Source organism: Haliotis rubra, unplaced genomic scaffold, assembly GCF_003918875.1.
Source record: "Haliotis rubra isolate DU_JTF1 unplaced genomic scaffold, ASM391887v1 Scf107, whole genome shotgun sequence".
Classification (NCBI taxonomy): domain Eukaryota; kingdom Metazoa; phylum Mollusca; class Gastropoda; order Lepetellida; family Haliotidae; genus Haliotis; species Haliotis rubra.
The window spans coordinates 1,250,658-1,322,746 of record NW_025764970.1 but is presented as its reverse complement, the minus strand read 5'-3'; the positions used below and the strand labels follow the sequence as shown (position 1 = coordinate 1,322,746).

The window sequence follows — 72,089 nt, the reverse complement described above, 5'->3', positions numbered from 1 at the left end:
TTCAGATACAGTGCCTGATGCTAGATACCACTGGTTAGCATGTATATTCAGATACAGTGCCTGATGCTAGATACCACTGGTTAGCATGTATATTCAGATACAGTGCCTGATGCTAGATACCACTGGTGATGCTAGATAACATGTATATTCAGATACAGCGCCTGATGCTAGATACCACTGGTTATACAGTGCCTGATGTATATTCAGATACAGTGCCTGATGCTAGATACCACTGGTTAACATGTATATTCAGATACAGTGCCTGATGCTAGATACCACTGGTTAGCATGTATATTCAGATACAGTGCCTGATGCTAGATACCACTGGTTAGCATGTATATTCAGATACAGTGCCTGATGCTAGATACCACTAGTTAGCATGTATATGTATACCTGTTCCTACAAGTTCATGACACAGAGAAAATGCCCCGATGAAGGTGAAGGCTGTTCTAACCAGTACTGCGGCCAGCGAGAAAGATCAATAACTATAATTGACAGTTTCGACATTTGCAATGAACAGCAGATGTTGTGATTCCGATCAGTTTGATCTAATGGCTTCAACCTCTGCGTGTGCTCGCGCGTGCGTGCGTACATGCGTAAGCATGTTTGCTCCGGTACATCAAGGGTTGGAAGAAGAACACTAGTGCATGATGACGTCAGTCTCAGGAAGATGGTCTTGAATGACTCTGGATCCATCTGGTCATTGAACCTACAGCGAAATGCGAAGTGTGGTGATAACACGATTGGTCCATCTGTTCTTTACTAGACTCTGAATACGTCAGCTGCTGATGGTAGCAAACTTCATCTTTGACATGTTTTGTACGAGTATGTGTGAGATGATATTTACATAGGATAGATGTCAGCTTCCATAACTGACGATTAATTAAGAGGAATATTTATACACCACTCGCATCGCGCATTATGTGTGCACAATAGTCTACTGAAATAATCAGGAGTTCCTGGGCGTGATAAGGCAATTAGCGGTTTATTGATAGGGGAAAGTGTGCTCCATCAGGTTAATGGCAGTCTGTTTACGTACTCGTCAATTCCTACGACAACATTCCTGTGACCGATTCCGGGAAAAATCGAACGACTGGCCGGTTCGTAAATGATGAAACGTAACCAATGAAAAAACGCCATTCGCGACCACATATGTCATTCTTTGTGTTGAGTGGTCACAGGTAATAGGTTTGAAACTAAACCCGAAAATGTACCTTCTGTATGTAAACATACGTCTCAACGGGATCGCTGTGTCAGTACAGTAAAATGCTAAACACGTTTATGGAAAACGAAAAAAGGTATATTTTGTTAGCCTGAGACACAGTGACAAGATACACTACGTCAAATCACGGTACAAACCTTCAACAAACACGCACACACGCACACACGCACACACGCATACACGCATGCGCAAACACGAATGCCAGATATCGGTGTTAAAGTCGAGACATACGGTACTTAAACAATACCAAAAGCCTGATATTGTGTTATGCCTAACTGAGCAATATACCAGTTACATGGTTCCGGCCTGACCAGACAATCCAGTGACTGACATTGGCAGCAACAATCGCCACCAGCAGGATACGAAGACCGGCAATCAACCACGTGACCGAGTCTGAACTCCCAATACATTCACTTGAACCTTACAACAGGCATAGGTTGTGAAGACCCGTGAAGATTCGGGTTAGAAATGGTCTTCTGCAACAGATGCTTGTCCTAAGAGGCGACTAACGGCATCGGGTGGTCAGGCTCTCTGACTTGGTTGACACATGTCACCGTATCGCAATTGCGTGGACCGATGCTCACGGTGTTGATCACTGTTGATTGTCTGGTACTCAATTGTTTACAGACCGCCGTTATGTAGCTGGAAAATTACTGAGTGTACACATAGGTTGTCGTAGACCAGTTGCAACCCGGAAACAACTCGGTGTAGTGACAAAGGCGCATTACAATAGCCATTGTAAGATGTACCAAACTCTAACAACAGTTTCTGTTTTAAACTAAAGAATCATCAACAGCCACCTTCCACCCGTTACATGTCTCAAACCTATTTGCAGAAACTCATTTTCACAGATGTTTGTTTCAATTCAATACCTTTCAGATGCTGTGCACTTATGTACAGTATACAACACTAATGCTGACCTTGTTATAAGTTCGTGATCACCCATTTCTTTCATGATGGTCACTGAAAAAATCCCAAAGAACTTCATATATTATATTATAGAAAGTTATATATAACCCTAACCAAATATGTATATGATTTATATTCTCTGTCTTAAGAAAACCCTTTGATTCTGCAGGTATAACAGTTTTAATCAAAACGGGTGTATGTGAACCTGTCATACCATATAAGGCGTGTCTGGCGGTGGAACAGTTGGACACGCCCACAGCAGACAAGCGGGTCATGGAAAAAGAGGAACTACTCCGCCTTGAGAGGTACGTGAGACTGGAAAACGACGAATATAAATCTTTATCCATTATACATTGACCGTGAACATCTTTATTTCCTTCTCTTCGACCTACATCTTGTTGGATCCAGTTGATCATAGCACGCACTACAGCACCATCGCTGGCTTCACCTCATCCCACCATCTGTGAGTGAGTGGGTGAGTGAGTTTAGTTTTACGCCGCACTCAGCAATATTCCAGCTATATGGCGGCCCCACCATCTGTAGCCGGACACGCTTTCGGCGGTGGGTAGCCTAGTGGTTAAAGCGTTCGCTGGTCAGGCAGAAGACCCGGGTTCGATTCCCCACATGGATACAATGTGTGAAGCCCATGTCTGGTGTCCCCCGCTGCTGGAATATAGCTAAAATCGGCGTCGGACTAAACTCACTCACTGAGGCGTTTTGTACTATAGAGGGTGAGTATGGTTTTACTCCAATTTTAGAAATATTCCAGCAATATCACGCGGGAGACACCAAAAATGGGCTTCACACATTGTGCCCATCTGGTGAATCGAACCCGGGTCTTCAGCGTGACGAGCGAACGCCTTAACCACTAGGCTACCACACCACCCGCTTTGCACTATATCACCTGATGCACTTTGTTCGGTGATCTGCTGAAACTTAGCGTTACAGCCTGCTGCACTTTGTTCAGTAACATGCTGCCCATTTCAAGATATTCTGCAGCACTCATCTCTGACCTGCTTCACGCTGGCCTTCTCCACTTTAACCTATATTGGCCTTTCTCCATAATAACAGAATGCCTTTAAATATCGTAAATAATGTTTAAATGGGCGTTTGGTTTAAATGTTTTATCATTTATGTCATGCTTGTTTCTAAAGTTTTGTTGATGTGATCGAGAATCCAAATCATGTTTCGCAACATGTTGTATCATTTTTTCCTATGTTCCCATTTGGTGTCTAGATGTGTTTTCTTGCAGGGCGGCACGTGATATCCGCGAGATATTATATACTGCCAGCCAGACTATGGACGTTCAGCCCTGGGACATCGAGCCGGAAACTACCACGGACAACTTGGGTGAGAACCAGATCTGGTCTTCGATCGTCGGTGAATTTCAGTGATCCATTCATCGCTAATTTACATAATGGAACTTGTTTCCGCAGATAATCAAAACTTAGCATTCTACGGTGTTTATGTTTTATTAAAGGGAGTATAGTTCTATTTAAACCATAATTATTAATGTTGTATTTACAATTTCCTTACCTAAATGTTCCTGATATCAAAGAAATGAACTAAAGAAAGAGACATTTTGTATTTGATGGGAAATATGAGATCAGTTGAACCGACATCTTTATATTTACCTTTGTGGATTGTTTGACGTCACAATGGACAGCACCAGCACCGGTAGTCTAATAATAGCATAAGACTGGTGCCAGACACCCTGGAAGAATGCTGGTCACACTGCATGCAATGCATCTGTTTGTTTGTTGCTTAACGCAGCATGCCAGCTAAATGACGGCGATCTATTAATAATCGGTAATCATAATTTTTAAAATTATATATGTTCAATATAATTGTCTGGACCTGACAATCCATTGATTGGCATCATGATGTTCGATTTAAGTAACTGGGATACAATGGTAAGCATCAACTAAGTCCGCGACCAGTTTAGTCGCCTCTTACGACAAGCGTGGGTTGACGAAGACCAGTTCTAACCTGGACCATCACGGATACCCCCCGCGGTGCGATACTCATTATATCACTCACTTGTTTCCTTGGTAGCACGGCAAAGGAATTTCCTTTAAATTTTCCATTAACAGATAAGAGGTCGTCGAAAATAACAAGTCACGTGACATCAGCACCGTGCGCGTGCTAAGATATACATGTCCAAGTAGTTTGTGCGTTTCTTTTAGAATTGAGCATATATATTTCAACCCATTGTAACTGTTTCGTCATGCTGTTGATCACTGGATTGTCTGGTCCAGACACGATTATTTACAGACCGCTGCGATATAGGAGGAACATTGCTGAGTGCGGCGTTAAACAACAACCCAGCCATGCAACGTAGTGTCCGCTGCCGTAGAAGCAATCCTATGATTTCTCAACTCCATGTTCTCATTAATGAGAGAATTAATTAAATGTATCATTTAGATTATCAAGTAAATGTATAGTTGTTGTAGCAATGTGACCCCAGGATGTATATGAATAGTCCGCCTCCTGAGTTTGGGGCCTGAATTAACATTATCATATGACAGCCACGAACAGAACATTGTGTCCATAATAAAGATTGATCATCACTGTGCTCTTCGACTAAAATTCTACTCAATGCGAATATATTGTGGCTTTAAATATAATAATTATTCGTCTAGACTATGAAATGCACGTAGAGCCATAACGGTCTCGGGTGTATTTAACTGTGTCCTCCTCTGTCTACGGTATTATATCAACTCTGTAATAATACATATCATGTACCCATCAGGACTTTATTTGGGAGGTCGCCACCTTCATCTTGTCTTACAATTCCCTTGTCACGTGATTGGATGGCTTCTTCCCAAGTCGTTACATTTGAATGAAGCTGTGGAGTGAGTGAGTGAGTGGAGTGAGTGTAAGGTTTTACATCCCTTTTCTCAGTATCCCAGACACACATCATGGCGTGGGACACAGGAAATGAGACTCTTAGCATTGCACCTTTAGGAATTGAACTCGCGCCCTTGGCATGACGGCCGAACATGTTTACCTCTAGTTATTGGATGCAGCACATCAGCTAAATCACGGCGATCGGTTAATAATCGATAGTAATAATTTAAAAATTAATCTGTTATAGATAATTGTCTGGAAGTGACAATCCATTGATTGGCATCATGGTCATCGACACAGAGTTGAATGGGTCCAGGATATTAGTAGTGAGTGAGTGAGTTTAGGTTTACGCCTCACTCAGCAATATTCCAGCTATATGGCGGCGGTCTCTAAATAATCGAGTCTGTACCAGACAATCCAGTGATCAACAGCATGAGCATCAGTCTACGCAATTGGGATACGATGTCATGTGTCAACCAAGTCAGAGAGCCTGACCACCCGATACCGTTAGTCGCCTCTTACGACAAGCACGGGTGGCTGAAGACCGATTATTACCCGGATGTTCACGAGTCCCAGGGTATTAGTAAAACTAGAACTGAGATATACAATACACTGAACCTAAATACGTTAAATAACAGTAATATAGAATGAGAGTGATCTGCATAGTTATAACATAGTGCCACGTTCTAGTACTGAACATACAGTGTTGTCTATTGTTTTACAGACACATTGAATACTCAACTAGTGAATGGGCGGATATATACCATAGTGCAGCCATTGACTCGAATACCACTTCACCCTAATAGATTCGAATACCACTTCACCCTAATAGATTCGAATACCACTTCACCCTAATAGATTCGAATACCACTTCACCCTAACAGACTCGAAATCATCATTTGGATGAAAGGAAGCTTCTAAATCAAATACCTCGCTGAAGCACCCTCATTACAAACACGATGCTTTTCATTTTCATTGTACATGTATTTCATATTTTAGTATTTTTGGAGTGGGTGTATTCGTTGACAAAGTCAGACTTAAATTGGCCTTTGTGAAACGGCGCATTATTTTGTTGTCAGCGTTTCAACCTGTGAAGGTTTCATCCTGCATATCGTCGTTATGATATCACGGCTGCATCAGGACATATGCACTTACTTCGTACATAAATTTTAGGGAGGTCATTCACAGCGTACATGCTTCTCCATAAAAACTATCATCACGCCATAATATATATGAACGGTCCCTAAACATACTAGCCGGTAAAATACTTTCACCTTCTATTTGACAGATTGTGGCAAATCTATCAGTACCAACAGCGATGCCGAGTCTGTGGTGGAGATATCACCAGTAGGTATACAATGTCGTATATGTGGGCATGATTGTAGTATATCATTCACAACATAAAAGGCGATAAATATTGCACAAGTTTATGACCTGGAACATTTGGTTCATGTACATGGTATGTGGAATATAACATGTTGCATGTATAGTATAGGGCTCAGGGCTTATGACATAGGACTGGCGGTTTTTGAAATAGGACATTTGGTATGTGCAATAGCATATTTTGTTTCAAAAGTATAAGACCAGTGACCAGACAGCCAGCCATAGGGCATTTTATTATATGGTACAGAACACGTAGTACTTGGTATGAAACATCCTGTATACGCTATAAGACACATGGTTCATGGCGTAGACAGGGGCTGTACTTTACAACACATGGTAGTATGGCAGAACAACGAATACCATGTTGGGAATGCCGCATCGGGTTTATGTTTCGTTGACCTGTCTAGCCTTCGATGGCAGATCACAATGATTCAAACCCAATGTATCAGGTATTAAGTCATCGATAAACTAATCAAAATGCAATCCTGAAAAGACAAGCACATGGGCTTGTAACGCATAAAATAGCAACAAGGGATATATTGTAACCGATGGGACCCACGAGCCCCTTTTCTTCGTTGCTAAGGCAGTGACATTTTATACCTCTATGCCATGATTTAGTGTTACAAGCCTCTGTGAAGTTTATATTTTTGCCTACCTCTTTTGAAATCGAAAGCCCCAAACGAAGTAAGTCTAGATTTCCTCAGCTTCAGGAATCTGAATCGCACTGATCACTTTTCAACTTTTAAGGAGTTTTTGGTTTCTATCAACATTACATATATTCATATACTTAGCATTAGGCTAGCAAGACTACTTCGGACGATCCTGTATGAATGATCGGCGGAACCGACATTTACATATTTATGTATTGTATTTGCAGATTTCTTCCAGCGAAAGTTCCTTCAGAAGAAAATGCCTATGTGTCGCCTTGGTTACCATGTCAGCCGCTATCCTCTGTTCCAGTGTGGTCGGACTGCTAGTGGGCTTTCTCCATGGCGGCCAGTGATTATGGCAAATCTCAGTTATCTGTCACCCTGTTGTGTCATTACTGTGTTGGTCTTTGCTGTTATGAACCGAACCATTGACGGAGTAGCCGCAAACTGACAACTTCCGGAAAATCCGGGGCTTTGGCGCAAAGGGGAATGTCTGACTAGGGTGGGTGCCTGTCTAGATAAACGTGCTGAAAATCAACGGTAGGACCTGTAAATATTGTTGATCTTGAGGCATGCGCAATATTCGTCGGATTCGGAAGGCTCAGTGGAAATCAAATGTATGGATCCCGGTACTGTAATCGAGATTCCAGTCAGCTATATATATTTTTTCATTTCAATGCTTTTCAAGAAGCTATAGGCCGAATAGGCGGAGCGGCCGCGTATTACAACTGAAGTGCCAGTCAGGGTTGCCATGTTCCCCGAGTGATCACGTGATTTCCTCATTCCGCAACACTGACAAACAGGACATAGAACATCTGATTGTGTTTCACTCATTCATGTTCGGTGATATTGTTTTACGGCGTATTACAGTGAGTAAATGAATATTGTTCTAAGTTGCACACATGCAGACTAAACATGTATACGTGGATGCCGAGACCTAATCGCACGCCAAATGTAGGAGTCTAACGAAGGTAAACGTTTGTGAGTGAGTTTGTGATCACAGGTTTGCAAAGAGTGATATACCTACGTATAGTTCTGGCAGTACGCGACCCGGAACTATTTGTTCTCTGTATTTGCCATTTTTCGGAAGGAAATGGACGCACTGAGCACCTCCGACTTACCAAACTGCAATACATAAACTAACAATGGCCTGCGATCGCCTTGAGGCGGTATGTTCTCCTGACAACGGGATGGTATCTCAGTAGTTTAGCACTGTGAAACAGTCGGACTACTACAAACAGCCAAACACGACTGTTATTTCACGTCGGTGTATTTATGTGGAGTAATTTCGGATGCAACGTAAGCTCCATTTCTCACCTCATCTGTAACAGTATGTCCTGGTCTCGTTGTCTCGTACTTTTCCTCGTTCAACTGAATGTACTACAGTCACTGAACATATACAACCAGTTTGTTACAAACAAGAATACTTTAAAACAGCCCAGTCAACTCCAGTGTCACATCGGACACAAACATGTGTGATATATTTTTATAACCCTTCTTTATTTTGCCCGTATATCATTTTGGACAACTCCTTTCTCCAAAGCAGTAACATATGGGTCGTTGTCCATCCTTGTATTTTCTTTGATCCCACATGGCCTATGACAGTATTGACAGTGATCACATATGTTTCGCTGAAGAGTTTGATTCCATACAGTTTTCACATTTAACCTGTCGACCCTTTTGATTATTTTTGAAGTTTTTTCGTTATTTGTTGGTTATTTAGCGCCGCACACAGCAATGTTCGTATGACAACGCGTGCGTCATTGTACAGGGAGATATCTGTGATGTGGCCTTTTCTGTTGCACATGTTATGTCGGTTGCATTTCGTTGTAATTTAACATTTATGGTTTTATACATAGAGTTGCAAATGTACTAATTCAACCCTCTGGACAATATTGTATATTGCCAGCAGCCAGTTGAGCTGCTTTACCTCGTGGTCAACATTTGAACAACAGCACCTCGTGGCAATATTGTAGCCAGTTGAGCTACAGTACCTCGTGGCAATATTGTAGCCAGTTGAGCTACAGTACCTCGTGGCTGTGTTGTAGCCAGTTGAGCTACAGTACCTGCGGCAATATTGTTGCCAGTTGAGCTACAGTACCTCGTGGCAATATTGTTCCAGTTGAGCTGAACAACAGCACCTCGTGGCAATGTTCTTCTAGCCAGTTGAGCTACAGTACCTCTTGGCTGCATTGTAGCCAGTTGAGCTACAGTACCTTTTGGGCAATATTCTAGCCAGTTGAGCTACAGTACCTTTGGCTGCATTCTAGCCAGTTGAGCTACAGTACCTCGTGGCAATATTGTAGCCAGTTGAGCTACAGTACCTCGTGGCAATATTGTAGCCAGTTGAGCTACAGTACCTCGTAGCAATATTCAGCCAGTTGAGCTACAGTACCTCGTGGCAATATTGTAGCCAGTTGAGCTACAGTACCTCGTGGCAATATTGGTGCCAGTTGAGCTACAGTACCTCGTGGCAATATTCTAGCCAGTTGAGCTACAGTACCTCGCGGCAATATTCTAGCCAGTTGAGCTACAGTACCTCGTGGCAATATTCTAGCCAGTTGAGCTACAGTACCTTGCGGCTGTTTTCTAGCCAGTTGATTTGAAGTACCTCGTGGCTGTGTTCTAGCCAGTTGAGCTACAGTACCTCGTGGCTGTGTTCTAGCCAGTTGAGCTACAGTACCTCGTGGCGGTTTTCTAGCCAGTTGAGCTGAAGTACCTCGTGGCTGTATTCTAGCCAGTTGAGCTACAGTACCCCGTGGCTGTATTCTTGGAAATTGAGCTATTAGAGAAATAAGTGCCGGCTACAACTACACAAAGATCTGCCGACATCCGATTGCAGACCACGTCAGAATGTCCCAGATCGGGAAACAATGTAACGAAAACGGTTACAGTCACAATGCAAGATTACATTCAGTAAATGGTAATTTCATATCTTTCTTAAAAAGTGACTACCTTGCCCTTTGATGGTATTGTTTTAAGGTATTCGGCGAAACAAGAAGCTAATATGTCTTGGCCTTATTCTTTCACAGGTAAGTTTAGTCTATCATATGTACACGTAACACAAGATGCAAGCAACACACAAACAGTATTCCTTCAAAGTCAAAGACTCGTTTCCTATCAATTTCGTTTTATCGTCCACTACTTCCAGTCAATATATGTTTATGAACTCTAGCTCTCATGTCAATATTTTGTTATTGTTTTTGTCAGAAAGGTGTAAGACGTTTAAAGTACTTCTACAAACATATACTGGACAAACCATAATAGGCATCATGGAATATTATTTATATACCATAAACATTTAAAGAAACTCCAAAATATTCATGATCCTTATATACTTGTACAGTATATATCTGGACATGGTTGGCTTGTATAGCAATCCTATAAGTACTGATGTTATCTTTTACACCAATTTCTGATGATACCCTGAGTACTGTGGAAGCATGAATACTTTCTCAATCATTGTTACGTTGTTAAGTCGGAGTGAATTTTCCCTTAGGGCGTAACAGATATTTGAAGTACATCACAAACCTACAGTCCGTTAAGATACGACGTGAGCTGATAAAGCATATTTTTAAATATTTGTAACCAGGCCATGAAGCGTTTAAGATGCTTTTCTTAATCCTCTTCCGACAGATGCACACATTTTTTTAATTGTGCCCTCCTTACGAAAGTGGTTTGACCTTAGGTAAGGATTCCCAAAAAGTGTTTTATGCCCGGAATAAGATATGTTTTCAACGCACATACATACATATATATGTTTATCACCACTTCGTGCATGGAATAAACCTGTTCATATCACCAGCTGTCTGTCATCATCAATAGCGAGTGTTTGCGTTTGGTCAACGGCCGCCGCGAGCAATATTGGAGGCTAATCCCGAATATGGGTTAGTATTCACAGCAAATGCAATGGAAAGAGTTCCTTACGTACCCTCCACCTAATTTTTTCAAAAAATACAAAGATATACAAGTAATGAAAAGAACCTTATAGAATATGCGGGGGTACGTAAGGAGCTCTTTCTAATGCAATCAGTGATTACCGATGTTAACCATTACTTTGGATTATAGCTAAAACGGCACCACGCCAAAAAGGTCCTAACCAAAACGGAATCAAATTGGGCCACGTGAGTGTGAATCCGTAAGTCGAGTTATACGATGTTTCGTAGTTATACCACGGCTTGTCAGATTAACATCGAAATGTATGTCAACGCCAGATTACAGCCAGTCTCGATTATCAAATTCCAATGGACACAAAAGGTAAAATTGCACTGATATATGAAGCGATGAACAACACTAGCAATGAAAGCAGGTGATAGCGTGTCCTGCCATACCAGTATCAGTCGCAAAATAAACACGGTCTGCACCTGTACTCCTACCATGAACACACACAGACACACACACACACAGCATGAATCATGTCGGAGTCTGTCCTTGTCAGGGTGTTTCGTATTCGAACCCACGACGAAAGGCTCCGGACACGCTCCAATCCCAGCCTACTTTCAACACATTCAACATTCGACACTTTTCCAGTCTCGCCCCTTCTAACTACAACTACCCGGTTCTCTGTAATATTCTCCGGATACAGAATTGTCTCGGCCTATTTGTAACTCTTGAAAGCAGACGTGATGTGTGTGTTCATGAAGCTGTGCTTTTTCAAACGCAGAACCATACCCTTCAGAGGGGCAGGATAATATACGATCGCGTTTTGCTTACCGACCCAAACAATATTTTTACATCACCCCACCCCAACACCCATTCTTTATCAGCTCCAGCAGTTCATACACATTCTCTGAGAGTAATGACTTGAGGGTACCTCAATACCCAATAGTTCCCAGATGGACATATATATGTATAGCCATCCTTTTACTTCAGAGATTCTATAGTGGTCTTCTGGTAGGTCGGTATCAGTCTGTACACGAGTCAGGGACAGACAACTGATGGCTGATAGTATGATCAACGGACCGGAACATTAGGTTCAAACTCCCCATGTTAGCCAGTTCTTAGTACAGGCTGGCCAGCTATCCTGCTCCAGGTGACTCACTGGGACATGAATGTATCCAGTTCTTAGTACAGGCTGGCCAGCTATCCTGCTCCAGGTGACTCACTGGGACATGAATGTATCCAGGTACATGAATGCAGTTCTGTTTGACTCACTGGGACATGAATGTATCTAGTTCTGTTTTCCCGGTATCTCTTAAAGTTTCCGTAGAAAGGAATGATTCACCTCAAAACAACAAGTTAAACGGTAGTGTTTATTGCTTGTAAATACTTGTAAATCAATGTAAGTAAATCACAACACTGGATGGAATGAACTAGTATCACACATTTGCATAGGGTATCACTGGTATGACTATTTGATGATGGATCAACGAACACCACACAACAGAAACACATTACATAATGGATGGGTGCCATTGATTAATTATCAACTAACATATGAAACACTAGTCCCAATACAGAACACTGTAACACCAACAAGAATTCCCCTTCAGATGAAACATTACTCCATGCATCATGAATCCAGATCAGTGTGTATTCTCCGCTCCCTCCTGTTCTATTAATGAAGGGCTACAGAATGCTAACTGTAACTTAACAATCAAATCTTCACATGTAGGAAAATTAGTATGGATTTTTATGACACAGTTTTGTCGTGGTCTTGAAAGGCTTGCTGGTAATTAGCCACTTGGTCTACCACATCCGACCCCCAAAACTCAGTGTTGGTATCTGAGACATTATCCTTCGTATCTGAGACAAAATACAGAACCTGTGACCTTGATGGTAAAACTGTTACAATGTGGCCATATCATTTATTGCAGCCGGTTGGTTATTTTCACAATGAAGACAGTTTTCCTGAAATTTCTCTAGCCAAAAACCTTTTTCTACATTTTCATTTGCATTTCACAACACACTGCAAGGGTAGACTGCACTTTACGGGTCCCCGGAAGTTTAGCTACAGACATGCGCAGAAGCGATATTTACATCGAAGCGAGCACTAACGCTGACGCCATTTTTTGTCATAACAACATCGCTGTTTTGGTCCATTCAATTACCCTTGGATACTAATCGATACAATAAACAAAACAGGTAAGTTAACATGATGTAGCAGAGCGTGATAACAAATATCGAAACGCTTCACTTACCTTATATTACAAGAACAAATCTGCGCCTCAATTGAATTCACTTACCTCACAAGAACAAATCCGCACTTGAATTAAATACATCGGGTACATCATGTGAGCTTTCATTTTGGGGTATGTCATTTTCTTTATTTCCAGTTTCAACTTTTCTAAAATATTGATGGGTTTTTTTGGGGTCAAATACACGGCGGATAAAAGTAAGAAATGTAACGAAAGGATCATCAGAACAACGTAAATATTTCTTCCTCACAATGTACTCAACAAAATAACTATCATACAATCCTTTCGTAGTTCCATACCTGGGCAGGACGCTTTCACCGCTCTCCACGTACTCTCAATTTTATTAGTGCACGCACCATTATCTGCATTCACAAATTCCTTTACTATGATTCACAGTCACATGCTCGTATCCCATCTCATTCAGCCTAGCATACGCCTTCCAACAATCAGAATGAATAATCGATCCCGGTCGCACCCACTTTCTCAGCACACTCAAAAGGGTATCTGCATCACGCTTCTCCACAACTTCCAAAACATCCGGTTACTTTCTTTCTCGATACCCCCAAACACCCACACACCATCCACTCGCCTTCCTCGGTGAAACTTACGCTTCCCAAACTTACTCTCATCAATCTCAAACTTCAATCCCTGGCCCACCTATCATCTCATTCTCCTCTTCCATCACAAACAAACACACATCTCTACAATAATTAAACCAATCAACCAAAGTGTGGTCAGACCCCAGACGCAACTGCACTCTCACAAAATTCTCTCTCACTTGATAAACCCAATAAAATGTCAATTTCATAATTTCACTAACGGATCACAGATTGTCACAGTAAACAGCTTTAGAAAAATACCCATGAAAATCAAGTTGAAATTTGTCTTCAGCAACCCAGGCTTGTCATATAGGGAGTGGGTGGTCAGACTCGCTGCCAAGTGTGAAGATTGATGCTCATTACATCAACCACTAGACCATCTGGTCCAGACACAATCATTTACAGACTGTAATATAACCAAATGCAAAACAAAAGCTTGGGGAAAACAATTATCTTTCAGATTACAGACCAAAATAGAAAGTGTCTAAGACAAAAATAACATTGTCAGAAGTCTCTAAAAAGACCATATATACATATATATATATGCGCAGGTTTGAATGGTCGGTCCCTTAAGAGCATCGTGGAATGGCTGATATGACAAACTCTGTGTAACACATCCAATTAGGCCTCACCACATTCCTCATGACTTCAGTGTGAAGCCAGGTGTTTTATGACTATGAGATCATACAATATACCAACAAACTGGTCACAACAGTCCCTTGGTGTCCAACCTCCACCAGTTCACGAACACTGAGATAATCAATGACATGTTTCTGAAAACCATCAGCATTAAGATAATCATGAGAAACATACCTAGTTTCTGTGGCCAGTTACTATAGCAACAACCACAACAATACAATTTCTGTGTGATGGTCATTTATGGAGGAATGGATCTGCTCGCTGGACAACATCAATAAAATAAATGATACTCTGGGGAAAACTCCATGGTCAATGAAAATATTGAAAAGGTCCTTTGGAAAATCCCTGTTCTTCTAATAAAGATGCCACATGGCTAAAGTAGTGTTGTACAATTAAGTGTTTGCCATTTCAAAAGCAATTGGTTAAAACAAATTCTAAATCATATAACCAGTTCCGAATGTATGAATTCCACCAACAAAACCTCATAATTGATACATTTTATCTAATTAATGAATCTGTGTGATTTCTGAGACCTTTCCTTACTTTAATAAATGAGCATTTCTTAAAAAGAAAACAAAAACACGGATTTTCAATATTGACAGATTCGCTGTTATTGCTTTTAGGCACACTCTTATTCAGGTGACACCTGAGGAAGTCAACAAATGAGTAAAACAAATCCACATTATTTTCCTTAAACATTTGAAACACTGAACTACATATATATAAGTCAGGATTTGATAAAAACTACCAAGGTGAGATCAATGGAGTATTTCTCAAGATACTTATCATGGTGGTAAAATTATCAATAACTTCCCATTGAGAAATACACTTCACAAACACTCAAATACTGCTCACTTCACTTGCAAGAAGTTAGGCAGAACTTATCATATCCTAATGTTATTTAATATGTTTCTTCACGATGAAGCAGTGAATATTGCTTTAGGCTGCATCATCTATTTGGCTGCAGTTGGTGGCAAGGACAGTCAACAGACCTAGTTATACAAACAAAGCTACAGAGAAACTCCTTGCCAGTAAGGACCAGTCAGTACCTGCTGTTGCTGTTGCCATGGTAATGACAATGCTACAACATCTAGTCACCTTCATGTTCATAAATTAAACACACTGGTCTAGTGACTATACTGGTTTGGTGAAGCAATGATGTATGAAGCTGGTAAAGTGATGATGAATGGAGCTGTTACATCAGTAGGTGAGTTTCCTTTTCAGCCACGTGGAAGGAAAGTGAGTGATGAGTTTAGTTTTATGCGGCTTTTAGCAATATTCCAGCAATAACATGGCCGGGGGACACCAGAAATGTGCTTCACACATTGCACCAATGTGGGAATCGAACACAGGTGTTCGGTGTGACGGGTGAACGCTTTAACAACTAGGCTACCCCACCACCCCAAGGAAGGAAAGAAAATCACTGGTAAAAAAACCTTTAACTATTTTGTTGAAGCGATGATGAATAGAGCTGATAAATCAGGTGTTTTGTTTCCTGCCACGTGGTAATAACATTTTACTATTTTGTTGAAGCAATGATGAACTGATAAATTGGTAGGTGAGTTTTGTTTGCAGGCACATGGAAAAGGCACTGGTAATAGAACTTGATGTTGTGATGAAGCAATGATGTCTGGAGCTGATATATCAGCAAGTTTGGTTCTCTGCCACATTATCATTATTTCACTTACAACCTGGCGTACAGCGTGAGAAAAGTGTTGCAGGTCGGAGACAATTACCAGTGTGGTGACGCCACCTTGAAACATAAACCATGGGGAATCTGGGCTTCAAACCAACCACCACAGGTTACTTGCAGGATTAAACGACACAACTCAGTACATTGGTTGTGATGCTGTAGACATGTGGGCCCCCATTTCTCACCAACAGATCAGTCTGGTCCTTCTAGTTCTTGTTTGATTTCTCTGTGCACCAAACATGTTAAACAGTGACACATGCACTAAATGAAGCAACAGAATTTTGATTCACACATTTTGATAGAATGAACAGCAAGTGGTTTGGACCAAAAATAGTAGTTGTATTTGCCAGTTTGACATTTTTGCCAGTATGTTATAAACATGTTACCTGTAGTTATAAATGCAGTTTACTGTAACTTGGTGAAGTCTTTCAAAATAGAAATAAATATAACATTGTGAGCTCAGTATTTTGTTTTGTCGTTGGTATGAAGTTATCACGGTTAGTTGGAACAATGAAGAAAAACAAAAAGTATGCTGCATAAAGTGTAGAATTGATGAGTATTTTTTTAATAATCACAATATAGTCTCGAACATACTTTCGAGATAGCTTTGTTCTGTTCATAAAACACTTGCAGAGTCCACATACTGATCAAGTATCATTCAAAAATAATAGTGACTCTAGTTTTGTATAATTTTTTAAGTTGTATGATTATGTTTTTCTAATTGTTCACCACTTAAATTTGGGGTGAGTCAATAGTCTCTTACGACTAATGATAAACTAATGAACAACATATCATCCCTGAAAATTTTATACTTATCCTGACTCATGCTATATGCTTATCTCCCTTTTCCTTTGAACGGTACGTGGAAACTTGAATCCCTTTGCTCCTTGAAGCAAATGTAAAATCACTCACCCAGTTCGGTTACCTCCCTTCCACTTTCCCACCACTGCGTCCCACGTGACCAACAAAGAGGCATGCTCTTGTTGCCTCTCCTGAATTCCAGCCCGCACTCGAACCTACACAGAGATCTGAAGTGCTGAGAGGGGACGGTTGAGAGGGCCCTTTAAATCATGAGTCAGGATAAGTATAAAATACCAATTTTATCATAAAAATTACATATTTTCCTTATCCTGACTCATGCTATATGCTTAAGGAATCCGACGGAAACAGGTGGTGGGTCAGCCACATTCCTGGAATCCCTGTGACTGAATAGTAAATATAGCGTTTGCAGCTATACCCCCTGGGAGCTCTTCTTCCGGCTTTGAAGATATCAGGGGACCACATATTTCTGAATAAATATACTGCAGTAATTTATTAGAATTCGTGGATTTAATAACTAGTCATATCTTTAATGTCTAGTTATCTGCAACAACTTGCATGTTAAGGTAACGGAACTGGTAGCGGAAACGCATATGCGTTTAGTCCTTCCCATGTGATTGATAGTGCGTTGACAGCCGAGGCTTGAGGATCCGGTACTGGTGAGACATACGTTGAGGACGACCTTGGTCTGCTATCAGTAGTTAGAATGCCTCCGGGTGTAACATCCACTCTGTGGGTGATGGATGGCATGGTCTGGATAGGGTGTCGGCTAACATGTTCTTTGCTCCCGGTATGTGGCCCACCTTTAGCCAAAGGCTGAGGTTGTCTGCTAGGCTGAATAGCTGGAACGTCAGTTCTAGTAGAGGTGCTGACCTTGTTGAGCCTTGTAGATTTATGTAGTAGGCTACCGTCGAGTTGTCTGTGTGAATCATGAGAAACTGATTCTTTAGTAGCTGAGCCCAATGTTCAACTGCGATTATGACTGCCTTGAATTCCAACTGATTTATGTGTGATCGTCTCTCCTGTTGTGACCAACTCCCTGCTGCCGTCTCCTCATTGCAATGAGCTAACCATCCTTGTAGTGATGCGTCCACGAAGAGATGAAGGTTGCATGCCGGTCTTGTGCTGACGTCAGGAGGCCTAGTAGACACTGCCACTTCCTTATTGGTAGAGGGTAGTTGAGTTCGTCTGGAAGACAGGCTTGTATGTTTGCCCATCAATCCTCCGGAACGGTGATGCAATTCAGTGTAGTCTGGAATCTGATTCCTAGAAACTGTATGTCCTGCGATGGCTCTAGTTCCGTCTTTAATAAATTCACCAGCCAGGCTAACTTTGTTAGTAGATCGATCGGGAACTGTCTGAGTTGATCTGCTGATTGATGTGCTTGGATTCCGTCGTCTAGATAAAAGGCGCTGCAAAGTCCCTGCTCATGCAGATAGGCGACAGTCAGCTTGGTGACACATGTAAATAGGCACGGGCCGACGAAATTCCAAAGGGGAGGACATTCCATTGGTAAAGCTGTCGTTGAAACAGGAATCACAAGTACTTCCTGGATGCTGGATGTATCGGTATGTGCAGATAAGCGTCTTGTAGATCTATGCTGCCTAGATAATCGTTGGGTCTGATAAGCTGACGTAGTTGAGGCAAGTGCAACATCTTTTGTCTGGTTTCAGTAGATAATCTAGGTGGAACTGCTTCATATTGTATATTAGTCGGAATTTCTCCTTGAAGTTCTTTTTCTATACTAGGAAGATTGGAGAATAGTAGCCCGGAGTGAGATTGTGTTGATGTGAGATTTTCACAGCATTCTTTACTAATAAAAAATCAATGGCCTCCTTCAGCTTGCTGCGTTGTGGCTCTGGATAACGATGCACATGAGGGTTGATAGCAAGCAGAGACGTTTCCTTGTGCTGAATGTTGCATCCCTCTCATAAAATCTCTGTCACATCATCTCCCACCATTATCCAATTTTCCCAGTTGCTGCTGAGAGGTCCACCCACTGTCGACAGTTCTATGGGAACGATTTGGGGTGGAACGCACCAATCGCTCCGAATCTGATTTCATCGTCGTGATGCTCTGGAGTATGCATAGGAACGCCCTCTGCTGGAACTTCCCCTGGATGACCGATGAAAAGACGACGACTTGCCACCTCTAGTTGCAGGATATTTCTTTTCCTTGGCCTTCTGGATACCCGAAAATCTCAATCAGAACTGGTTACGATGTGATGATTGATGAGTAGAACTGGTCATGGTCTGCATGGACTTGATTATCATCTGGTCCTTCGAGTCTTGAAATATCTCTCTAGATATCTGTCCACCATCAAGACATCTGTCCACCATCTAGACATCGCCAAACCAAAGAAGGCCCTTCTGGTTGTAGTGTCAAGTTGTGCTAACTTGCGATCCTCTACTCGATAACTGCGTGACTTGGAGTCGCTGAGCAGGAAGAAGTCATCGTCAATCTCCGGTGCCTTGAGGAACGGTTCCATATTGTGTAGAGGGAATTTCCTTGCGATGAAGGATGGCGTTGTTGCCCTTGGTTCTTGGTAGCTTTCGTAAATGCTGCCTTGAGATTCTCTGGTACCTGAGATATTGGCTTCATCGGTGGGATGGTGATAGAATCAGAGTCATCATCTTGAATACAATAAGTATTTGCAGGGTTGGAGTCTCGGGTAGGTGAGGATATAGGCAAACCATCAACAGTCTATGCTACAACCTTCGCATCGTTGTAGATATAGGAGCCCGATTTATCCTGAGGTTTAACATCATCCTGAGGTTTATCAGCATCCTGAGGTTTATCATCATCCATAATTGGAACAACTTCTGCCTTAGGGTTCGCGAACCCTGTAGATGGGTGTGGTTCCAGTAGTTGACGATCAGAGTTGAGTCGACGTTCCATAGCTTCCATAGCTTTACTGGTAATGTTGTCCACAAAATCATTCGGATTAAATGCCTGAGGTATAATCTCAAGAGGTGACATCGGTGACATCAGTAATGAGGTAGCCTTTGTGAATGCTAGCGGGTTGTCTACAATGTGCTGATGATATCTATCAGTTGATGGCCAAGGAGGGTTCACGAACACTGTAGCAGCCTGCATTGTGATAAGCTGCCTGTTGATTTGAGGGTTCGTGAACCCTGTGGTGGTCTGCGTAGATGTAGGCTGCCTGTTGGTCTGAGGGTTCGCGAACCCTGACAACATCGTAGATGAACTGCGAAGAGTAGACTGCCTTGACAGTAGATATCTGGTAGTAGATGTGTGACTGGACTGCATCGTGGGGTTAGCAATCCCCATCGTCGTAACTGGAGACAATAGTTGAGGTCGTAGGAAGATCTCTGGCTCAAAGGTTGGAGGCTGTGACATAGACAAGTTGAGAACTTCGTCAGCAGGCAAATGTCCTAACTTCAGCAGTCGGTATGGTGGGTCTGGTAGATCTCGAAGATGATCTAGACTTCGATGGCCTCAATTTCTTCATCTGCGACGATGTAGACTTCTTCTGCTTAGAAGACTGTGATTCGGACTCCTCTCTCGGAGGTGACTTCCTTTTATAACATATGTTATATTTGGGATTACACTTTCTCATTAAAGAACAGATTCTAGTACTTTTTGGGTTGAGTGACTAGAATCTGTACTTTACTGAGAAATTGTAATCCCAAATATAACATATGTTACATTTGACCACTTTCTAAAATGGCATTATGCATTTCATAGACTTCCTTTTAGACAGAGACTGAGACGCTATTTGATTAGAAATAGGTGAGTCCACATCTAGTGACTCTGATACATTAGTGGATGTAATGGCAGATGACATATTATGGCTTGTATTATTAGATAATAAAGGCAGCAACTCACGATTTGATGACTGAGAACCAACCCTCATAGCGTAGGTCTTGTTATCACGCCGTACGCTGTCTAATTTTTTGTGTAAACAACACAATAAATATTTACTAAACTCAAATGAAGACAAGTGTGCAATATATACAACGTGAAACCAGTGAACATGAAGAAACCCGGCAAGAATTGCAGACAGGGTGAGGGTCAGCCACCAATGTACGCACTCTACATTGCTGACATGCAGGCATACAAATTCAGTCACCTGAAAATTGGAATAAAACGTAAGTTTTAGACAATAATTTACATGAATAATTCAACAATTAGTTAATACAATGCCTAAATATACATTCACGGCATGATTAAGATCAAAAGCCTAAACATAACAAAGGATATAAGCCAGGAAGGGACCAAAGGTATCTGCCCAACAGTCTCCGATGAAGGAGTGAGTGACAAGAGCATACCTCTGTGTTAGTCACGTGGGACACAGTGGCGGGAAAGTGGAAGGGAGGTGACTCAACTGGGTGAGTGATTTTACGTTTGCTTCAGAAGGCAAAGGGATTCAAGTTTCCACGTATCAGTCGAAGGAAAAGGGAGATAAACATATAGCATGAGTCGGGATAAGGAAAACATAATAAACATGGACATGTATCCTGAGTGTTTCTGTTTCTAGTTAGGAGTGACTAGAATAGTATCACATACTATGACGTGGAAATATTGCTCCAATAACAAAATACATCAAATAAAACAACAGCTCTGGTGTGAGACAATATTGCACAGAATTAGTAAAAACTAATACAATCATGGATGAACAATGACCAGGAAGAAGAAAAACATTAAGACTAGCTAGCAGATGATCATCAATCAACTGGCCCATCACTCCCTTGTCACCTGGTGTATCCTTGTAGTAGTGTATGACTTGTTATACAGCACTCACCTTAAGTAACAACCTTCATCCGACACAAATCTGCCATTTAAGTTTCTGTGTATACATGTAAGTGAACATCTTTGAAACATCTATGAAATGATATCCAGATTTATCCCCTGCCCCTCCCAAACGTGAAACGTGCCAGTTGTCCTTGCGCTTCTTCTCCCCAAGTAGGAGGAAGACACGATGAGTTCTTCTCTCTCAATAGTTTTACAATATACAACTGTCAACTCTTGGGAAGTTGTGACCTAACCTTTGTTGTGTCTGAGCCACTTATTAATGATATGCATTTCATATTTCTGTAATCATATCCATTGGCTAAAATGCTGAAATCACACACAATAAATAAAAACATAATATCACAAGTGGAGCTTGATTTGACATCAACTTGCTTCGAACTGATATTTGAGCAGTAGAAGAGGGTTTGTCCGACCATCGTGACCACAGCTACAGCCTGATGTGAAATGTGCTGAAACAAAGCATACCATAAGGTTACAGCAGCTGAGTATATGGATCTTAAGTTGTTACCTGCTGTTAACGGTGTAGGAGCTATACAACATGTCAGATTACGGTAGGATAAAACAAGCAATCTGGTGAAACAAGAAGTGTAGGTAGGATGACAACAGACCAAGAGTAATAATCAAGTTAGTTAAGAACCCTGCCTCCCTTTATTGAAAAATGTCACACTGAGCAACATTTAAGCTATATTACTTGGGCCTGTAAACAATCAAATGTGACACAGGCCACAAATAGGATCGAGTGGTCAGGCTCACTGACTTGGTTGTAATCGTATCCCAATTGCGTAGATCGATGCTCATGTTCACTGGATTGTCTGGTACAGAGTCGATTATTTACAGACCGCCGCCATATAGCTGGAATATTGCTGAGTGCATCGTAAAACTAAACTCAAATCTGACACCAACAATCCAATGATTGTTATTGTGGACAGTGATTGTTATTGTGAACAGTGACTGTTATTGTGAACAGGGACTGTTATTGTGAACAGTGTTTGTTATTGTGAACAGTGATTGTTATTGTGAAGAGTCATCTACATTATAGGTGTCACCCTTAATTCAGTTGGCCTTAATGCACACCGCCACCCAACCCCCAGGATGAAGGTAACACCTGCTCATCATTTCAACTCACTTGAGAAAGTCCGGTGCTCTGGAGATGACATGCTCAAACTCAATGTAAGACAATGATCCATCATCATCTAAATCAGTCTCCTCCAACACCTGCACAAAAGAACCATATCATCACTATCACTGTGAGACATAACAGTTAACTTGCAACTCCTCCATATCATCACTATCACTGTGAGACATAACAGTTAACTTGCAACTCCTTCATATTAACAATATAAGGGTGAGATCATTCTGATTTGACAATGAACCTACACACCTAACAACCAGGAGACCACAGGACATAACAATAAACTTGCAGTTCACTAATATCATCCATAGCATCACTATCAGGGTGAGATAATGTCCATATAACAGTAAACCTGCAGGTCACTAATATCATCCATAGCATCACTATCAGGGAGAGATAATGTCCATATAACAATAAACTTTCAACTCACTAATATCATCCATAGCATTACTATCAGGGTGAGATAATGTCCATATAACAGTAAACTTGCAGGTCACTAATATCATCCATATCATCACTGTCAGGGTGAGATAATGTCCATATAACAGTAAACTTGCAGGTCACTAATATCATCCATAGCATCACTATCAGGGTGAGATAATGTCCATATAACAGTAAACCTGCAGGTCACTAATATCATCCATAGCATCACTATCAGGGTGAGATAATGTCCATATAACAGTAAACCTGCAACTCACTAATATCATCAATATCATCACTATCAGACAGTGACTTGTTATTGTGAACAGTGACTGTTATTGTGAACAGTGATTGTTATTGTGGACAGTGACTGTTATTGTGAACAGTGACTGTTTGTGAACAGTGTGAACAGTGATTGTTATTGTGAACAGTGACTGTTATTGTGAACAGTGACTGTTATTGTGAACAGTGATTGTTATTGTGAACAGTGATTGTTATTGTGAACAGTGACTGTTATTGTGAACAGTGATTGTTATTGTGAACAGTGACTGTCATTGTGAACAGTGACTGTTATTGTGAACAGTGATTGTTATTGTGAACAGTGACTGTTATTGTGAACAGTGACTGTTATTGTGAACAGTGATTGTTATTGTGAACAGTGACTGTCATTGTCGACAGTGACTGTTATTGTGGACAGTGACTGTTATTGTGAACAATGATTGTTATTATGGACAGTGACTGTTATTGTTATTGTGAACAGTGATTGTTATTGTGAACAGTGACTGTCATTGTGAACAGTGACTGTTATTGTGAACAGTGATTGTTATTGTCGACAGCACACCGCCACCCAACCCCCAGGATGAAGGTAACACCTGCTCATCATTTCAACTCACTTGAGAAAGTCCGGTGCACTAGAGATGACATGTTCAAACTCAATGTAAGACAATGATCCATCATCGTCTAAATCAGTCTCCTCCAACACCTGCACAAAGAACCATATCATCACTATCACTGTCAGACATAACAGTTAACTTGCAACTCCTCCATATCATCAATATAAGGGTGAGATCATTCTGATTTAACAATGAACCTACACACCTAACAACAAGGACTTAACAGGACATAACATTAAACTTGCAGGTCACTAATATCATCCATATCATCACTGTCAGGGTGAGATAATGTCCATATAACAGTAAACTTGCAGGTCACTAATATCATCCATAGCATCACTGTCAGGGTGAGATAATGTCCATACAACAGTAAACTTTCAACTTACTAATATCATCCATAGCATCACTATCAGGGTGAGATAATGTCCATATGACAATAAACTTTCAACTTACTAATATCATCCAAAGGATCACTATCAGGGTGAGGTAATGTCCATATAACAGTAAACTTGCAAGTCACTAATATCATCCATATAATCACTATCAGGGTGAGATAATGTCCATGTAACAGTAAACTTGCAGGTCACATATATCATCCATAGCATCACTGTTAGGGTGATATAATGTCCATATAACAGTAAACTTTCAACTCACTAATATCATCCATAGCATCACTATCAGGATGATATAATGTCCATATAACAGTAAACTTTCAACTCACTAATTTCATCCATAGCATCACTATCAGGATGATATAATGTCCATATAGCAGTAAACTTGCAGGTCGCTAATATCATCCATAGCATCACTATCAGGATGATATAATGTCCATATAACAGCAAACTTGCAGGTCACTAATATCATCCATATAATCACTATCAGGGTGAGATAATGTCCATGTAACAGTAAACTTGCAGGTCACATATATCATCCATAGCATCACTATCAGGGTGATATAATGTCCATATAACAGCAAACTTGCAGGTCACTAATATCATCCATAGCATCACTATCAGGATGATATAATGTCCATATAACAGTAAACTTTCAACTCACTAATATCATCCATAGCATCACTATCAGGATGATATAATGTCCATATAACAGTAAACTTGCAGGTCGCTAATATCATCCATAGCATCACTATCAGGGTGAGATAATGTCCATATAACAGTAAACTTTCAACTCACTAATATCATCCATAGCATCACTGTTAGGGTGAGATAATGTCAATATAACAGTAAACCTGCAGGTCACTAATATCATTCATATAATCACTATCAGGGCGAGATAATGTCCATATAACAGTAAACTAGCAGGTCACTAATATCATCAATGTCATCACTGTCAGGGTGAGATAATGTCCATATAACAGCAAACTTGCAGGTCACTAATATCATCCACTGACTGACTGAGTTTAGTTTTACGCCGCTTTTAGCAATATTCCAGCAATATCACGGCGGGGGACACCAGAAATGGGCTTAACACATTGTGCCCATGTGAGGAATCGAACCCGGGTCTTCGGCGTGACGAGGCAATGCTTTAACCACTAGGCTACCCCACCGCCCCTAATATCATCCATAGCATCACTGTCAGGGTGAGATAATGTCCACATAACAGTAAACTTGCAGGTCACTAATATCATCCATAGCATCACTGTCAGGGTGAGGTAATATCCATATAACAGTAAACTTGCAGGTCAATAATATCATCCATAGCATCACTGTCAGGGTGAGATAATGTCCACATAACAGTAAACTTGCAGGTCACTAATATCATCCATAGCATCACTGTCAGGGTGAGGTAATATCCATATAACAGTAAACTTTCAACTCACTAATATTATCCATAGCATCACTATCAGGGTGAGATAATGTCCATATAACAGTAAACTTGCAGGTCAATAATATCATCCATAAAATCACTGTCAGGGTGAGCTAATAACTACATGCTGAGATAGAAGGAAACACAACTCCAATCCCAAGACATCTTGCATGTACACACTGCTGTCACCATGTGATTACATACAGTAAACCATACACTATGAAAAACAGTAGTGAAGCAGTCATAAAGTCTGCAATATTGCTGACACATCCCACATAGCACCATCAGCAGCAGTCAGATGAGTGAATTGGCTTTAATGAATCTGTGCTGCAGCTATAGCATGGAATGTCAGCCTGATATGGGGGAAAGTCTGAGTGATGCATGTGTTAGGCGTTAACCTTTCAGGGAATACCCACAATCGGAGTTGACCTCAGTGTGCGATATAGCCACTGGCCCGCAAGCCCGAGGCTAGTAAAAATCAAGTCGGGCCAGTAAATCTCCGCAGTCACTGGCCTGACTGGCTAGTGAATTTTCTTTTTGTAGATATGTCACATTCTCTGACTTGTTCAGATATAACACACTTTTAAATGACGTTAGATTATGGCCTGATGAAAATGTCCATTAATATTAGCAACAAAATTATGAAACCCGTGTCTACATTCACATTTCAGACTAGTGAATTATCTTATGGGCTAGTAACTTTCATGCATAACTAGCCCAACTGACTAGCCAAATTTGAAATTTTAACTATAAATTGTATATTTATATACTTATCTTATCTCACGGCTTGCACCTCTCTTTCTTCCTTCGACACTGAGTGGAACGACTGTAAACTTTTTCCCTTTGCCTCTCTTGTTCACTCGCCCATGTATCTCGTGCTGCTCTCGTTCAGAGCTCCAGATAAGATTTAGCTCATGTGGGTACTGTACCCACTGTACATTTTTGGAGTGGGTATTATGAATGTTGAATGGGTATTTCATTTTCCATTACCCACTGCTTCCAAATAAGTGCGTATTTCAGTCATTTTACTCACCTAAGTATCATGTCATTAAGCAAGTTTACTAAGCAGGTATGTTCTGCTTCATGTCATACCTAATCAAAACCAACTTAAATATAATCGAAATGATTCCATAAAAAATCACTCATCCTATACTGACAGTACAACACTTGTCCTATACTGACAGTACAACACTTGTCCTATACTGACAGTACAACACTTGTCCTATACTAACAGTACAACTTGATAGCAATCGATGTCTTTTTAATTATGCAAGTGATTTTTATAAATATATTCCGTACGCATTTGTTTTAAACATTTGCGAATCTAACATATTTAATGCGCAATTGGAACGCAACAATTATTTTTCAATGCGTAATTCGAAATTTTCTATGCGTATTTTACCCGGCTACACAGCTTATCTGGGCCTCTACTCGTTAATGGACAACTTACCACAATTCATGCGAGGCATGTGACACGATCCTCAGCTACCCACGTGACTACTGCTCACTCATCATTCTCATTCTCGGAGCCGTCACTGTAATCTGAGTAGAGGGGAGGTGGGCGGGAGATGGGCGGGAATCCATCTCGTGAGATAAGATAAGTATTTTTAAACTTATTTTATCTCACGGCTTGCACTTATCCCACGGTTGGACGGCGGGTTGCAGATTACCCTAAGTCTGTACAGAAAAGAACAACAAGAGTTGTATACTCCTGAAGACAACCGTAGATAGCGATGCACAAGGGAGGCCTGTTACCCATGCACGCAGCATGCTTTTGATGGGTCTCCTGACACCCTGGCTTACTAAGCACAAAGACTCCCAGGGAGATGGGTGCTCCCGATCGATTTGGTGTTCGGCCGCAATCTTCTTAAATGAAGGGACATAGCTCAGCAAGTAGACCTCGCGTCACCACGATTTTCAAGGTACCTCCGTGAATTACAGTTTTGCAACCAGTAATCGGAACAGCCCCTGCTTCGAGACAACCCATCAGCCACCATCGATTAGAGGGTGACAAACAAATTGAATCGGAAAACTCAAAGTTTTAACGTTCAGTTCCAAACAACATCAAATTGACCCTCGCTCCTTTAATAATAATAATAATAATAATAATAATAATAATTGCATTTATATAGCGCATCATTCACTAATAAATGCTCTGTGCGCTTAAGATGGAAATTGACACTTGAAAAGAAATGTTTTGAGGCCAGTCTTAAAAGATGTTAGTGACTCGCTGGTTTTGAGTTCAAGCGGTAGTGCGTTCCACTTCATTGCTGCATTGAAAGTGAACGACCTTTTGCCAAAGTTGGTTTTGATGTTTGGCACTGTCACTAGCATTTGGTTTTGTGATCTCAGTGAGCGTGAGGGCTGATACAGGGGCAGTAACTCTGCGAGATAGTCAGGGGCCATTCCGTTGAGACACTTGTACGTCATTACAATAGTTTTGTAGTCAATTCTTGCGGTGATAGGTAGACAGTGTAAATCGTTTAGAATTGGAGTAATGTGATCGAAGACTTTAGACTTTGTAATGATTCTTGCAGCAGTGTTTTGGAGGGCTTGAAGGCGACGTAGCTGATCTTTGTTGACGTTGTTGAGGAGGCTGTTGCAGTAATCTACTCGGGACATGACCAGAGATAGGACAAGTTTTGAAGTAGCATCAGCACTCAGCACTCAGGCCGTGCTAATGATGTTGGAGATCTGCTTGTCCATTTTCAGATTTTCATTGAGAATAACCCCTAGATTCTTGACCTTCAGCCATTTGAAGAATGCACGTCCGAGGGGAAAGCGTCAGAGATGCGAGATCCCTACCCTTAAGAGTGTATGTCTTACGAAGATCGTCGGGAATACTACTAAGTGGTAGTTGAAGTAATCCAAGCCAGCACATGTGAAGCATCCACCAAATCAACACTGCCATCCTGTGTGGACGTCTCGGAATGAGCTGGGAAGGATCTTCAGGAACGCGCACTGCATGATCAGTCGAACGAGACCGGACAGGAGTAGAGATGCAGGTGGTGAGTGAAGACGAACTGAGGGCCGAGACCCAATCAACCTGCTATAGTCAGTATGCACCCTGGTACCCACTGTATGAGGCGAACGAGAGTGTGAATGATAAACATCATGGTGAGACAACCGGGTCCCATAACACTCTGAGCGGTTCGGCGAAGTATTGGGTGGATAAGAAGCAGTTCAACCAGACAACCCAGTTTGATGTACAATTCCCGTAGGGATCCGAGTCCTAGGGGCATCAAAAGGACTAGTTCGGTAATGAGAATCAGTGTGAACTGAAGAGGTATTCCAAGATGGTGAAGTGCCTCTGCCAGATGAACAGGAATGATGACGATAACCAGGAGAATCAGAACGAGGTACTGCCGTACGATGGGAAGAACTGGCATGATGGCGTATGGGTGTATCCCTCCTGGTTGATCTGACGAACCTGTTCGGCTGACAGCGCGACGTGTTGAACCAGTACGAAAAAGTGAACCAGATAGGCTAGCTGAACCAGTTCGGCGACTTGGTTCCATAGACCTAGGTGCAACAGATCGGTTCGTGGAACTGGATCGGCGTTTGCGAGTTGAATCAGTTCGGCAAGATGAACTGGTTCATTGTTGATGCGGTGATCTAGATCGGCTAGACGAACTAGTTCAGCGAGGATTCGGTGAATCCATTCGTCCTATCGAACTGGCAAGGGAAGGCTGAGGAGAACCAGATTGCTGCTGTGAATTATTTCTTGGACAGGTCTCAGACGTGGGAGAAACAGCAACCTGAGGTGAGTCCACACGGTAATCATACTGCGGTGAACCAGTTCGTTGTGCCGAACCACTTCGGCAATGAGACACTGAACCATTCGGCGAAGCATGACTCGGGTCAATTCGATCAGACAAGCCGGCATGGTGACGTTTCTTCTTCCCATTCTTCTGAGGCGAATGAGATCGCTTGTGGTGAGGCTGTTCCGCATGGTCAGATGAACTTGAACGTGATAAACTGTGCGACGAACGCTTTGGAGTCCTAGAACGATGAGAAGTTCTCTGCGTGGCAGGGATAACAACCGACTTCAATCAACTCGCAAGGGGGGGAGCGCTGCTCTACCACGGCTGTTCCTTCCTCCCCTGTCGGTAACGATTCAGTAGGCGAGAGAGACAGATTTGGTCGTTCAATTACCACCACTCTAGAGGACACAGACTTAAGAGGAGACGAATGTGAGCCAAGCAACTTCTTCAAGTCTTCAGATAAGTACGAGTCAGACGAAATGGCCAAGAAATCTTCCACTCCCGAGGGAGGCAATAGTAACCGCTTCCGGGGTTAAAGTTGGTCGCTGAATGCGAATTTTCTTTGCACTTGATGGGCTACATTCAGAGGAAGCATTCTTTGCCCGGTCAGTAAACGACGTGAACATACCAGTTTGTATGCTTCAAAATCTTCACTTGACAGCCGGGAACATATACTGCATCAATTATCAGCCTCGCATAACCCTACACAGACCACGCACAAACTGTGCGGATCCAATCTCAAAGTCTTCTTACATTGAGCACAAAAGTTGCGCTTACAATCATCTTGCGATTTCCCCATAGTGGAAAAAACAATCAGGAAGGGAACTTGAAGTATTCAACGTTTACAAGTACGTCCAACCAGGGACGTGACGAGAAAGAGAATGATGAGTGAGCAGTAGTCCTGTGGGTAGCTGAGGAGTGTGTCGAATGCCTCGCATGGATTGTGGTAAGTTGTCCATTAACGAGAGCAGCACGAGATACATGGGCGAGTGAACAAGAGGCCAAGGGAAAAAGTTTACAGTTGTTCCACTCAGTGTCGAAGGAAGAAAGAGAGGTGCAAGCTGTGATATAAGATAAGTTTAAAAATTGTGGAAACTATTCCACACACTGGTTGACATACCTAGAATCATAATCAGGTCAAATCATGATATAAACCCATGCTATCTATGGTTGCTGATGTACCCAAGGGATGCAACGCTGCACAGCAAACTGCTGCACCTTAGATTCTGGGACACCCAAGCCCCTGCACTCATCTCAGGCATCACCTTAGATTCTGGGACACCCAAGACCCTGCACTCATCTCAGGCATCAATGATGAAAGTCCTTCAAAACAAGCGGGTACCTCCCTGGAGTCAGACTGTATCACATAAAACTCACATCAGGTATCATTCCATTTGTCACCAAAGTTCTGTATATAGTAGTTCCTGTTTCACTTGACTGACAAGAGAAATGATCTAACCTTGTCCACAACAAATGTCACCTCCTCTGTAGACAGCTCCTTCCCTGACAGACAAAACAGTGTCTTCTCTAGATCCTCTCGATTCAAGTAGTTGTCGCCATCAAAATCTGAGTTGAGAAGAACAGTAAAGTTTAGCCAAACAGATGTTTCTTCACATATGGATGAAAGGATTATGTAGTAGTTATCAACTAGAATGAATAATGATCTCGTCTCTCACATCTAATTGACATACCCCTGTGACGATCTTGGTTAGAGAAGTGGTCTTCAGCTACCAATGCTTGTCAGAAGAGCCAAAGAACATGATTGGGTGGTCGGCTTATCAAACTTAGCATACATTTACTACAACCATCTAAGACCTGCATCAAAGAAGCGTCATCTCCATCTTACAACAACTGGTGTTACTGTACCATAGATCCTGAATGCGTAGACGGTCTTGATGTCTCGAGGTGCAGCCTCGCTGAAGATGGAGAACATGTCCAGAAAGTCATCGAACGACATGCTCCCACTGCCATCCTCCGAGAACACTTCACAGATGCGGCGCTTGAAAGGATTCTCCTGCAAGAGTATCATGAGCATTGGCAAGTCACTCTAGAAGTCAACACCAATCTGACTAGAGGATGTCAACACCAATCTGACTAGAGGATGTCAACACCAATCTGACTAGAGGATGTCAACACCAATCTGACTAGAGGATGTCAACAGCAATCTGACTAGAGGATGTCAACACCAATCTGACTAGAGGATGTCAACACCAATCTGACTAGAGGATGTCAACACCAATCTGACTAGAGGATGTCAACACCAATCTGACTAGAGGATGTCAACAGCAATACTCCAAGTCCTGAAACAAAAACCTGAAATGATGCCATGGATGTGTTTACCCTTGAGCACCTCTCAGAGAGTGTATCAGGTTGGTTTAACAGTGAGTGAGTGAGTTTAGTCTTACACCACTTTTAGCAATATTCCAGCAATATCACAGCCTGGGACAACAGATATGGGCTTCACACATTGTACCCATGTGGGGAATCAAACCCAGATCTTCGGTGTAACCAGCAACGTTTTAACCACTAGGCTACCCCACTGCCCCTTGTAAAATCCTGAAATGATGTCATGGATGTGCTACATGACGTGACAAGGAAACTCCCTCACATACCTACCAGTTTATCTTGACTAAACTTATCTCACAAAACATATTCAAATAAACATTCCTTGCTGGGTTAGGAGGCCATGTCATGATAACGGGCTTCTAATAACAAAATACAAGTCACGGTTGACTTATTTGCTATGCACTTGGTAGTTAACATGGTGAGGCACTAACTTTTATTCTACTGCACACTTCTCCGACAATATTTGAAAGATGTAAGAATTGGACTCAGAACATAAACTAGCAGAGCTGGAATTCAGCTTTTTGTTTAGAAAATACATGATGCAACAAGGACTTTTGCTGTCTGTGACTTTAGCCCCCAATTCAAAGATGGCTTGAGTACTTAGTTTGTGACCTTAGCTAATAATCAATGATAAAAGTCCACACTAGAGGCAGATCCAGATCCTCCTTTTTTACACCACTTTTTATTTATGGCTGAAGAGATTTCCTTTTCTTCAACCAACAGCGTACCTTCAGTTCCGACATGCTTTCTATGGTTTCCACTGGGATCTTAAGTGTCCTCGTCTCACTACCAGTCATGTCAAAAGGAATCTGATCAGGATCCAACATCTGGAAGCGTTTGAACACCCTGCACAGAAACATACGCAATGATAATTCATTGAGGAAACGTACACATATGACATTTCAATGTTTCTTTCCATGGTATCATTACAACACGCTGATCATAATATGGTATCATTACAACACGCTCATCACAATAATGACATTATAGTACATAACTTACCTCAAGATCTCTTTTTGCGTAAAAAATGTGCAGTCCTAAAAAACAAAGAAGAGTGTTATTATCGCATGAGCCTAAGCTCCTCTCAGTGTTCTGTCATCTCTATGCTCATTGTCATTGAGTAAGCCCAGCACTGTAGGGAGTTTGAGTGCTAAACATTAACGGTGGAGGTGCGCTTATAGCAAGTGCCAGTTTATGAAAGCACTTTTGCATTCAATATATTATATATTTCGCTTTCAACATAGTTTTTAGGACAAAATGAATTATAAATGGGAACTAACATACATATATATTTTTTTCATTCAGTAATTTGCATCATTCTCACAGGAATGGAATATATTTATTATAATTTTTTCGAAGCGTTAAGAATGCATTATATCTACATACATTCACACTTTCACAACACAATTTTATATACTAGGCACAAAAAAATAAAGGAACCCCTTGACTTTGTGAAGCATGTATAATTTAATCAACCGTACGGTAAGTATGTCAGATGTACTTAATAACGAGCGTGTCCACCATGAACAGCAATACATGCACGACACCATGCAGGCATGCTGGACACCAACCGCTGAATTGTCGCCCGTGGAATCACGTGCCACTCTTGCTGCAGTGCTCTACCTAACACATCAAGATTTGCTGGTGCAGGCTCCCTGAGATGCACTCGACGCACTAACACATCCCACAGATGTTTGATAGGGGATAGATCTGGTGTTTTAGCCGGCCAGGGTAAAGTTGTAACACCTTGTTGTTGCAAGAAGTTCACGGCAACACGAGCACTGTGAAGACGTGCATTATCGTTCTGAAACATCAAACTTCGACCTGCCCTGTGAGCCATTGGAACAACGTGTGGCCATAAGATCTCGTCCGTTTACCGCTGGCCTGTCAAATTACCCCCGTACAAGAATCAAATCAGTCCTCCTATTGAAAGAAAGTCCTCCCCAGACCATGATAGAGCAGCCCCTATAAGAATCGTGTTCCTGTACTGTGGGTCTCACATAACGCTCTCCTCGGCGTCGCCACACACAATCGTCCATCCGTGAATCGCAAACGAAAGCGGGATTCATCACTAAACATCGACTGTCGCCATTGACAGTTTCCCCACCTCTGATGTTGCTGAGCCCACTGATAACGAAGACGTCTGCGGTTAGCTGTCATGGTCACGCCTTTGAATGGACGTCTTGATATAAGACCTCTGCTACGGAGCCTGTTTCGTACAGTAGAGTTCGAAATCCGTGTTCCTGTGGCTCTGAAGAATTCCATCTTCAAATCCAGGGCTGTGACAAATCGATTCCTCAGAGCTATAGTTCTCAGGAAGTTGTCTTGTCTGGGGGTGATTTTAGGGCGTCATCCTCGACCGGTCCTCATTTTAACGCCCCGTTTGACGGTAAAGGTTGATGAGACGGGAAATAACGCTTTTGGACTTCCTGAAGAACCGGGCAACACTACTCTAAGATTGCCCACCTTCTATCATGCCATTTCTGTGCGTTTTTCAGGTACCGTCGAGGTGGCATTTTCACAAGAGATAGTGGGACACGCTTACCGTCAGTTTTATAGGCTAGAATGCACGTGTGGTGCATGATGCACATGTATCATGTAAAGGTAATATGGAGCTGACTGTCCTGTCAGCCGTTATTGATTTCCAATCTGGGTTCGAATGCAATCAGCTTGCAACTTTTATGTAGCATTGTTTCAACTATAAATTCCACTTGGGGGTTCCCTTATTTTTTGTGCCTAGTATACATAAAAACATTAAAAAGAATCATGCTTAAAATTCTGGGAAAGGGGGTCATTGATTTTGTACATGACATGCAGGGGGGAGGGGGGTCACTTACTTTCTACATAATTATTAGGGTGTGTGTGTGTCATTCACATTGTACACGTACACATTGTAGCCATTAATTATGAACGGTCTCTTACTCCATATTGATACAAATATAATAAAACATATAAAATATATATTAGTTTGTATGTTATTTGAATTTGATCTTTGGCCCTTTTGACTTAAATCTATGGCCTTTTTGACATTCCTTAGGCCCTTTCGACTTTTCTTTGGTCCTTTAGACTTTTCAATTTTGGCACTTTTGTCCTTTGGCCCTTTTGACCACAACCCCAAGCAGTAACATGTATACTCTACTTATCAGCAACCAATCAACAAATCAGTTATGCAATAAGGATTATCAATTAACAAATTCATCAATGCTTATAACAAACACTGAGAGATAAAAGATGCATGTCAAATCTATTAAAAACATCCCTAATATTGCATATTGATCTGCCTTTCTCAATAGCCGAGAGCCGCGATGAGGTCCTATAGAGTCAAGACATGACCCTGCATCGCACCCATATTGCACCTGCGTCCCATCTGCATCGCAGGGTCATGTCTTGACTGTATAGGATCGCATCGCTGCTCTCGCTACCTTTCTCAATAGCCGAGAGCCAGTGATGCGGTCCTATAGAGTCAAGACATGACCCTGCATCGCACCCATATTGCACCTGCGTCCCATCTGCATCACAGGGTCATGTCTTGACTGTATAGGACCGTATCGCTTCTTTCAGATACCTTTCTCAATAGCGAGAGCTGCGATGCGGTCCTATAGAGTCAAGACATGACCCTGCATCGCACCCATATTGCACCTGCGTCCCATCTGCATCGCAGGGTCATGTCTTGACTGTATAGGGACCGCATCGCTGCTTTCGCTACCTTTCTCAATAGCCGAGAGCAGCGATGCGGTCCTATCGAGTCAAGACATGACCCTGCATCGCACCCATATCGCATCTGCATTGCAGGGTCATGTCTTGACGGTATAGGACTGCATCGCTGCTCGCTACTTCTCAATAGCCGAGAGCCACGATGCGGTCCTATAGAGTCAAGACATGACCCTGCATCACACCCATATGGCACCTGCGTCCCATCTGCATTGCAGGGTCATGTCTTGACTGTATAGGACCGCATCGGGCTCTCGGCTACTTTCTTCAATAGCCGAGAGCCACGATGCGGTCCTATCGAGTCAGATATGACCCTGCATCGCACCCATATCGCACCTCAAGTCCCCATCTGCATTGCAGGGTCATGTCTTGACTGTATAGGACCGCATCGCGACTCGGCTACCTTTCTCAATAGCCGACAGCCGCTGGCGAGGTCCTATAGAGTCAAGACATGACCCTGCATCGCACCCATATCGCACCTGCGTCCAATCTGCATCGCAGGGTCATGTCTTGACTGTATAGGACCGCATCGCTGCTCTCGGCTACCTTTCTCAATAGCGGCACATTCAGACTGGTAGAGGCGTCATGTACTATGCCATCATATGATTCCGTGGTACTTACTTTTCCATGGTATTTTCAAATGACATAATTTCTCACGAGCCACTCACCAAATCATGCCACCTATCAATTGTTTACGTTCATCAGTCGATCGGCAAGGGTTCTGAGCAAAACATGTTCAGACTTTCATCAATTTGCGTGCGTACAGTCATCTACTATTAAAAACTAATGCAACTTTATGTCTTGCACATAATGCACTTTTTGTGCGATATTTACAAACATTTTCTATAAACTTATTCAGCTTCAGTTTTCCAAACATCGCTCGTCTGCTTGCTGATGTCATCAATAAAAACAATCACGTGACCTAAGGGGGGAATCCCAGCTCTATTGTTTAAACTATGGAAGCCCGACAGGGTCATCTCTTAAGTTGTTTTTTCACTTTTCATTTCACGTATCCCGTTGATCAACTCTACATATTTTCTGAACTGGAAATTTATGCTGAAGAAATGTGACTATTGTATTAATTCTACAAAATCGTTGACTGTATTACAATTTATCAACTTTGTTATTACTGTAAACCTACACTGACACCCCCGGATTGGCTGTTGACAATGTGTGAGATTGTGACATGTGCTGTGCGCCCGTAATTTGATCTGTAGGAAATACCACGGAAACATATGACGTCACCAGAGTTTGTGCACAATGGTCGCCTGTCGTCAGATACAGACAACAATGAACCTCAGAATGGGAAAAGTGTTTTATTGACATTAAATGATACAATTTTATTACAAAGGTATGTCGTCTAACACTATGTTATGTTTATATGACTTGGCAATATGAGCAATCATATTTATAGTCGTAAATTTCTTAATACCATGGAAACCTATGACGCGAGGGTATGTCAAGATCTTCATGTGTTGACTGATAGTGGTTTATTTTCACAATCGGAAGGAATTATGACCAAATCTGCTTGTCAGTACCTAACACAATGAAGTACAGTAGAACACGGATATAACAACTCCAAGGGACCAAGAAATTTAGTTTGCTATATCCGTTGTTCGTTATTCACATTTGACCGCCATCTTGGATTGTAGAGATGTAGACATTCACAGACATTACCTATATCATGTTGATAAATATGAAGTTTATTTTTATAATAAAATTGAAATAATACAACTACAACTTAAATAAATTTATTTTTTAATGAAAATGCAAGCTTACATTTATAATGTCCAGATAAACCACGAAAGAAGCAAAAACTGTAGCGATTTTCTTTCCATTTGTGACATGTCATAACATGCCCGTGCTTTTTTCTTTTATATTTTCATTTTTATGTAATCAGGCTTTCCGTTCGTTAACATGACACAACAACGGGAAATACCTCCGTTTTCGAAGCTTCGTATGAATAACATGCGAGGCGAATCGTGTGGTGTCTGGTATCGTTCGACAGCTCTGGAACATCAACAATATCACTGTACCCTTGCCGAGAGTATTTTCACAGTTGTAAAAAGCGATTTTATTGGATAAAGATTGGTTTCTAATGACGCTTTTGCCACAGTCTGCTATAAGGATAGTTATTGGTCAAAATCAGACATGTGACCTAAGGCAGCCAATCATACTACGGCAATGGATACCGTCCTCGTCAACGAAAACTTTCGTTTTTCATAACGTTGTGGCCGATGATTCGGCCTGCGGTGTTGAATGGGTTAAACACGATATGTTTGTTTTGTTAATTAATTAATGACCATCAAACAATGTTGATTCACCGCCAACAAGATTGATGTATACTGTACCGCTAAGTGGCTGAGCTGACACTGAGTGAGTTCGCTAATCACGTCGTTAATTGGGTCTTGGGGGTAGTAAATCAGTTCGCAATAGCCGTTAATTCGCTACTCACGAGTTCGTTATTCACGTATAATTTTATTGATATTATAAAGGACTGTTGACGGAACTCATAAATTTGTTCGCTATATCCGTTTGTACGCTATATCCGTGTTCGCTATAACCATGTTCTACTGTATGTGTGAAGTATTTATCACTTCAAAGGTTCAAACCAAATGAGCATACTGCTCCTTAAGGCGTTTCACCACACCACATGCAGACTTCCATTTTTGTGGATGCTGCAGACAGCAGAGGCTGAGTGGGTTATAATATTGCTGCCTGTGCTGGTGATTTGGTGGCTTACTCTTAAGTGCGACTCACACGGGTCGGCATGTCGTAACAACCTGCTGATTTCCATACATTGTACAACACATTCGGTGGTTGTAACTAATATCGACCGATCGATTTGCTACCTCTCACACGAATCGATCTGCCGATACTAGTGTCGATCTCATAATATCTTGCGGTATTCTGTTTCCATGGTATCAAAATGTCCGAAGCAGACGTAGCAGCAGTTATCTGCTGCGCGATTTTATGTGAAGAAGACAGCAATGCCAAAGCAAAGAAAAAGAGAAGTTGTTGGACGAAAGACTGGATTCTCCGTCGCGATCTGCACGGAGCATACGGCCATCTCGTTAGAGAACTTGAAATTGAAGATGAAATGTTGTACCAAAGTTTTTTTCGCATGGGAAAAGAAAGTTTTCAGGATCTTTTATTGAAAGTCGAGCCAAAGATCAAAAAGCAGGACACTAATATGCAGGAATGCCTTCCAGCCGGATTGAAGTTGGCGGTTACACTTCGATTCCTGTCTAGCGGTTAGTATATTTTGCCATACAAATATCTAAATCTATATCATGATTTTATTATCGATTATTGCAAAACACGTATGTTACATTCACGCCCGGAAGCTGAGCCTGTAACTGGAAGATACCTCAACACATGTCAATCCAATCCTGACTGACTGACTGAGTTTGGTTTTACGCCACTTTTAGCAATATTCCAGCAACATCACGGCGGGGGACACCAGAAATGGGCTTCACACATTGTGCCCACCAATCCTGAAGGTATGTACTGATCAACCAATAAGATCACTGCATTGACTTGGGTGACCTTGGCCCCCAAGCGTAAACACTTCCTACTTCCGTCGGTCGTGAAATGTTTGATAAGATACCAGGCGAATATAGACACTTCTGTCCTCACACCCTACTGTACATGAATTTAACAAACGTGGATTTGTTTTAGGAAAGATTTCCGCCCGTAACGCCCGTTTTTTCATCATTCTATGTCTAAGAAAAGATGTTTTTTTAGAGAAAACCTAACTTGACCCTGACCCTAAACCCAAACCCCTCGAAATAATCATAACAAATTGAATACATTTTAAGCGGGTGGTAAGGGTGGAACTCTAACCTTGTTTTATGGCAAATATGATTTTCTGCACAGAGCCACAACAACAACGCCCTTCTCCTTCACGGATTTTCTACAATATTTAGATGATATATTTCACATATTGTGGACTATATAAATAATATTTGTTAACTTTCAAGTTTCAACTTGCAGCTGGAGTATAGACATCACAATAAGAATACTTACCCTATATAGGTAATATTTGAATCATAGGATAACAGTGTAATGATTGTTAATTATATTTTCTTCAATGCTCACTTTTGAAACCATATGTGGGCAAACTAGTTGTGTAAGTTTATTTAAATTATTTGATGAGTCTCACTGAATATTACTGATGTTAGTATATTCTTTCTTTGCATTTTCCCACCATAGGTGACAGCTTCAAGTCTCTTTCCTACCAATACAGAGTGCCGTCTAACACCATTTGCACCTTTGTTCCAGAGGTCTGTCAAGGCATTTATGAAGCTCTCCAGCCTGTGTATGCCAAGGTGTGTACAAGTACCCATATAAATAAACCATACTCACAACACAGTCATGTCAGCAACAGCTCCCCCACCCCTGGTTTGATAGTGCAACCTCTAGCTGTATATATAAACAGTCACACGTGCACTATCTAATCATCTGAACTAAATTAATGCAAATGTAAGCTAGATATAAGGAGATAAAAAGGTCATGTACAAACTATTCCCCATTATTATGAATTTTAAAAATTTCCCATTTAGCACCAGTTCAACAAATAATTACTTTTAATGTCAAAACACCTGACAAATATATATTGCTATTAGGCTGGGCAATGGATGGCTTTATCCCCGCGTCTTGCTCTGGAGATAAAAATATAAATACAAATATATATATTTGGTTGAACAAGCTTTATTAATGTATTTTATGCACATTTATCTGTAACAACAAATTAAATAGAATAAATTATAGAATATGAGTGTAACAATTTGTAACATGAAAATGATTTTTATCTAAAATGAGCTTGAAAGTATCACAGACTTCTTAATAATTAAGAGAAAGTAAATGTACACAAAATATGTCACACCAGTGAGTGCAACTTCACCTAGAAGGTAGGGTTTTATCTCAGCAAGGGCATTTGAAATCTTTGGAAATTGTAAATATAATATGTATTCTACCATAGATAATATACCGTAGTCATTTGTCTGTGTTACATTAAACATGATGAAATCAGACAACTCAGAATAATAATAGAATAACAATTCAGTCAAATAAAATAACCATTAACAGTTGTAGGTATCCATATTGAATTTGTTTTGAAAATCATCTTTAATCACCTTATTCTTATAAATAGAAGACTCCATTAGTACAGAAACTACAACAGACCTTGTTTATGTATTTTCTTCCAAGCCATACCATTGTAAACTGTATCTTTTGCAGTTTTGCCCAAAATTGGAGTACATACAATGTACATGTAATTGTTATTAACTATCTTGTTTGCAAAAGCTAATAATAAGAAGACAAAGTCATCTATGTCCCCTGCCCTGAGGACAGGTAGAGTTACTAATACAAAATTATTGTGAATCAATCTTTAAAATTAAAGAGTACTTTGATAGTAATTGTCAGTAATTTGGGGTCAACTAATATAATTAATCATGGTAATGTATACATAGATTTATGGTAATCTAAATAGATGATCTAGGTATTTTTTCACTTAACACCAAACCTTAGAGGTACCACAAAGCCTATGAAGAATGCAGTACTATCAGACCTTCATAGTGTAAGCATAAGACTATTTATAGCACGGCAGGCAGTCAATCCCAGTTCACTGGATCAGGGACTTACTCAGCTTCTGTCAGGAATGATTGAAAACTGAATTTTCCACTTCTTTTGATATATACAGTCTCTAAAGTAAAGGCTGTAACAAATACCACATAAGACAGTATCTGCCTGTTACTGAACGTACAACCTGATACAGGGCCTGTTACTGAACGTACAACCTGATACAGGGCCTGTTACTGAACGTACAACCTGATACAGGGTCTATTACTGAACGTACAACCTGATACAGGGTCTATTACTGAACATACAACCTGATACAGGGTCTATTACTGAACGTACAACCTGATACAGGGCTCTGTTACTGAACGTACAACCTGATACAGGGTCTGTTACTGAACGTACAACCTGATACAGGGTCTGTTACTGAACGTACAACCTGATACAGGGTCTATTACTGAACGTACAACCTGATACAGGGTCTGTTACTGAACGTACAACCTGATACAGGGTCTGTTACTGAACGTACAACCTGATACAGGGCCTGTTACTGAACGCAACCTGATACAGGGTCTGTTACTGAACGTACAACCTGATACAGGGTCTGTTACTGAACGTACAACCTGATACAGGGTCTATTACTGAACGCATGATACAGGGTCCTGATACAGGGTCTGTTACTGAACGTACAACCTGATACAGGGTCTATTACTGAACGTACAACCTGATACAGGGTCTATTACTGAACGTACAACCTGATACAGGGTCTATTACTGAACGTACAGCCTGATACAGGGCCTGTTACTGAACGTACAACCTGATACAGGGTCTGTTACTGAACGTACAACCTGATACAGGGTCTATTACTGAACGTACAACCTGATACAGGGTCTATTACTGAACGTACAACCTGATACAGGGTCTGTTACTGAACGTACAACCTGATACAGGGTCTATTACTGAACGTACAACCTGATACAGGGTCTGTTACTGAACGTACAACCTGATACAGGGTCTATTACTGAACGTACAACCTGATACAGGGTCTGTTACTGAACGTACAACCTGATACAGGGTCTGTTACTGAACGTACAACCTGATACAGGGTCTGTTACTGAACGTACAACCTGATACAGGGTCTGTTACTGAACGTACAACCTGATACAGGGTCTGTTACTGAACGTACAACCTGATACAGGGTCTGTTACTGAACGTACAACCTGATACAGGGTCTATTACTGAACGTACAACCTGATACAGGGTCTATTACTGAACGTACAACCTGATACAGGGTCTGTTACTGAACGTACAACCTGATACAGGGTCTGTTACTGAACGTACAACCTGATACAGGGTCTGTTACTGAATGTACAACCTGATACAGGGTCTGTTACTGAACGTACAACCTGATACAGGGTCTGTTACTGAACATACAACCTGATACAGGGTCTATTACTGAACGTACAACCTGATACAGGGTCTATTACTGAACGTACAACCTGATACAGGGTCTATGATACTGAACGTACAACCTGATACAGGGCCTGTTACTGAACGTACAACCTGATACAGGGTCTGTTACTGAACGTACAACCTGATACAGGGTCTATTACTGAACGTACAACCTGATACAGGGTGTGTTACTGAACGTACAACCTGATACAGGGTCTGTTACTGAAGGTAGAACCTGATACAGGGTCTATTACTGAATGTACAACCTGATACAGGGTCTATTACTGAACGTACAACCTGATACAGGATCTGTTCCTGAACGTACAACCTGATGCAGGGTCTGTTACTGAACGTACAACCTGATACAGGGTCTGTTACTGAACGCACAACCTGATACCGGTCTATTACTGAACGTTACAACCTGATACAGGGTCTGTTACTGAACGTACAACCTGATACAGGGTCTATTACTGAACGTACAACCTGATACAGGTCTGTTACTGTTACTGAACGCATACAACCTGATACAGGGTCTGTTACTGAACGTACAACCTGATACAGGGTGTGATACTGAACGTACAACCTGATACAGGGTCTGTTACTGAACGTACAACCTGATACAGGGTCTGTTACTGAACGTACAACCTGATACAGGGTCTGTTACTGAACGTACAACCTGATACAGGGTCTATTACTGAACGTACAACCTGATACAGGGTCTATTACTGAACGGTCAACCTGATACAGGGTCTATTACTGAACGTACAACCTGATACAGTGTCTGACTTCAGTAAAAGACTTTATGGTTCATTTAGTTCTTCCTGTTGTCGCTGAAAGTTAAAGATGAGCTGCTGCATTTCAAATTTTAGTTGTCTTAGCAACCTCTTGTCTGTAATTTCATTCATTTCTTCTCCTATATGGTAAAGAAATTGTTTATGCCTTCCAAGATTGTCCTGTGTGGGCTTATTTACCAGTGTGCTTAGAGAAGATACAACAGCCTCTCTGAATCTATCTTGGGAGTTCAGTTTGGATGTGGTCTTTTGTAAGGGTGGATCAGATGGAGCAAGAACAGCACTTTCATTATCAGATGATACATTGTTGTCTACTCACTTGTCAATGACTTTTCTGGAAAAGCCAAACTGATCGCTGTCAGCGCAGCATTCCTCTTCTCTCTTCTGGAATAGTCCTTACACGTAATATTATTCTGGAATGTCCTTACATGTAATATTCCCAAGTGTTTCGTGGCTCAGATATAGAGCCACAAAACGCTCTGTTTCCTCCCTGGAAATATCGAGTCGAGGTTTCTTCGTAGCAGACGAAGCCATCTTTCGCGCTTGTTTGTAAACATTTACCACGTGACACCAAAACGCAATTTGATTGGCCGTGCCACATCCAACTTACCGATTAACTAGAACAGGCTCTACAAACTCGCGACACAATAGACGTCGATTCGAGCGGTCGATTGTACCGTCGGTTGAATTCGATTTATCACTCAGAAGATACGACTCGGTCGAATTCGGCATATCGTTTCGACGGGCCGACCCGTGTGAGTCCGGCTTTACTCTGTCAGGCGTACCATACAAATGGTAAACAAATCATCAAATCTGAACTCATATACACCAAAACAGAACAAAAATCACCAATAGGCCTATAGGAAAATATACTTCCCAAACTGCAACAATATCCTCTAAAACCGAAACAATATATCTGTAATGGAAGACTAAACGTTTGAAGTGGAAACAAAACTCATGTATCAGCTACAAGAACGCGCGAGAACGGTCGCCGAGCGTACAAAACGGCATTCATAGCATCCCGAAACGGAATACAAATCATCAAAGATGGCGGTGAGGGGAGTCGAAAAGGCTTTGGTACATAATGTTTTTCGTCACGATGAGTCTAATCTTGAAAATTTTATATCAGGATGTAGCGCATCAACCCCCCATTGTAGTAAGCTTCAAACCTATGTCCATACTTCTCAGTGTCAGGCTTGCAATTCTGTACAATGTGGTCCCTCGTTTGACTGAATAGGATTTCTTGTCAACATGCCGTGCTACTGTTTCTCTTCAGTTTTGTAAATAAAGTATTTATAGCATCACATTCAACATTACTATATTTTAGTGATTTAAAAGTTTACAAACACTTTGTTCATTCTCCGTGAATTGCATATCTAAGTGATCATTTTCACATTGACTTCCCAAATTGCCTTTTTTTTAAATTTCACAATTTTGTATTCACAGATTCCTGAGAGACGTGTCAGTCCTCTCGTCATCTGTGTCCTCAGACATATTCTTCTTAGTTTGTATGTTTGTATGCCACCGCTTCGTATGGTCATGTTCTCAGACGCAGATCTTCTAGTTTCATCTTACTTTTATGAAGTCATTCAGTGAATATATATCTTTCAGATATCTCTGTGATACCAAACCTTCCGAAAATTCCAACATTTGAGTGTATGCCATGTAAAAGAAGTTCAGAAATCGGGTAACTTTGCGTTCTCATCAGAGAAGGAAACATGAACTTGCTTATAATTTCAACTGTGAATTGTGTCTCAGGAAGATGTTATCATTCTGCAATTTTATCTTTTCCATGTACTTCAAACTAGTCCATGCAATCCCAAACATTTTACATCATTTAACTAAAAATTAAGCTTAACTTGAGGTACAAACATGAGTCCGTCCTTGTTCTTGTAAGTCTCAAGAAGTCGACTCCTGTGGACTTGAAACAGAAATCCCTATGTTTAGAAATGCCCTAATCAGTGGATTGATTTTGCACTCGTACACTTTAAAAAATGTAATTTTCTGAATAAAATTGATATTTTATACTTATCCTGACTCATGCTTATTGCTTGTCTCCCTTTCCTTCCGAATGCTAGTGGAACACTTGAATCCCCTTTGAAGCTCCCTTCAAAAAAGCGGACGTAAAATCACTTACCAGGAGTCACCTTCCTTGCCAGATTTTGGCGGGAACGGCGCCACCCGTCTCCCATGCTCTTCACTCTCTGTATTTATAGCCCGACACACTGGTTTACTGGGAAATCCAGAGTGCCTTGAGGGGAGGTTGGGAGGGCTTACCTCATGAGTCAGGATAAGTATAAAATATCAATTTTATTCAGAAAATTACATATTTTTCCTTATCCTGACTCATGCTTATTGCTTGTAGAATCCGACGGTATAGGTGGTGGGTCAAGCCACCTCTGGATTCCTTAGTGATGAATTTACGTCCTATATACCCCCCATGGGAACTTTAAATGGCACTGCTGCTGTTGATCCATATGTCGAAATAATTTGGTAATTTGGGGGGACCACAATATATCAAACTCTTCTGTAACCGTACATGTGGATTTAAATAACTCCAACTCTTGATGTTCGTATCAAGTGGAGTAGTGACCCTATCCATGTACAAGTAATTCCTTACAAGTACAGGGTCCAATATTCATGCTAGTCTGTTCTAGACGTGTACATGGACTATAAGCTCTATTCCTTGGAGTACGAGCTTTGCATGACATGCGGTAAAAGGGCGAGATACACCTCAGCGCCTTTGAGGGACCGTCAGCTGTTGAGCTACAACCAGAGGTCCAAACTGGTGGATACCGGAGACGTCTCGGTAGCAATGTCTCTGAGGTAGTGGTTAGCAAATACTGTCTCCGATTTCCAAAAACACCCTTCCATGATCGTGGATACTGAGCAGTTTCCATGTAGAGCGAGTGTAGATGCCAGTGCTCTAACTTCGTGCGGATTGGAGGCTTGAGGAGGCTCAAGTCCTGCTGCCTTGTAGGCTCGTAGTATGATTGCTCTCATCCAAACTGATATCGTAATACGTGAGATCTCTGTGGGTGTCTAGGACGATATGGGGATGAAAGGGCGTTTGAATTTTCGTCTCCTGGTTTTAGACTTTTGTAGATATATTTTCAGCACTCTGACTGGACATAAGGATAAATCTTGTATAACCTGCGGACCAAGGATTGTAGATAATGCTGGGATGTGGAATTGTCTGTCCGGTTGACCTGGCAGTTGATTCTTAGCTATGAAATCCCACCTCAATCCTAGATGAACCGTGTTGTGACGTGTGTCAAACCGTATCCGTTCAAAGTCCAGCGCATGTATTTCTGACATCCGCGCCGCTGTTGCCAAGGCGATCAGAAATAGCGCTTTCTGTGTAAGAAATTAAGTAAGAAGTTCTTTCTAGTGGTTCGCATACACATCACTGGTGAGATGTCGTAATACCACGTTGAGATCCCAAGCCGGTGCTTTAAATTTCCTTTGTTGGTCTTCCAGTTTAAAAGTGCATAGCAAGGCCAGTAACTCTGGCACTTTCGTCAGTTTCACGCCTGTCTTCATAGTGATAACTGAGCTGAGAGCCGCTAGGTATGTAGATAATGTCGAACCTTTTAATTTCTTCATTTGTCTGAGATGACAAAGATATTCCGCCACTTGAGGATGTGTTGCTTTCACTGCAGTGAAACCTTTCCTCGATGCATATTTCTCAAAGCTTTGCCACTTGTCGTCATACAAGTTACGGGTAGATCTGTGTAAAGCTAGTGTAACTGCTTTCGCTGCTCTGGCGGAGTATCCTCTTTTCGACAAGCAATTAAGCGATGATCGTTCCATGCGTGTAGGTGGAATAATCTGGGATACTTGTGAACTTGCTTGGTGTGAGGATGAATTAGTAGGTTCGACCAAACTGGAAGTTGTATTGTTGGTTTTCCGGTTTCTTGTAAGAGAATGGGAAGCCATGTTCTTGCTGGCCAGTAAGACGCGACCAAAATCAGTTGTAGATTGTTTGTCTGCCTGATTTTCTGTAATACCTGTGGTATTAACGCTGGCGGAGGGAACGCGTACGCGTTTAGCCCTTCCCATGGGATGCTTAGAGCGTCTGTCGCCCATGCTTGCAGATCGGGAATTGGAGAGACGAATGTTGCCAGTTGATTGTTGAATCTCACGGCGAATAGGTCTACGAGTGGAGATCCTATCGTCTGTATGATGCATCTGAACGCTTGTGGATGTAACATCCATTCTGTTGGGGATGGTTGATGTGGTCGAGATAGCGCATCTGCTATTACATTCCTGGCTCCCGGAATGTGACATGCTTTCACATAAATGTTGAGATTGTCTATTATGTTGAATAGTTGAAAGCTGAGGTCTAGAAGATTCCAAGATCTTGTTGATCCTTGTTTGTTTATGTAGAACGCCACTGTTGAGTTGTCCGTATGGATCATCAATTTTGCGTTCCTTAGTATGTTGGACCAATGTAGTAGGGCATTTACTACTGTTTTCATCTCGAGCATGTTGATATGCAGATTCATTTCTTGTTTCGACCATTTCCCGACAACCACTTCGTTGTCGAGGTGTGCTCCCCAACCGTGCAGTGATGCGTCTGTGTAGAGGTGGACGTTGCACTCCGGCTCTATTAAGTAATTTCCACCGCAATCATTCGACTTCTGAGGCCACCATAGTAGATATGGTTTTAGCCTGTCTGGTATTTCGAAGGGATCCAGACTGTGTAAGTGGGCGTTCACAAATCTCTGTAGTGGACAAGTATGATAGTGCTTCGTTGGTCTCCTTAGAGGGTGATGCGAGTTCCAAACCGTTGGCCATCCATGACTTGATTTCCAAGTCGGAAAATATAATTACGCTGTCATCTTCCTGCTCTGAGGATGGATGTCTTCTATTGTCGTCTGAACGAGGAGATCTGTAAGGTGATCTGTAAGACGATCTGTGTGGTGACCTGCGTGGCGATCTGTAAGGCGACCTGCGTGGTGACCTTCGTGGCGAACCATACGTTCGTGAATGTGTTCGTGGGGACCTGCATGGAGATAGAGATGACCGTGCGTGCCTTCGCGCGAACCTGCGTGTTGGTGAACGGCTTTGTCGAGGGTTGGAGTCTTGTGACGAATCTCCATGCCTTCATACGGATGTTGATTCTCTTCTCCTTGGTAACAAACCGTTGCATGCAGGTTCGTGACGAACGTCCGTATCTGACGTCGATGATGATCTGCGTGGGTTCGGCGAACGTCTGGTCCTTCCGTCGAACGTAGTTGGTGCGGAGTCCACGTTGGTATGGCTGCCAGGTATTCGTGCGGTATAGTCGAGCTGGAATCTTCCTGTATGCACTGCAGGACGTTGGTTCCCAACGGAAGTGGTGTGCTGCTCAGTTGACCTTCACTCGGGTTCGTTGCAGACGTCAGGTTCGTCGCAGACGTCGTCTTCGTCGCAGCTCTCTCGCGTGCAAACCGTTGTTCCATCAGATCCAACATCTGTTGGGTAAATTGCTGCATAAAGGCGCCCGGGTTGAAGGTCTGCGTTGTCTGTTGTACTGACGACGCATCTGAGATGGATGAGGCTTCTTCCGAAGGGCATAGATCCCTCGTGCCAAACGTCTGCGTTGATAGGATGTCCTGCGTGGTCACTGTAGAAGACGTCTTCGTCTTCTTCTTAGATGTGATCTCAGGGATGAGGATGGGCGGCTCATCGTAGACATCTATTTCTTCCAGAGGGACGATCTCAGCTGAAAAAGATCTCATCTTCTGCATTGCCCCATGTGGAGACTTCGCCGAAGTCTTAGCTGTAGCTGCCTTCTTCCTCTGGGAAGACGATGCCCTAGTCTTCTAAGACTGCGAAGAGGGTGTCTCAGATGTAGATGACCTCTTCCTCGAGCCAGTGTTGTCTAAGGCGGCAACCTCCTCCGTAGACGACCCCGGTAGACCACTGGAATGGTGTATCTGCGCAGACACCAACTGCCGGTCCTCTGCAAGCTTAGCCGGTTTAGACATGTCGTGTAATTCTCGTCTGGACCTGTCCTTTGCACGTCTAGACAGATAATATGAATATTTGTAAAATGCAATATCAGACAGGTGAAAACACAACTGACAACGAGTGTCAGATAAACATATAGGCTTGCAATTAGGTTATGCGGATCAACAGCAGACAAACGATACCTACAATCAGAACAAGATTTCATCAATTGTAAACAATGTGAATAATCACGTAAAAACGTGACAAAAACGGAGAAATTTGAGAATTAATTCCGTTCAATATTGTAGGTAAATGTTAACTAAAGCCTTATACAGCTAATTTAGAAGAAAAGCCTAAATAATAAAAGGATATAAAGCCATATAGGGGACCAGGTGCTCTCACAACCGCCCACTCGGGCGAATCAGGAGAGAGTGAAGAGCATGGGAGACGGGTGGCGCCGTTCCCGCCAAAATCTGGCAAGGGAGGTGACTCCTGGTAAGTGATTTTACGTCCGCTTTTTTGAAGGGAGCTTCAAAAGGGGATTCAAGTGTTCCACTAGCATTCGGAAGGAAATGCAGACAAGCAATAAGCATGAGTCAGGATAAGGAAAAATTGATCACTTAGATATGCAATTCAAGGAGTATGAACAAAGTTTTGTAAACTTTTAAATCACTAAAATCAGAGATACTCTACAACAGGGATGGGTCACTCGCTTGCTTTCTTTACCATTTGAACTAATTAGCGTGTGCCTCGTCATGCTCCAATGCACACAGTGACTTGGTTTGTTCCCAGCGCAACTTCGGCTGCGTTTAACAGTACTTCAGCCAGTTTATTGTGTCAGTCGGAATTTTGCAATAAATACATATGTGAATGAATGAAAAAATAAATGATACACCACGGCCATCCCTCCCCAAACATGTTAAAGAACGCAAAACTATCGCTAGAACACGTGTTAACATCAGGTGTACTTTTTTTTAAAAATCTACTTTGAGACATTTTTTACATTAGTAATTAATTCAGATATCTTATTGCATGTGTGGAATGGCATGGACATTGACAGAATGTTACTATCACAAAGCGTTGTAAACACCTTTCCAGTTTTGTCAAATACTAAGATCAACAAGAAAGAAAGAAGTCTTAGAACTATTACACTCAAGCATCACTAGCCGAGAGCCGCGATGCAGTCCTATACAACTGTATAGGACCGCATCGCGGGTCTCGGCTAATGCATCACAAGCATCAATGGCGGATCAGAACAGATCGGCGATATGTCATATTTTTCACACACCTCAAATACACCCTAACAAAAAAATTTAAATTATAAAACTAACACTATTACTTGCAAACACCTTTCACCAAATGGTATATTCCCCTCATCAAAATTAAAGGTGTATGTGAAAGATGTTTTAGAATAACTAGAAACACTCAAACAACGCCCAGTAGTATTTCAATGGCAGATCGGCGATATGTCATATTTTTCACACCCCTCAAATACACCCTAACAATTTATTTAGTTATAAAGCTATCACTATTACTTGCAAACACCTTTCAACTAAAGGTATATTTTTCCCTTCTAAAAATTAAACCAATATGTGAAAGAAGTTTTTAGCGATAGAATTTAGTCTTTCTTCGCTGTGTACTGAGAATTGAAGCCAGTGAGCTACAACATGCCGACTTGAAACTTTACTACAAATCTACTGTACTAATACTGACACTAATAACAATTATTTGACTTAAAATGAAGTGACAGAATAGGTAACTTATCATCTACATGTAGGTTTTCAGTTGTCACAACACTCAGCGAATGTAATCAGCTGTTGAAAATAAACCGGGCTCAATCTTAAAAACTACGCTGCCGCCATATTGGCTACACTGGTCACGTGATGAGCCGAAGCATATGCTAAGGGGCTTTTCTAAGAGTGACCACTCCCCGTTATATAGTCTCCCTGCTAAAATACAGTAATGTTGAATGTGACGCTATGAATACTATATTTACAAAACTGAAGAGAAACATTAGCACGGCATGTTGACAAGAAATCCTATTCGGTCGAACAAGGGACCACATTGTGCAGAATTGCAAGCCTGACACTGAGAAGTATGGACATAGGCTTGAAGCTTACTACAATAGGGGGTTGATGCGCTACATCCCGATATAAAATTTTCAAGATTAGACTCATAGTGACGAAAAACATTATGTACCAAAGCCTATTCCGAGTATTCGACTCCCATCGCCGCCATCTTTGACGATTGGATGCTATGACTGCCATGATGGGATGCTATGAATGCCGTTTTGTACGCTCGGCGACCGTTTTTGCACGTTCTTGTAGCTGATACATGAGTTTTGTTTCCATTTCCAACCGATTAGTCTTCCATTACAGATATATTGTTTCGGTTTTAGAGGATATTGTTGCAGTTTGGGAAGTTTATTTTCCTATATTGTATTGGTGACTTTTGTTCTGTTTTGGTGTACAATGTATATGAGTTCAATTTTGATGATTTGTTTACCTTTTGTATGGTAGGCCTGTCTGTCGGATCTTTTCAGCGAGAGCCACAACAGACGAACAGTCTATGACGATTAAAGCTATGAGCTTTGATGTTCACGAAGGAGCCCCCTTCGAGTTTCTTGGTGACAATGACATCATTACCGACTTCGTTAAACTGATGAATCGCACACTGTCACTTGCCTGATATGCTTCTAACTGATCCTCGGTGAAGGTTGTAGCTTTGTTTCCCATGTTGATGACGCTATTTATCAAAACAATCCGTCACATTCATTTGATAATGACAGAATTTCATAGACAGTTTCTAAATTTCCTCCTCTGCTGGTGATGACATGCTCGTTCTGAACATCGGTGTATGATTTAGTTTATATCGGTTAGCAGTGCATTTTGCAACGGGATTGGCGTAATTATACGATCTCTGCCGAATGAAATATTTGCCGTAAACCAGATTTTGTTGTCGTTAACCAGTCAGGACCAATCACGCGAGTATTATCGCGGGGTACGTGAAGCATATAATCGGTTTGTTTTGAAACTCTCTTAAAACATAATAAATGGGTTTGGGTGTTTGAAATCATAACAGTGCTCATCATTCTACAACTCCACATTAACGACATCAAAACGTTGCCATGGCAACAAGATTTCTCTGGTTGTGTTTTTCATGCACAGTTTGACTAAATTCACAAATTATAAAGATAGAGACTGAAGTTTATGGTGGTCTTATGTTGTAATCAATAGGTAGAGGGTGTCGAGTATTACCAAACACTTAACACCACATCCTGCCTAATTCCTGTTGTGTTTCATTATAGGCAGCAATAAGTAATACTGACAAGAACCGTTGAGTTGGATTCATATTCGCGCACAAACGTGATATTCTTTTCAAAGTCCTGTCCAACAATCCAGCCGCTCATAGATATTTGACATCGACAACTTTTCACCCAAGTCGGGATATCCAGAAAAACATTATGTGCTATAAACATTTACTTATGGCCCAAGTATCATTGTTCATTGTTTTCAAACGTGTGACTCTTTCTTCGTTCCAGTTACTGAAATTTACAAACAATGCAAAGTTCAGTAACAGGGCTGATGAGATTTGTTTGGTAAAGGACGACAGGGCGAACTGTGAAAGGTTAGTATATTTCGTACAGTACTATTCATACATGGCTAAAATAACCCTTGCATTATGGTCTATAATTGTGCGATACTAGGAAACAGAAATATCATAGGCGGAGCCAGAGAGGGGCCCTAGGGTGCGCGCGTAACCCACCACCTTGTCCTGAAAGTTTATTAAATGACCATTGAAACTCTCCAGAAAAACGGGTGAAAAATGAATTGCCCGCACGCACGCACGCACGCACGCACGCGCGCACACGCACACACACACACACACACACACACACACACACACATGGACCTTTGTTTCGTAATAGACGCATGCTCTACCCCATATCGTTTTACATCACTGTTAGGATCCTATCACTTGTATCTCCCACCAGATTAACATTACATTCTGAAAAAAAAATATTAATCAACGTCAATTACAAGCTGCCCACTCTTTGCTAAATGATCATCGTTATTACACATAGTAAATTATTGTCCATGTTACCAACCGAAATGTTTCACACTGAATAAAAATAAAGAGTTATTGTCAGAAATAAGTTAAACTTTATCAAATACTCATTTTGATCCTTATTTTCTTTTCTAAAATAAGCTGGATGATGTTTTGAACCTAAAGTGGGTCTCTGATGCGATCCTTGTACGGCTGCTTCATCCGACTTCTTTTAGCGAAGTTGAGATAACAATTATGCAGGTTTTCAAAATGCCGTGGACACATATGTCAGTGAGTGAGTAATTTTAGTTTTACGCCGCACTCAACGATATTCCAGCTATATGCAGCGGTCTGCAAATAATCGAGTTTGGACCAGACAATCCAGTGTGCAACAGTATGAGCATCGAGCTACGCAATTGGGATACAATGACGTGTACACCAGGCCATCGAAGCTGACCACCTGATCCCTCTTTGGGACCGTTCATAATTTATGGCTGGGGTGGGGGGTTGGTTGGTGTGTGTATAGGGGGGGAATGATGATTTTAGATTCACAATAAATCCTTTATGATGTCATCAAGTCATCAGTGTGTAAATATGATATTTGTCCGGCTACCTGATTGGGCTAGAGGCGGTCACGTGACGGTCTATTTTCACGGTGGCTATATGCATGTCGCTAAGGTCTCTTTGTAATGATTCTGCAGGGATATGGGGCATTTAACAGCAACTGTGTAGAGATTTATGCATTTCCAATTTTCGCAACAATTGTCTGTGTTTCGTTTTTAATAGTTTTCGGAAAAGCTTTCTGGATTAAGGGTAATTGAAACAGGGCCTTATGGGTAATCCCTTCTATTTCTTAAACATTTGTTTTAACTTGTCACACTGCATGGGTGTTGTAGTTCTTAAAATATTTTGTTAGCTTTTCAGTTTCAGTTTTGCTTAAACCACGACATGCAGGACATTAGTTGGGAAGTACACCGCAATAATGAGAGGACAGCCTTAGATATCTGTTCATCACAGACGGAATACGGCATGACCTTCTGTTAGCCTGAATACTGTGGTCATTCACTGTTGGAGGGGACATCATCTGACATATTCTCACCGTAAGGGAGGTAAACGCAGTGAAGTAAACACATGGTAGGAGACGTGAAACAGGATATGAATTAAAATAATATTATTCATACTGCTTTAAACGTGCATGTGTTTCTCAAATATTTTAGGGAAATAGTATAGACAATGATGGTACGGGACCAGTCCCCTTGGGGAGGCCCTAATCCCGTACCATCATTGTGTATACTACTACTGAGTTGCATGCAAAATTTGACGAAAATCGGTCGAATAGTTTCTGAAATATTGACTTTTAAGTGAGCATGGGGTCGGTAGGGAAAAGGTAAAATGTCCATTTCACGAAAATCGGTCAAATAGTTTAGGAAATAATCACTTTATAGTGTGCATGGGGTCGGTCTGGCGAAAGGCTAACAATCCAACGTATTGTCGTACTTGCTATACATTATCGAGGCTAGAGGTGTCGCTACGGTCTCGGGGGTTGCTTTGAGCGAGCGCCGTGGACGAGTATAAGTGTGTGTGTCTCTCAGCTCGGCTGTGATGATGATGCACGGCCGGCTGACTAGCGAGGCTACAGATGTCTGAAAGTGAATGAAACACATCTCTCGGCAGTTTACTCCCTGGGTCGTCCTCCGGGTGTGGGCGAGTCGCAGTGTTTGGCTCAGCTCGGCTCGTACATTCAACTGGCTGGCTGGCTCTCTCAGCAGTTCCCCAGGGTCCACTCGCTGCCGTCTCGGTAGCATTGAGCGAGCGCTGTGGGCAAGTCGCAGCGTGGGTGTCTCGGCTCGGCTATGATGCACGGACGACTGACTAGCGAGGCGACAGCTGTGTGAAGCTGAATGAAAACGCAGGTCTCGGCATTCCTCCCGGGAGTCGCTTCGGTCTGGCTGGCTACCTTATGTTGATGTCCGCAAAACAGTTTATTGTGAATCTCCTTGCAGAAACAGTTTGTGGCTAACGTCGAGGATGCCATTGCTAGACCGATCGAACTACCGAGTGCCATCGAATGCTATGAAAATGCGCTGGAATACGCCCGGTCGAAAGTCGACTACGTGTTTGGCGCGAGACTGTACATGGTTCTGAGGGTGAACAGAGTGGTGGGCTACAACAACCAAATCGTCATCGCGACAGCTGATCAAAAGTTGGGCTTGAACCAGGACGTCAATAACGCGAGTCGAGTCGTGCCGCAGTACAAAACAGGCATCGTGACACTGACACCGAAAGTAAGGGTAGCACCACGACACCAACAGCAGTTGCCACCACACGTGCAGGCAAACAATCAGCGGCACGTTGATCACAAAACAGTGCTGGTGGTGGGCGGGATCGCGGTCGGACTGTGCCTCATTTGGTTAAAAATTTCTTAGCCGCGACGTACACCAGACCCGCCACAGCGACGACGAAAGCCCACAGGTTTTGACCGAGCCACGTGACCGTTTTCGGCAAGAAGCCTAACAACCAGCAAACGATGCTACCCAAGATGCTTGATGATGGGCTTGGTGGTGTTGGGCTTGGTGGCGTACCACCACCGCCCGTCAGCAACACGACCAGGGTCGATACGATGAAGCCCCAAGCCGTGAGAACGCTGGCGATGGTGATCCCTTGTTCCCGGAACAGAATTCGGATCCTGTCAGCCAACGTGGTGTCCTCGTTTGAGACTCGGTTGATGGTTTCGCGCACTTGGCTGATTTGCGATCGGAGGTCTTCCCGGTTGGAGGAAGCGGCTCCCAATCTGGTCCGTCTCTCATCTTCTAGGTCGCGCAATCTTTCCTCGATGATGTTTTTCGTGGCTTCAGACGACGATCCTTTCCGAAAATCGAGAGAGCAGCTCGGTGTCAAAGCCGTGCGTCAGTCGGTGACCATCACCAACAATCCGAGCAAAATCGATCAAAACCAAATGCTGCTGGTTCGATTCCCCAACCTAGGCGCAAACGACGTCATCGTCCCCGTCATGACTCGACTGGCTTTTCACATCACGTTGGAGTCCACGGGCGACAAACGCACGATCGTGAATAACCTGGGTCATGCCATCATCAAGAAAACCACCATCAAAATCAGCGGGAACGAGGTGCTGAGTATCGACGACAGCGATGTGTTTTACTGTTGAGCGGACCTCTGGAGAACCTCGAACGAACGCGATGACATGGTGTATCAAGGAATTAGACGGAATAACGATGTATCAAACGACCTACGTGTGGGGAAAGTTTACACGTCAGATCAGCTCGACAATATAATGAAAGGAGAAAAAGCCGCTGCCGAGGCGGCGTACGGGAATCGGTTTTGCATACCGCTCGACTTCGAGCTGTTCGAGGAGCACATGCCATTTTACCAGGCTGCGCTGGGCGACAGGCTGGAATACGAACTCACGTTCAATGACTACGGCAAAGTTATCTTAACGTCGGACGGCACCGAAGCCAGCTACGTCGTTGACAACATCTCGCTAGAGTTCGACATGGTCACGAGCACGGAACTGGCCAGGCAGATTCGTCACCAGTACTCGGGAAAGTTGTCCATCCTGTACGACCGCGTGCTGCAACACCGGCCGATCATCAAGGACAAGAGCGACGTGTTGTGGAACATCAACCTTTACATGCTGGCTAGATCGATGAAAGGCATCTTGATCATTCCCGTTGCTGAATACGAGCGGTTTCGAAGAGACAGCGAAATCACTTGGAATCCCGAGATCATGAAAGTGGAAGTGACCGTCAAGGGCGTGCCCAACCAGCTGTTCAGTCAAGGCATGCGAGCTTACCAGCAGTGGGCCGAGATAAAAAAAAACTATCGGCCATCAAGCGACACTCGTCTGAAGTCAACGATGTCGTCAAAGACCTGGGTTTGCCCTACGTGACGCTCCATAAATACCTGTTTATGTATTACCCGCTGTGGCTGGACATGCGATCCACAGATGATGACAGACTACACGAAGCTTTTGAAGAAATATTCACCAAAACGTCACCAAGAAAACATGCAAAGCAAAATGCACGTGCAAGTAAGCGGAAAAGCATGCAGTATCGATCAGTATGTAAAAGGCAAACGTCGTGTTTAATTTTGTCATTCGTTTTTACCTGGAAGAGAGGAAATCATCCTGCCACGTCTGATCAAAACATCGCCATAGGCCATCTTGAAGCTATGAAATCGCAGTCTGCAGTTGTCCGACGTTTCCTCAACGTTCATCAGAGCATCATATCTCGCCTTTGGAATCGTTTATTGCAGACCAATTAAGCCCAAGATCGCCTGAGAGGCAGCCGTTCAAGAGTTACCACCCAAGCCTAGGACCGCCACATCCGGGTTGTTCACTTGCTTCTTCGTCTTGCCGTGGAGTCTGCACAACGCATCCCTGGTTTGAGAGGAATTTCCGACCAAACTGTGAGGAATGGATTGCGTGAAGTGGGGATTTGCCCAAGAAGGTCAGTAGTCGCCCCTGTTTTGAGAGACTTCCATCGGCGCAATCGCTTGCGGTGGTGTCGTAGAATCCGGAACTGGAACCTTAGAAACTAGGGCGAGTCTGGTTCAGTGATGAATCACGATTTCTTCTTCACCGGGGTATGGAAGACAGCTTGTTTACCGTCGGATAAATTTACGTTTTGCCCCGCAATTGCATTCGACAGATTCGGTGGAGGACGTGGCATTTGTGGTGATATACCCAGCACATAAATATCTGATTTAGTGGTGTTTCAGGGGAATTTACAGCAAATCGGTACATCAGTGAAGTCCTTGCACGTCACATGCTTCCGATTATGGACCGACAGAGGGAGTTGTTCCAGCATGACGACGCTACTTCAGATACAGCACGCGTCACGATCCGCTACATTGCCAATTCTAACGTCAATGTCTTGCCATGGCCTTCCCGATCACCAGATCTAAACCCAACAGAACATGAACTCGATCGACCTGTACGTCAGAGTTCAAACACGCTTCAGACAATTTCACAACTGGCCATCGCATTGCCTGAAGAGTGGGGGAAGGACGGTGCCGAGCAGTAATTGCTGCCAATGGTGGCCATACAAAGTAGGCCTACTGACCTTGACGCCCTCTTGTGGACTCAAGTAAACAGAAACACACCAGTAAAGGCTGCTGTTGTGTTGGCTCTTTGAACTCTCTGTCTATACATGTGTCAATTTTCACCTTTTTACAATTGAAATTACATGAAATAATTGCTCTTACCATAGCGCAATAAATTCTTCTAAAATGGTTTATGTGTTTCGTTTTTTTAAGAGTGTGTAAACGAATGCTGGTATGTTCGTGCATGCGGTAAATTAATTTCGTTCTTGTTTTGTAAATCATATCTAGTCGTTGTTAGTACATTGTGTATTGTACAGTATTTTTAGACTTTGTTCTATAAGATAGATACATGACATAGTGATTCCCAGTCTGTCTCAAAATATAGACTCGACCTTGAAGAAGCTTTTGGAAGCCCTGTTACTATCCAAGCTGCTTCTAGCTGTATCATTTCCAGATTTATCCCATACTAACTAAATATGTAACGGTTCTTAACGAATTAATCATTTGGGACTTTGAGGAACAAATAGTATCAACGTGAGCTGCCCTTTTCTGAGACAGAGTAACATCGAGACGTTTATGAGGAATAGATGCCTTATATCTAAATTGTGACGACACGTATGTGAGGTGGGAAGTCGCAGGTTTCAGCTCTCCTACAAAAATGTGAATATCGTCGTAAAGATGGCTCACCAATACGACGTTAGACACAAATCTGCATTTAGACCACTATGGGTATAACACTAGATGTTTGATGAGCAAGGATCGTGTGTTTCATCCCTCCCCGTGGACACAGAAACATCGACAAAGTTTAACGCTACACAGGTGAGACAAGATGGACACCAGGTATGAGCTTCACGTATCGAGTGCTCAGTGTGGCTATTGTTGGCATTCTTACCACGTGGTCTGGAAACGATTTGTGTCAACTACCACAGGATATTTGCAACTTACCTTGCGGACTTAACATTTGATCAGCATACTGTTATTGATGATTTCAACAAGGTATTACCCCACACCTTTGGTGACGTCACGTCAATAACATACTGCATGATGTTGACCCATATACGAAATGTATGCGATCCAGGTGAGATGCACGTGTTGCCCAAGTGGGTTATGACTCTTATACTATTGTTTGCAAATGATGTCGAGACAAATCCCGGGCCTGTAACCTTACAAGACCTTAACAACATTACAGAAGCAATCCTCACCGAACTGAGAAACGTCAAATCTGAGCTAGGCAATGATATTTCTAACCTGAAAACGGAAGTGAAAAGCATCTTAACTAAGTGTGAAAGTCCAAACAAATCAGTGTCGGAACTGAAATCAGACATCAACAAATTTGAAGCTGAGAATCACATAATACACTGACGGCGATGCGGTTGATGAGATATTACATTAACCTTTTACATGCCAATGTTCCCGTATGGGGACATGTCATAAAAGGCTTTGTAACTTTTTTTATGCGTGGAGATAAATTAATGCTTTTGGACCATATTGATCTTAAGATAACTGCCAATGTTCTAACATTTCAAAATCATACTTTGATTTTTTTAAAGAATTGACCATGGTACAAAAATGCAAAAAAAATGGGTTTTCAACCAAAAACGTTCTATAAAGAAATTGACAAATACAATTGCATTATTTTAGATCTTCTTTTCACACGTACTTACAAACAAATGATGTAGGTATAAAATGGCAAAATAAACTTTATCATGGTAGCATGAGTTAAGGTCAAAATTTTGAATTGAAGTTAAATGTTCCATCGTTAAAATCAATATATTCACATAATCTGCATTAATAGATAAGAAAAAACAACGAATTATCTGTTCAATTCTTATATATATCTTCCTTCTTGATAAAACCAATGAATTTATTTATGTTATTGAATTTTCTGTCCCTTTTGATAGCAATGTGAGTGGCAAGATTCACGAAAAGCATGCAAAATATGCGGATCTCGGCTTTAAAATGTCTCGTTTATATCCCAAGTATCCTGTCATCAGCCTCCCCGTTATTCTCGGTGCCCTTGGTTTGGTACCTTCTGATTTCTTGGCGCAGATCAGGAGAATGCCCGGGTTCTCAACGGTGAGCGAGGAGTCTACATATTCTCCAGTAAGTTCTTGGTGGGTTCGACAGGCAGCATTTCCTTGGAGAAGTCCCATTCGCTGTCTGGGCTGCATGTAGAATGGGCAAGGTGAGGTGCGGTGAGGTGAGCCTTACCAGCCTGACTGTGCCAGGATCACCAGAATCCTCTTTGCTACATACTATTTTTAATCTGAAAAACATAATAATAATATATTCTATAGCGCCTCAGTGGTAATTTGTACTGAAAAAAAAGTCATTCAGAATAGCTAGTCAAGGGCTTGCTTGAAGAGGTTTGTCTTTAAAAAAGTCTTAAATGAGGTTTGTAAAAGACAGACCTTATAGGAAGAGGTGGAGTGAGTGAGTTTAGTTTTACGCCGCACTCAGCAATATCCCAGCTATATGGCGGCGGTCTGTAAATAATCGAGTCTGGACCAGACAATCCAGTGATCAACAGCATGAGCATCGATCTACACAGCGAACCGATGACATGCTATTCAGTTCCTCTTTGAGTATACCAGCGATGGCGGTGACGGGTATGCTTTCGGCTTTGTTCATCCGCCAGTTTTTCAGGTAACCTTTCGGGGTTACAGTAGTTTGTATGAACGCAGGCATCAGTTTACGTGTACACAATTTCTAATTAGGTCTCCATATTAAGGAGGCGCCTACATTCGTTTATGTAGTCCTTTTTCTTCTCGTAGATAAGCTGGTGCCTGACTACGTTTGCCCCGTGGGCTTTACATAAAAAGTAGTGACATTTCACTTCAATACCGCACACGGAACACGTGTAGTTCGTGAAACACCTCCTATGAAAACAGCAGTACCCCTCAGTCCTACATCTCCTACCGCAGGCCTCGGTCTTCCCCATAAGTATGTACTGACATCGGTACGGGGCAGGTCTCATCTTTGGTATACTCATATGGGGACCTAGTTTAATTGCTTTACGATCAACGCAGTCGCTGCTATACCCAGCACGACAAAGGTCAGTTCTCGGTCCTTTTGTCCCGGGGGATGGTATGTAGTACTGAGCAAGTGTGCGCTCATGGAGTGGTTCGAGCTGTTTGCCGGTTAGTAGGTAGTATTCTCTCGCTGCGTCGTCGACGTCATGGAACGTTTTAACGGCATGGTTCTCATGCTGGAGTCGTTCGTTAATAAAATCGAGCCTTTGCATACGTTTCTTCGCGTACTCAGCTTGCGTGGCTTGCAGTTTCTCCACGGCTATGTTGTGCCGTTTCCGTTCCGCTTCTACCTCGGCCGCGTTCGACTCCCGTAATTTCGAGAACAGGTAATTACTCCCGGAAAATGCCAGGGCGTTGACTAAAGCCCCGCCGACCATCATAGCGATCGTAGCCATCCTATAAATGTCTATATTTACTTCAAAATATTCCCCGGTATGATTCCTTGCTTCACGAGGATATCCTTGGTGGCCATCGCCATACCCAAATTCATGATGAGCATGCCCATATCCTGCAGGTCGAAGTCGAGCTTGATAGTCGGTTGTTTGAGGACCATCTTGGTCAACCGAGCGTACCCTACGGCTAGGCCGGTGACCACGGTGGCGTGGTATGCTTCGTTAACGAACGTTTTCCCCTCAGACAAGATGTATATGATATAGAAATATATATTTAATTACAACATAATATGGGGGTTTACCTCTACTTTCTGTGGTTGGGATTGGGGTTGGTGCTTGTGGCCTATTATAAAGCATGAAAACCGTGGCAACCGCAGCAGTTGCGCCTACAATCCATATATAGTTACTCTTAGTCTTATGTTGCTTGGCTAGACCACCTTTTCTACCGGCGGCAACCCTTTTAGGGTTCTTCTGCTTGGTGACTTGTACTGGGGCCTCCTGTAGGGGGTTCCCCCCTATCGGTGTTTCCTCTTTCGTCACTGGCTGGGCAGCATCCATCTTGTATACTATTATGATTATTATTCCCCTCTTTAAATTGACAATGCTTCGCCGTGATGATCACTGCTGTCACCGGGGCTAAGAACATACCGTATTTATGGTACAGCAGGCAGCTGACGGCGCTCAAAGCATGTTCGATAAAGGGGTCCTTCTCGAGGTCCTCCCACAGGTAAAGTCGACGTTCCGGGGGAATTGGGAGGACATACGATGCCAAACCGGTGTAGATCTGCGCCATGATCGATTTTATAATCTTCGTCATCTCGGCCCCGAGCCGGGACTCATATCTCGCGTACACCTTATCGAACTCATCGGCGGGTAGTTTCTGAATCTTATCGGGAGTGATATTGTCCCCAAAGTATTGTTTGGCCTTGCCGCCGACCGCCAGCGCCATTAGTTTTTCTCGCTTGTCGTCATCAGGCATCACTCGCTTATCGCCCTCCACCAACAGTTGTTCGAGCAGTTCGTTGCACTCCATCCTATAATATAACAAGCGATTCTTAACTCTAATGATATAATAACCGATACAGGTGAAACACAGCGAGATGAAGGTTAAATTGCACACGATGAGCACTTCACAAGCCATATAGAATAGTAACTTTTAATTGCTAAGCCATTGCTCAGCTGATGTGGATTACGATGAAGACACCTCATTCATGGACATCCCCATTATCAACGAATTTTTAAAGCATGCCGTAGACAGATATTACAACTAATTAAGGCAAGATAAAAATTACGTCGAACCGTGGGGAATAGACTATTACAAGTTTGCCCTCAACAAGAACGGCACACTGCGATTGAAGGCTGTCCCGTGGGTCGATCTTGGAGCCAAACGCACGGGAGAACCGCTTGCCTTGTCTATGCTGGCCAATCTCCGTGGTGGGAGGAAACTGATCCGTGAAGAATTAAACATGCCAGATTACGGTGGCGCACGGCCCAAACAACTTCCACAGAAGGTCGCCCAAGATCTGCAAGCTACCAGTACCGAACTCAACGATGATCCCCAAGCCTCGAAAAACTGTTGGATAAGTACCATAACAAACCCTTACCCGGGTTCGAATTTACCGTTTGGGAACTGCGAGGGCTGGACAAGGCCATGCAAACCATTCGTGGGTCACTCGTGGACAACACGGCCAAACTGGACGCGATTGATGAATACATCGCCCATGAAAGAACCAAACTCAGCCAGGCTGACGAGTCTCTGAAAACCATCATCAAGGAATGATTGCGCAACCTGGAAGAGGAAAGGTCGACCTCCGTCTGAGAACAGCTTCGATCCCAGATCAATCGCGTGCGGGAAACCATCGATCGAGTCCTCTACCAGGACACCACACTGGCCGACAGGATCCGAATCCTCTTCCGAGAGCAAGGGATCACCATTGCCAGCGTTCTGACGGCATTGGGCTTCATCATATCAACCCTGGTCGTATCGCTGAGTAGGGGTACCCCCACACCCCAAACGCCATCAGGCGACGTCAGAGACTGGGTGAAAAAACATCTGAAATCACTCGGCGAAGCCCTGGCTAAACTTGCTGGTAAGGCCGCCGAAGCCCTGCCCGGCATCCTGGGTAGCATCGTCTCATGGCTGCTGAGCACGCTGGCTAAAACTGTCACGTGGCTCGGACAAAACCTGTGGGCAGCCATCGTTGCCGTGGCCGGGCTGGTGTACATCTCGACTAAGGAGATTTTAACCAAATGAGGCCGATTGTGACCCCAGCAATGACTAGCGTGGTTTTACTATCGATATGTTCCTTGTTCTCAAACATTTCACGTAATGGAAGTGGCTGTGACTGTGTAGGCCGAACCCTGGGCTCCGGGATGGTACGACTATACCCGTTTCACGGGTAGTTGGAGGGGGGACGTGACTCACGTTGATACCAACATTGACACCCAACTTCTGGTCGGCCGTGGCTATGACTATTTCGTTGTTGTAGCACACTGCTTTGTTGACTCTCAGTTGCATGTCACTCAGGGCCATGTACAGTCCCACGTCAAACACGTAGTCGACTTTAGACTGGGCGTATTCCAATACGTTTTGGTATTCCAATACGTTTTGGTAGCGTTGGATGGCACTCGGTAGGTCGACCGGGGCGGCGATGGCATCTTCGACGTTAGCAACGAACTGTTTCTGAGCGTCGTAAGCAGTCCCCTTACCGAGGATGTTGGAACGCGTTTGCGTCTGCGCGCCCAACAGCGCCCACACGTACATTCGAATCGAGTCGTTCAATCTGGTGACACCAGCACGAGTAAACCCTTTCGACGTGTCCAGCATGAACATTTTCCAATCGTCCGCGGTGGGCTGCTCCACTTTCTGGACGGTGAAAGCAACACCACCTTTAAAGTTCATATGGTCATCTCGCCATTCATTACATAACAAAGCAAAGTCCTGGCGTAGTACATCTCGTTTCCGTAAATCATCACTGACTTCTTTCACGGGTCGCCCCCCATCATATGGAATACCCAACCCGTGGTCAAGCCACGCCCAGTCGTCGCACACCAGACGGCGAAGTTGAGTTGATTCTACCAGAACTGCATAGGGGTGTTGAACCAGGCGTGGACTGCCTTGACGTTCGTCACCGAAAGCTTATACCGGTCGAACACAGTTGTAAACCTGGCTCCAAAGTGCAACCCAGCCACGCCGACCACGATCTTCATGTGCGTGAAGTCTATGTCCATCTTAGGGTAAAACACTCCCGGGGTGTACATTTTTAAAGTATCATATATATATATATATATATATATATATACTCTAAGATGTACGTGACACTTCCAGGGATAACGAGCGGTGAGGCCGTTCAGCTGCTGCTCGCGATCAATAACACGTCAGGTTACCTCGAAGTTGCACTCTGCGATATCACCTACCTGCCAAGGTGGACCAACATCAACGATGGTAACAACAAGCTGTTCGTCAGTGGCGCCCGCAACCAGATAATCGATGGCTACTACAGTGTGTGCTAGTGGTGTTAACCAACAACGGAATAAACCCCTTGAGGCTCGGCCGACCATTGGCGAGGACACTCGAGATGTCGCCGGACGAGATAAAACCCACAACTACCGTCACAGGCACGAAGTTACCCGACCTAGTACCATACCGAGAGTTGTGCATTCATCTCGGTCAGTTGAGCACAATGGACATCATTCAAGATGGCCACCCTTCCACGATACTGAGAGCCATACTGGTGAAAACAGAGAAATACAACGACGGCAGAACCGAGTCGTTTTCACCGCGGCAGTACAAGAGGTTAACTCTGGGCACCATCCCTGAGTTGGTAATATCGGTTTTAGATATAAAGCATAATCCTGTGAATATAGGATACCTCAGCATAACGCTGCACATAAAATGACTAGCGCACAAGGTCTCAGAATGAAGTTGAAAAAATGCATCAATGTGGGGATCTCCGACCTCGGGGACACACGCGGATTCGACGACCCCGGTGTAGATGGTAAACTATACGCCTTGCAGCTTAAAAACAGTATTTACAAACGCGTTGAAGTCCCCTCCATCGGTAGAACCCTAGGTGATATAGTAGATACCTCAGGAGCGGCCCTCAACACTCGGTTCGACCTAGTCCGCATCGGTGATGATAGATAGTCGGTATACCCATCGTTCGGAGGCAAACTGTTTGACTTAGAAGATGTTGAGAGCACGGCCGTTGTAAGAAACAAGCAGTATACCCTCATCTTCACCGACGATGACAAGTGGGTGTTGTTACCGGCTCAAGTCAACTGGTTTCTCAACATTAGTCTCGGCTCCCCTACGTGTTCATGGAGAACAAAGACAACTACCTAAACAAAGTCGTGAACAGCGGAACCCTGCTCGTGCCTTACGTCCCGGCGCAGAGACGTAGTGTAATCATTAGCCCACTCTCGAGTATGGCAGCCCACATGCTATAGCGTAAACCAGGAGTGCAAGACGTGGCATTGCAGTTGGTGTCTGAATTCGGCGGTGTGGTCAAAATCCTGGAAGGTCTACCAGCAAATTCCACGCTGGCCATCCAAGTCTACCTAGGGGAACCATCGCAGGACGAAGTCGAAGTCGTGAAGGGGATCAAATTCCGGTGGGTGAAAAAACACCAGTATCATGTTTGCACTGTTTACGTGTGGGTGGGTGTCGACTCCCACACCAGTCTACAGGGGGTCACCGTGACCGTGGAAGACACGATATCCCTCAGCAAGATCTTCCTACCCGACAACATACACCTCATGGGGTTGAAGTGCACCCCTGAGAGGTTATCACAGAAACAGTTGGAAACTATGTTGTAATAGTAATATAGCAATGACCAATCATCGTCCCAACATCACGCTTAACGACTTAGGGTACTTGGATGGGTTCGATCAGCCTGGCGAGGAAGACGTCTTGTACGGCCTACGCTTTAAAGACAACGTGTTGAAGCAGGCCTTATCGGAGACACTGCTTTGAATTCCGATTGGTTCCTTTAACCTGGGTTGCAAATAAATTATGAAGCTATATATGAACGTCCTTATTGGGAGAGACGTTGCCGTATCATCATACACACGGAATCGGACCTCTTAGTAGACCCCGATAGTTGATGTGGTACAAGATCCATCTATTAACCTTTCCCGTATTCGCCTATATGAGAACCTAGCCATTATTAGCCTCAAATACATTGAGGACTATTTAACTAGCAACCAATTAAAATATATCTTGTAATATATATTATACGCACAGGATGGGTCTGTACCCAGTCGTAGAGGAAGTCGTGAAGACACTGTAAACCGTAGACGGGTTTCGGTTGAAACTTTATGTGACCTAAAACGCCAACTAGAACAAGACCGCAACACACGGGCAGCATTGTACAAGAAGTACCATAGAGCTTTCAATGTCGTGGATGGGGTTCATACCACCCTTATGGCTACCAGTATGGGGTTAGGGGCAGTAGGTGTGGGGTTGTTGACCACCATCAAAGCCGCACCCGTAGTGCTAGGCATCGAAATAACAGCTGGGGTGTCAGGGTTGGCTGGATTGGTGTTTAAGTTTGTGTCACGCAGACTGCATCGTAAGGCATTGAAACACGACGAGATCAGGGTTCTGGCCGAAGCAAAGCTGAACACGGTAAGTGAGCGTATTTCCGCGGCACTCACTGACAGTAAGATCTCAGAGGAGGAGTTTCGTTTGGTCCTCTCTGAACTTGACAAGTACCATAAGATGAAACAAGAGATCCGATCCAAGTCTCGTAAGTCTGCCATCAGCGAAGCCGAGAAAAAAAGTACATAGAACAAGGGGTACAAAAAGCCCGGTAAGCCTTCATTATGAACACCAAAGAGATCATAGGCGATTCACAGTAAACTGTTTCCTCGAGGTTAACACGACATAGAGCTATCGTATCACGTGATCAGGAAAGTGTTGGTTCGCGGTCATAGTGACCAGGAAGTTAACTGGGGGTTCAAACCAGGTATATACAATAGCGGGGAGAGATAGGGGCCTGACAAAAGCTTTATTTCATAAATGAAGCTTTACAGAGTCTTTTGTTGGACTTGATCTCGTACTCGCTTCAAGAGACTGTTCAACAAGGAATATATGACAACAAAACAAGGTCGAATAACAACAGAACTAGACTTCAGGGAAGCATGCTTATCCAATACTCGTGATAAGCATGTAGTTAACACATCAGTCTTATCATCAACTCCACAAGAATCAGAGAGTGACTGTAGCAGCTCAGAAGATTCAATGTCAGGAACACTGTCTAATATTTCTATCTCAAGTCTTCCTGTATAGTTTGGCATGAAATGCATGTGGACCCGGTTTTTTGTAAATATCTCTTCATCCAATGACCCAATCGATCTCAAACTGTGCAAGTGGATGTTTTGTCAGACAACCTAATCACATTGTAAATCACCGATTGTATGCATTTGTATTAAAGAATCTGTCTATGTAACTGTCAACAAAATAAACAGCAGAACGCAGACGGCTTGCAGAGGGAGGGAGCAAATCTGTCTAAAATGAAAAATAGTTTGGTGATACGGTCCCTTCTCAAATATGTCCATACACAATCACGATGTTACCCAACCTGCACGTGCCACACACATTGCGACGTTGTTGATAGCTATTCAAGTACTTGCCAGTACTCCCTTGTGAAAATGTTGTTGTTGTCAGACACTTTATATGATGGTTTCTTAAGTAAAATCTTTAATAGTTGATATATATTTTAGCAATTCAACACCCAAATAGGTCGTCAGATATCATTATTAACTGAGCGAATATAAGTTGGATACCTTTTGTAGTTCAAACGTAACTTGCAAAAAAACGTGCTCCAAAAGCTAGGTTGACGGACTATAATGTATTTTTCAAATTATTTTATACCCAAATACAGCCCATTCTATTGTATGGATCCGAAGTGTGGGGTTACCAAAGATTTCAATGTTTAGAAAGAATTCTCCTACTGGCATGTAAAAAGTTTCTTTGTGTTGGATTAGCAACTCCAAATAATATGATATATGGAGAATGTGGAAGATACCCACTTTACATTTATTCGCAAATAAAATGTTCAAGATATTGGTTTAATATCATCCGTATGCCAGAACATCGGCTTCCGAAAATAACATGCTCTTTCATCTAGATAGTATCGGTAAGGTTACATGGGGTCGCATAGAAGGGCACTATTATTCTCACATGGATATGGGTTTGTATGGTTTAATCAATCTGTTGGCGATCTACATCTATTTCTAAATGATTTTCGTAAAGTAGCAATAAATATGTTCTATCAAGGATGGCAATCCAACTTAGAAAACAGTTCACGTTATGATCTGTACAAAACGTTTAAGACTTTATTAGAGCCAGAAAACTATTTATCAGTTTTAACAAATAGTAACCTAAGAAATGTATATATTAAATACAGACTTGGCTTGTCAAAACTAATGATTAATTATGGACGGAATATATCACTTGAAAGAATACAAAGAATTTTCCATTATGTAACTCTGCTATAGAAGACAAAATACATTTTACCTTTGAATGTCCTTATTATGCAGAAATACGAACTAAATATATACCAGAACGTTTCTCATCTAAGATGAGTAGAATAGGGTTTGTTTCTATTTTGGCATCGAATGATGCCGATGTAATATTTAGATTATCTCTATTTGTAAAACATGGAATGGACCTAAGAAATAACTTGTTGACTGGGATTTCAGATTTACCTTACTCTAACAGGTCCTCCTGATTACCACCAATTGTTAAATGAATGTTGTATTTCTTTTCATTTCCACTGTATCTACTAATCAGTATATTCTCAACCAGTGCATTTATGTAAACTTGTATATGGGCTGATGGCCTTTCATACAATAAAACATCTTTGACTTTAAATATGTTTTCTTTCACAATGAGTAAATATTATGAATGTTGTTTTGTCCGGGTTAAATGTATCTGGCCATATGTTAGCCTAATTACTGAGACGTTCTAAGTCATTCTTTAATCTGTGTTCTATCGTTTGTACATGAAAAGATGATGTACCAATTGAAGTATCGTCTGTAAAATGACGAATAGAATTCTAGATTATCAGCGAGGCCTAAACGTAGCATCTTTTCTCTCCCAATACTTATCTAGTCTTATAACCTTAGTAATAGCTCACCCGTTATACCGCGCTTTCCTGGTTTATGATGTAACTTTCAGCTATGGGTTTAAGTAGTCTGTAATCTATATCATCAGGGTTCGTAACATAACTACCTGTCGTAACTCTACAGTTTACCATAGTTTTACGAACGTCATAGCGCTACGAACGCTTCGTGGATCGGGACCCAGGCCCTCTTGATTTATTTCTTAGCAGGGATTGTATGACATCATATATTTCCGATGCCGCAACAGTAATGTCAGGGAGGGCGGTGGTGGGGGTTGGGGGGTTCCACAACGTTGATTGAACTTTGGAAGAGATTGATTGTCAGCAGCAATGTTACAAATATAAACTATATTAGGAAGTGCATTTACCTTTTCAACAGTACATGTTGTTGGTTTATAGAGGACGGTACAGATAGGGGGAGGGAGTTAGTGTACTCCGATCTTTGATATCAGTATATCGTTAAGAATTTCCAGTAGTTCGTAGTGTTGGAAGTGAGATGTGGTTCCAGCAGACCATCAATATTGCTATAACATTTTCTTTGGCCATTTATTTCATATTATAAAATTATTTTTTTTGCTTTTTGTCAGTATCGAAATTTGCTTATTTTGCCAGTCCGTAATGCCTTTTTTTCGACCACTCCCTTCTGAGATCGTTATCGAACCATGGCTTGTCCCGAGGGCGGATAGTCATAACATTCAGAGTGTACATGCGTGAACTCTTGCCGCTGAGACCGACAGTTGTCACACATTTCATTAACATCTTTAAATTTATTAATTAGTTTATGATTTGCATATTCATGTTTTGGAGTTATCCCTATTGTAGAACAATACTGTTAATGTTAAAGTAGACACTAACAGATATGAAAACCTCCTCAGTGGTGTAACTAAACTCGAATAGACCGTGATACGAACAACTGCTAGTAATTACTTACAAAACCGGGTTTGCTGTTTGACGCCGCACTCTGCAATATCCAAGCTATCTGAACCAGACAATCCAGTGATCAACAGCATGATCATAGATCTATGCAGGTAGGATGCCATGTAATTTGGGCGGCACTGTGTATATGCAGCAACAGCTATCATCTTGATCTTCATAAGCTTGTTACCCGTGAAGACCTTCAGTAACCCATGTTTGTCGTAAGAGGTGACTAACGGGATTGCGTGGTCAGGCTCTCTGGGTTCACACATGTCATCGTATCCCAATTACGAAGACCGATGCTCATGTTGTTGATCACTGGATTATCTGGTCCAGACTCGATTATTTACAAACCGCCGCCATATAACTAGAATATTGTTGAGTGCGGCGTAAAACTAAATCGCTCACTCACTCACTTGTTTGTTTGTTAGATCAAAATTGACCCTTCGCTTTCCGATCATCTGAGTGGTCAGTCAGAGCTTTCAAGTCACAACCCCAGCTTGACCCCATTGTTCTAGTGGTCACACCTCTACTGAATCATAATGATTCAGAGAAGGTTCTGCTTTCACAGTGACTGATTTATCATACTGAAAGGACACTAATTATAGATCATTCTAAGATATCAACATATATTGAGATGCAGAGAGACAGGAAAAACTAAATTCACTCACTCACTCTACTAAGATTGCAAATACCCTTCTGCTCAAAAGTTGTTTCATTGAGGTTATAACTTCTCAAACCACATTAAAGCTTCCAAACAGGTTTTGTGGTAGACATGCCGAAGACATTTCCAAATTCGATACACCGGTGAGAAAAATACTGCCCGATGCTAATCCTCATTACGACTTGCATCATGCCCTCCCTGTGTTTTGTTGACTTGCCTTTGCACGTGTTTGTGATGGGTGCCAGCGGTTGGCAGCACTCCCTCTTTTCGGCGAACACTTAGTTTCATAACTATTTGATAGTCATTCATAGGCCCATTTAAT

At 42.4% G+C, this 72,089-nt stretch overlaps 2 protein-coding genes and 1 long non-coding RNA gene across 9 annotated transcripts in view; 1 reads left to right on the top strand and 2 right to left on the bottom strand.

Annotated features, from left to right (window-relative positions):
* LOC124279726 (regulator of G-protein signaling 9-binding protein-like) overlaps window positions 1–8,918 on the top strand; it is a 42,005-nt gene extending 33,087 nt beyond the window's left edge. Inside the window, exons 4-7 of the mRNA XM_046715592.1 lie at window positions 2,301–2,436; window positions 3,384–3,481; window positions 6,270–6,328; window positions 7,242–8,918. Of these exons, the coding sequence (XP_046571548.1) occupies window positions 2,301–2,436; window positions 3,384–3,481; window positions 6,270–6,328; window positions 7,242–7,367 (419 nt within the window). The 3' untranslated portion in view covers window positions 7,368–8,918. The remainder of the gene's footprint in view (window positions 1–2,300; window positions 2,437–3,383; window positions 3,482–6,269; window positions 6,329–7,241) is intronic.
* Window positions 8,919–8,924: 6 nt separating this feature from the next.
* Window positions 8,925–9,833, bottom strand: LOC124279738. Of its 7 annotated transcripts, none has more exons than XR_006899466.1 (4): window positions 9,626–9,833; window positions 9,410–9,589; window positions 9,303–9,374; window positions 8,925–9,115 (listed from the first exon to the last, which is right to left on the bottom strand). It is a non-coding gene; the product is annotated as an uncharacterized LOC124279738 (long non-coding RNA). The 7 variants fall into 7 exon arrangements; XR_006899473.1 differs by having other exon boundaries at window positions 8,925–9,080; XR_006899465.1 differs by having other exon boundaries at window positions 9,303–9,589; window positions 9,626–9,697; window positions 9,734–9,833.
* An 8,808-nt stretch (window positions 9,834–18,641) lies between these two features.
* LOC124279716 (calcium and integrin-binding family member 3-like) lies at window positions 18,642–52,374 on the bottom strand. Its single transcript, XM_046715580.1, has 7 exons — window positions 52,212–52,374; window positions 33,059–33,093; window positions 32,785–32,902; window positions 31,577–31,724; window positions 31,170–31,276; window positions 22,804–22,892; window positions 18,642–22,126 (listed from the first exon to the last, which is right to left on the bottom strand). The coding sequence occupies exons 1-7, from the start codon at window positions 52,260–52,262 to the stop codon at window positions 22,105–22,107; spliced, it is 570 nt and encodes a 189-aa protein (XP_046571536.1). The 5' UTR covers window positions 52,263–52,374; the 3' UTR covers window positions 18,642–22,104.
* Window positions 52,375–72,089: the final 19,715 nt, after the last annotated feature.

Excerpts from the sequence above, each read along its gene's own strand:
- LOC124279716 (XM_046715580.1), bottom strand. The coding sequence starts at position 52,262 with ATGGGAAACAAAGCTACAACCTTCACCGAGGATCAGTTAGAAGCATAT. Across the intron at positions 31,725-32,784 it reads AAAGCATGTCGGAACTGAAG|GAGAATCCTTTCAAGCGCCG; the intron begins GTACGCTGTTGG and ends ATACTCTTGCAG. Across the intron at positions 22,893-31,169 it reads TGACATTTGTTGTGGACAAG|GTGTTGGAGGAGACTGATTT; the intron begins GTTAGATCATTT and ends TCTTTTGTGCAG.